At 44.3% G+C, this 72,089-nt stretch overlaps 2 protein-coding genes across 2 annotated transcripts; both read left to right on the top strand.

Annotated features, from left to right (window-relative positions):
* The first annotated feature begins 8,843 nt into the window (after positions 1 to 8,843).
* On the top strand, positions 8,844 to 51,553 carry SLC25A43 (solute carrier family 25 member 43). The gene is made up of 5 exons (XM_079909772.1): positions 8,844 to 9,286; positions 15,721 to 15,962; positions 19,423 to 19,595; positions 42,364 to 42,498; positions 43,338 to 51,553. The coding sequence occupies exons 1-5, from the start codon at positions 9,012 to 9,014 to the stop codon at positions 43,536 to 43,538; spliced, it is 1,026 nt and encodes a 341-aa protein (XP_079765898.1). The 5' UTR covers positions 8,844 to 9,011; the 3' UTR covers positions 43,539 to 51,553.
* A 10,807-nt stretch (positions 51,554 to 62,360) lies between these two features.
* SLC25A5 (solute carrier family 25 member 5) lies at positions 62,361 to 65,239 on the top strand. The gene is made up of 4 exons (XM_079910294.1): positions 62,361 to 62,540; positions 63,575 to 64,061; positions 64,293 to 64,433; positions 64,827 to 65,239. Exons 1-4 carry the CDS (start codon positions 62,430 to 62,432, stop codon positions 64,982 to 64,984), a joined length of 897 nt encoding a protein of 298 aa, XP_079766420.1. The 5' UTR covers positions 62,361 to 62,429; the 3' UTR covers positions 64,985 to 65,239.
* The last annotated feature ends 6,850 nt before the right edge of the window (positions 65,240 to 72,089 follow it).

Below are 72,089 nucleotides of genomic sequence, written 5' to 3' on the forward strand. Positions count from 1 at the left end.
TCAAATAGTCAAGTGATGACTTTTCCTTATGAAAGTCAGTGACTTTCTTGAGCAAAAGTAGTCATTTATAGTCACTGCCCATCTCTTCATAAAGCTGAGGAAGAAAATCCTTAACATAACTGACAAGCATTAAGTGCTTCTCTTGAATCTCCATGTGTAGCTCAGGTAGAGAGAGGTTTCCTGTGGATAACAGTGTGTAGATAGATGTGTTAGTCAGGGTAGATTAGACTCTGCTGTGGTAACAAACCAACCCTGAAATTTCACTGACTTAACACAAAGATTTATTTCTCACTCACACAAAGTCCTATGAGATGGTTCCTGTCAAACAACTCTCCTAGATAGGTCTCCTCTAAGTGATGAACTCAGGGATCCAGGTTCCTTGCATTGTGCTCTGCCATCTCAAGTCCTTTGCTTCTAGCTGCGGCAACAGCAGAGAGTTTCAGCATGAAAAATTATGAAGGCTATTGGATGGGCCAGGCCTGGAAGTGGCAGTTATCAATCCCATCCACATTCCATTGGCCAGAACAAAACCACATGACCCCACTTGGCTAAAAGGAAAGCCAAGGGGAAATACAGACGAGCACATGGATATTGGTGTACAATCTCTTCCACGATAGAACTTTGCTTTTGGTGTAACAGCTTGAATACTTGAAACAAGGCCTCAAGTTGGATTTACTACAGTTTTAACACCTTTCATACTTTATCCTTATACGTCACTTCTAGTCTAAATTATTCTCATGATGTCCTTCCGTATCTCTGTTAATTGCATCACCATCCACCCATTTACTCAAGTCAAAAATTTAGAAGCTATCCTTGTTTCTTTTACATGAAAAGCAGAAAAAAGAGAGCCAAAGAGCCCAATGCAGGGGTGATTCCAAAGCAGCTTCCATGAATATTATGGTCTTATAGGAAGGCATATTCCTACAACGAAGATGGGTTGATCACATTTACCTGTAAAGGGTATCTATCCTAATATTCCCCTAACTTCTCATTCTAGTATGATAGCCCATTAATACTCCCCTAAAGGGAAGAGGGTGCCTTGAATATCTAATGTGAGTATTCAGGTCTGCTTAGCAGTCCTACTTCTCGCAGTCAATTAAGAAACATTCTGATGCATATATCAGTGTCATATGACTCGGTTCATTCATTCATTCATATATTAAACAAATATTTAGTGAGTGCCTACTAGCCTATGCGTCATGGCACCGTTCTAAGAGCCAGAAATATAGAAGTATACAAAATAGACAAAACCCCTGCCCTCATGGAGTTTACATTCTAGTGGGCTAAAGGAAGACAGGTTTTTAGGGAAAACACATAGTATGTCAGATAGTGATAAATTCTATAGAGAAAAAGAAAGCAGAGAAGGGGGCAGTGGTGGGAATAGAACGGCCTGTTAGGAGGAAATTCCAATAATGTAAGGGAGAGAGAATAAATTTTAAAGGGAAAAATGAGTGCCAGGCACAACTACAAGATTTTTGGCCTGAGTTACCAAAAAAAAAAAAGTTTCATTTACTGACATGGGGAAGACAAGGGGAGGGGCAGCTTTGATGGGGAAAACCAGGGGTTTGGTTTGAGACACATTAGGCTTGAGATGCCCATTAGATGTCCAGGTGGAGCTATTAAGGAGGAACCTGGGTATGAGAATCTGGAGTTCAGGGGAGGATTACAAGCTGGAGATACATATTTGAGAGTCATCAGGACCTAGATGGTATTTAAAGCCACAAGACTAGATGAGATCACCGTGGAAATGAGTTTAAACAGAGAAGAGGCTCAAGGACTGAGCCGAAGCACTCCAATATTTAGAGGCTGTGGAGATGAAGAAGAACCAGCAACGGAGACTGAGAAGGAGTGCCCAGTAGTCATCAAGAGTCAGCCCCCGGAATCAGCTTATTGCAGGGTACACTGACAACGTTGAATTTCTGGATCTGCAAAGCTAAGGAATAGATAGCAGGGACTCCCACCGAGGTACTACTGTCCTGGGAAATCTGGCTGATTAGTCAGTCAGCTTTTCCCTTGGCCGTCTTTCAAAATGCAACAAACCTCATGCAAATTATATGCAAGATAGCAGCAGCATGGCAATATTGTGGGAGATATGGCTAGTCTCTGGTTGAGGATACTAAACACCAGAACCGTGCATGCCACACTTGCAGGAGGAGCTCAGCCCTGTGACCCTCCAACCAGGCTCTCAGGCCCAATCTTGGAGAGCTTCCAGAAGACACAATGAAAACCACTCCCAGTGCCCCAATGGCAAAGGGCTACACAGCTCATTGCAGCCAGCTGCTGCTACTTTCCTTGCTGCTGCCAACACCAGCTGATCTCGAAGGAACACTTTCCACGACAACAGCTGGACCTTACCAGCAGGTTAGGGTGAGGGTGAGGGTTAAATTAGTGTTCAGGTTGGATTAAGGTTAGAACTTCCCGTCTGTGATGGGCTAAATCCCAGTGGCCTTGAGCCTCTCCTTGGGATGTTCCCTCCACATCCTGCTGTAACTGCAACCTTGGCTGTCTGCTGACCCCTCTAAAGTGCAGGCTGTTTATTCTCTCATCTCCCCACAGCTAAATACCTTCGAGAGTGCCAAGGGGTGGAGCTGGAGGTCTCCTTGCTCCCCAAGGCCACTTCCTGATCTTCGCTCCTCCCCACTCTTGAGAAGTCCCTGGCTCCTCCTTGACTCACACCATCCTGTGATTTCACCCTCTCCCCATCCTGCTGGTAGTCTTCTGTCACCTTCCTGTTCACTGCCCTCATTCATAAAGGCTTTAGTTCTTGACTGTCTGTCCTCTGTCCCAACTTCTCTCATCATTCTCAGTGATTTCGACATTCACACGGTCAACCACCCAGCACCCTGGCCTCTAGTTTCCTCAATCTGTCCACTGCCAGTGACCACTGCCATTTTGCAGAGCACTTCACAATCTGGAGCAGCAGTATGGGGCCCTGGATCTTGAAGGTCCATGTACATCAATGCATTTTTTTCATTTACACATCCACACATGATTTCCACAAGTTGACAAACCTTTAGTACAGGAATTATGTGAAGGCGCGTATGATTTACTAGGAATTAGAATTATAAAAGAATTATCATTCTTTTCTGTTTTGTTTTCCATTGGACTCACCATGGGTCAGCGTTTACAAATGGGATGTTAAAGTTTAACAGTGGATGAAAATAAACCCCCAACAATACAAAAATACACACGCAGGAGGTTGTTCATTGTAACACTGTTTATAATTGCAAAATATTGGAAACCACCTAAATGTTCATTCCTAGGAGCACAGCTAAATAAACTATGGTACATCCATACAATAGAATACTATGTGGTTATAAATAAGAGCGACAACAATACCCATGAACTGAGTTGGAGTAACCCCTAGGATATAGTATACAGTGAAAAAAGCAAAGTACCAAAGTTATATCTATAGAATGTTACCTTTCATGTGATAAAAGGAGATATTTTCACGCAAGCACCTGTACACAAATGTTCATAGCAGCTTTATTCATAATAGCCAAAAACTGGAATCAGCCCAAGTGTCTACCAATGGATAAGTGGGTGACCAAATTGTGGTACATCCACACAATGGAATATGACTCAGCAATAAAAAGGAAGAAACTAGTGATGAACACAATGTGGGTGAATCTCAAAGGCATCGTGCTGAGTGAAAGAAGCCGGTCTCAAAAGGTTACATGCTGTATGCTTTCATTTATATGACATTCTCGAAGGGCAAAACTATGAGAACAGAGAACAGATCAATGGCTGCCAGAGCTGGGGGTGGGGGAGGCCTTGACTACAGACAGGCAACACAGGAGCATTCTGGGGGCTGATGGAGCAGCTCTGTATCCTGATTGTGAGGGTGGTCACACAGATCTATACATGCGTTAAAACTCATAACTAACTCTACACCGAAACAAGGTAATTTTACTGTACATAAATGGCAAAAAGTGTAGAGGTGGAGCTGGTGATTAAAATGTGATGAGTTTAGGGAATTCCCTGGAAGTCCTGTGGTTAGGGCTCCACGCTTCCACTGCAGGGGGCACGGGTTTGATCCCTGGTCAGGGAACTAAGACCCCACATGCCATGTGGCCAAAATAAAAAAAAATGTGATGAGTTTAGCCCTAGGTCTTCAGATAGATATTAAAGGTGTATCATTTCATCACCTGGACCATCTCTTAGTGCTTTAAAAATACCAGCTGCAAAGAAACTAAAACTATTAGGTGACTACCATAAAAAGCCATTGTAATTTGAATTACCATAGCCTGGTAATGGGAGCAAATTAAATCCCATTATGTGAAATATGTATCCCCAGCATAGTTCCTGATACAGAGTAAGTATTCAATAAACATTTGTGGAATGAATAAATGAGTGAGAGAACGAGAGAAGGAAAAGGCTCACACATTTTGATATGAACCCTTCCTGCCTCAACATCATCAAACATTTTGAAGCAGAATGGAAGGAGATTCAAGCATTGCTTAAAGTTAAACACAGTGTGCCAAGGGAGAGAAATGCAAAAGCTATGGAAGCCACACTTTATAGTGTTATATTTAACTGTAAAGGTCAGAGCTGCTGAAGTCATTGTTGACACACTTGCCAAAACTGCTGCTCAAGACATGGTGAAAATGATGACTGGGGACAAGGAGTCTCTGTCAAATATCACAGTTCACTTTAGAATTACAGATGTGGCTGGAAATTTAAAATGGCAAGCATCCAATTTCTGACAAAGCTTATATTACTCACTGGGAATTGATAAATCTACCAATCTTGTGAATCAGTTAATCTTTTGCTATTTATCATATATGACCTAAATAAATAATTTCGTGAAGACATTATGTTCTGCTAATCTTTTCCAACTTGTAGAACTGAAGAAGATTTCCTTCCTTCTTTCCTTTCTTTCTTCCTTCCTTCCTTCCTTCCATCCTTCATTCATCTAACTAATGTTTACTGAGCACTATGTGCCAGCCAGTGTTCCAGGCACAGGGGACACAGCTGTGAACAAGAGACAACATCCCTTCCCTCATGGAGCTTACGTCCTGGTAGCTGGAAACAGACAATAAACCAAGAAAAGAAAAAGAGCAGTTAGGGATAAATGCTATACAGAGAATTGAAATGGGGCGATGTGGCAGAGTGAATGGGGGCTGTGTAGACTGGGTGGTCAGGCGAGCCCTCTAACAGGAGATAACAAGGAACCAGCTCTGCAAATATCTGAGGAAAGAAATTTCCAGAGAGAGCAGCTAGAAAAGTGGTTCTCAAAAGGAATGGCACTGTCTCCTAGAGGGCATTTTGGACACTGGGGAGAGGGGAGCCAGAGTGATTGGGGTACCCTACTGGCATTTAATGGGCAGGGCAAGGATGTTGCATATCTGCAATGCACCAGACTGTCCTGCATCCTTCATGGCTTTCAAAGATCCCACCAGGCATCCATGTAGGTGGAAAAGCTGTTTCTAATTATCAGAGTTGAAAACTTAACTCTGCTTAACTCTAAAATACAAAACATTTTTCTCACAGTGTTTATGTACACAGAATTTCCCAAGAATGCAATTACCATGTAAATAGAAAGCAGATTGTATTTTGTTTCATTCAGAACTGCACCAAGAGTTGTTCAACATTTCAAAACCAACACCTCCCTCATGACAAGGCAAATATCACCAGAAACACTGCAGCTAATGGGGATGTTTCAGGCAAAATTGATGATGGCGGAGAGATTTTTTTTAATGGATAATACATACCCATGGTAAAAAGAAAAGAGGGGAAAAAGCAAACAGTACAAAAGGGCACACAGTCAAAAGTCAGTCTCCCTTCCACCTCTGTTCCTACCTCTCCCAGTTTTCTTCCCTAGAGATAATCTGATTATCAGGGTTTTTTTTATATCCTTCCAATGGAATTATCTTTTTTCTTTAGAAGAGAGGAAGGGAGGGAGAGAGGGGGAAAATCCATACAAATGAATATTTGTCTGAGCATTAAGAAAAAAGACGAGGAAAGATGCACACAGCAGAGGGGGTATAGTTCAGTGGAAGAGCATTTGACTGCAGGAAAGATGTAGGCACGCGCGCCTACACACACACACACCAAGCTCTAAGGTTGGTTGCTCTAACGTTACCTCAGAGGATGCGCAGGGGGACTTAATTTTCTTTAATACACTTCTATACTGTTTTTCTTGGTATGACAGGTATATTCTACTTTTGCAATTTACAAAATTCCATAAGGTTAAAGAATAAAATACAAATTAAGAGAGCAGGAATCAACCAACATTGGCATAAATATAGCAAGATAAACTATAATCTTAGAAACACCAGCAAGTTAAACTAAGGTAATGTACTAACAGAAGATTTAACTCAGTGAGAAGAGAAACAAAAAGTGAGAGTTGGAGAATCAAAAACTGTGAGCATCTCCCAAGGCCTGATGAGGATGACAGGAGGCTGCCTACTGGCCTGAATCAGCCAGCCACCCTTTTTCCTCATATTACAATACTACTTCTAAGATTACTTTACTTACTGCCTCTTTCCTGTTTTTCTGTTTTCTTTTTTTTAGTTATCATAAATTTATCTTTAACACAGCAGTCCAGTTTCACATCGTGCGCCTTTTCCAAAGTTGGAGATCCTTAACTTACTATGTCCTTCACAGACTTTTCAACAAGTATGAAAAAGAGGCAATGAGATTAGCTTGAGTCTACAAATCACAATCTAAATATAGGACACCCTCAAGGACTGATTTATGTTTAAGATCAATCTACATAATATTCCCAATGCTTAGCAAATGAATGAGACTCTGGCTGAGTAAAATATGAACAAACCTCGTTACGTTAGCACATTATCATGAAAAGACAGAAGGCAGCAAATAAATACTTTGCTGTTACTCATTTTACTGTGCAAGGTTCCTGTTGTGAAAAATTACTTTCGACGTTAAAATATACCATCAACTCACGATCTCTCCTGGCCCACAGCTGTGAAGACTAAACTGGTTCTTCCTGCCTCTGGCTCACTTGAACATCTTATTCCTGCTGAAGACAAAAAGAACAGCAGTGCTAAAGAAAAGGGTATACCTGGTTCCCAAGGTGGATGCAATTGAAGGCTTACACAAGTTGCCTTCAAACCAAACAAAACCAATACAACCCAGTTGAGCCAATCTCCATACAATGGGGTTATTGCATCAACTGTTCCATTCCCAGGGCAGAGTTCCCTGAAGGACCTTTAGGATCTAGTCCTGTTGTCCAACAGAGTGCTTTAGGACAGAACTGGTAACTGAAGGTTCCCTTACTGTAGTCCCCACATTCTAATTCGAACCCTCTTAAAGTCCAGTGTCGGGCTTCCCTGGTGGTGCAGTGGTCTTTAGAGTCATCAACCTACTTTCTCCAACCTCCCACAGCCATGAAATTAGCTTACAGCAAGACAGGCGAATTCACAAAACAAGAAAAATAAGCATCCCCAGTGGTTGAGAGCAGAGCAAGGCTTCTGTAACTAGAACAAGTCCTCTTTTTCCATTTCTTTTTTATTTTATTGAAGTATAGTTGGTTTACAATGCTGTGTTAATTTCTGCTATACAGCAAAGTGACTCAGTTATACATATACATATTCTTTTTCATATTCTTTTCCATTATGGTTTATCACAGGATACTGAATATAGTTCCCTGTGCTATACAGTAGGAACTTATTGTTTATCCATTCTATATATGATAGTTTGCATCTGCCAATCCCAGTCTCCCAAACCCATCCCTCCCCCACTCCCCATACCCCTTGGCAACCACAAGTATATTCTCTGCCTGTTTGTTTCATAAATAGGTAGAACAAGTCCTCTTGATCTAGACCCTGCAATGCCGTTTAGAAAAGGATCCTTTATCATCATGTGTGTTAGTAAATGTAGAAAGTAACTATACAAGCCTAAAAGCAACTGTGTACCTGGGATGTCTTCTACTAATGGACTGCTAGACTGTCTTTTCACTATTATTACTGATATGGTTTTTTAAGAAGAGAAAACAGGGAGAAGTTTGGAATTTTTTAACTTATCAAAATCCTTCTTAGACTCTGGCCAAGTCACTCCTAACCCTTCTTTGCCTCTGTTGTCCCCTTAGCTCGCAGAACCACTGAAAATGGTTGAGAGACACTCTACAGTCGCCATGGACGTGTTAGTGTAGCTGGTAGTGGATGTTGGCATAAAATCGACCTAGATTTGAATCCTGATGGCGTCTAGCAGCTGTGCCTAGAGCAAGTCAATCTCTCTGTCTTGGTCTCCTCTTCTGTAAAATAACATCTAATCATGGCTAGCACATCTGTAGTGTTAACTGCATCATTTTTCATTTAATACTTACAACAACCCCTAGAGGAAGAAATTATAGATGAAGCAACTGTGGCACAGAGAGGTTGAGTGACTTCCCCAAGGTCACACAGCTGGTAAACTGCAGAGCCAAGATTCTAACGCATGTTGGAGTCCAGGCCCTAACCACCACACCTACAGCCTCTCCAACTGAGAGCAATAAATGAGGACACACCTACTAAGGGCTGTTTTGAGGATTAAAGGAGTAAATGTATGAAAAGCCTAATTCAAGTGTCTGATATCGTGTGTATGTTAAAGAAGGTTTTTTTCCTTCTGCACTGGGAAATCCGTAAGGCTTTTTCCTGGGGCAGAAAAAAAGGTTGGAGGGATGAGAACAGAGGCGAGGGGAGGAAGGGGGCGAGGTGGAACGTGGAAAGGAAAAAAGGCGGTGGAGGGGGCACTGAATATTCAGGACGCAAGAAGTGGAGCGGGCTAGGTCTTGAGAGAACGCGGTGACTCCTTCTCAACTGCAAACAGAAACCTACCGGCCAAAGAGCAGACATTAAACCGGCGCGGCCTCAGCCCCGAGCTGGCATCCTCAACCCCGCCCCGGCCCCAGGCCGGCTCGGCCGGGGCGCGGACCGGCTTCCCTTCCGGGCCGCGGGTCCGCCCTACGCCGGGCGGAGCCTGGCCCGCCCCCCGCACCGGAGCCCGGGAGCCCCAGGCCCGAGCCACGCGATCTGCTGGCCGCCCGGGGCTCGGGTCGGGGACGCGCGATGGCGACTTGGCGGCGGGACGGCCGGCTGACGGGCAGCCAGCGGCTGCTGTGCGCGGGGTTGGCGGGGACGCTCAGCCTCAGCCTCACCGCGCCGCTGGAGCTCGCCACCGTGCTGGCCCAGGTCGGCGTCGTGCGCGGCCGCGCCCGGGGGCCGTGGGGCGCGGGGCTTCGCGTCTGGCGGGCCGAGGGGCCCCGCGCCCTGTGGAAGGGGAACGCGGTGGCCTGCCTGCGCCTCTTCCCCTGCAGCGCCGTTCAACTGGCCGCCTACCGCAAGTAAGAGCCGGGCACGGGCGGCGTGGGCGGGGCCCGGGGCCCGGGAGGCCGCCGCCGGGGGTCCCGCGGCCCGACGCCGCCCGGGTGCCCGGGATCCGGCCAGCGGCGCGCCACAGCCCCCTTCCGGAGCGCGTGGGAGCCCCTCGGGCCAGAAGGCAACCTCTCCGGCCTCCAAAGCGCAGCCCCCACCTTTTCCTTTTCACCTTTTCTTGGGATTCCTGCCCCGCCAGGTGCAGTTTTGTGGGGACGCAGCTCTGGCCCGGAGAGGCTGACCGGGTTGGTCGGGCGAGGAGGTGGAAGGGGGCCAAAGGAGATTTGGAGGGAAGGAGTGAAGAGATCTCCGGAGAGATGGCCCCTAATCCTTCCCACCATCCGCCAACTTGGAAATTTTGCTTTGGCTGGCTTGGGAGAGAGACCCTTTTGAAGATGCGTGTATGGAAGTGTGTCAGAGCCCCCAGAAGAACGTGCTTGGTAGGGGCACAGGGCCCAATCCACTGCGATAAAAAGGCCACGGAGTTCGGCGCTCCCCACCCCCCAAGAAACTGGACTTTAGGGTCCTACAGAGGCTGCAGCTTCCCCTCCCCAAACTGCAAGCAGCTCCAACCTCGCTGCTCCCTGGACTCCTTCTTTGGGCTTTGAACACCTCCCCCCAAAACAGCTGCATTTTAGGAAAACATCTAAAGAGGTAATGCCAGATGACTCTTAAAGCTCCCTCAAGAGCTCAGAGATACCTCCATTTTAACTGGAAACAAAATCTAAAAGAATGAAGCGATAATGATGCAATTTCAGGTAGTTCTGCAGCTGGGGGGATGTTCCCCGTGTTCCTCGTTCGCTGGGCACACTGCCAACTCGGAAGACTGGCCTTGGCTCAGAATTAGAGAAACACAGCCCACAGTCTTGACCACGTAGGTCGGCCTTGGAGGCTAACAGTCAAAGCATTTTGCCTTTGGCTCTGGGAGGCCAGAGCTGGCAGTCTCACCTGACAGCTGACAAACAAGCCCGATGGAATCTTCCTTATCACTGAGTCCTCGAGGCCAGTGCACATCTCACCTGTGCCTGGGAATAGAGTTGCCTTCTCTTTCTCTAGGAAGGGAGGGTAGTGAGATCGTGGGGCATTTCTGTCAAGGCTCTCTTTCTTCCCCAGCCCCCTTTCCCTCAGCAACATCTGGCTTGCAGTCTGTAAACAGTTCTCCTCTGAATTTTAATGACTCAGTTTCTCCCCACTTCACTCTGCTCTCCACAAAGTATGGAACTCCTCCTTTGGAATGTGTACCAAGGGGAGGGAAGCAGAACTTCAAAGGCTGGTTTAAGTACTGTGGCTTTGCTGCTAACCATCTAGAATATATACAGTCATCCCTCCGTATCCGGAAGGGCATTGGTTCCAGGACACGGCCCCCCAACCAAAATCCCCAGATGCTCAAGTCTCTTACAGGAAATGGAGTAGTATTTGCATGTAACCTATACAGTCGTCCTGTACACTTTAAATCATCTCTAGATTGCTTATAATACCTAATACAAGGTAAGTACTATATAAATCGCTGTAAATACAATGTAAATGCTATGCAAATAGTTGCCGATGTGCAGCAAATTCAAATTTTGCTTTTTGGAACTTTCTGGAATTTTTTTTTCTGAATATTTTCAATCCACAGTTAGTTGTGGAACCCACAGATACGGAGGGCTGACTTCATCTCATTGGATTTTTAACAGCTTTACTGAGATATCATCGACATAAAAATTGTATGTTTAAGGTGTACAACTTGATGTTTTGATATATGTATACATTGTGAAGTGATCACCACAATCAAGCTAATTAACGTATCCATCACCTCTACCTAGTTACCATTTCCTGTGTGTATGTGTGTGTGTGTGTGTAAATCGTTGGATTTTTACGACACCTGCCTCCTGCCCTGTAAGGTCCACAGGGCACGAAGTATTATGCCCACTTTCCAGATGCACAGTTCGGCTCAGATTGGCCACACCACTCATCAGTGACAGAGCTGAGCTCCACCACCTGGCCTTCCGACTCCAATGCCCATGCCCTGTTACTTCCTGCTGCCTTTCTCTCTGCCTTCATTAAGTGATCACGGTGTGCATGATGCTGGGGACAACGCAAGATGAAAGGGGCATGGTCCCTGTGCCCCAGAGCTTACAGAGCAAAAGAATAAGACTAGTGTGTCCATAGCATGTGATTGCTAAGGTTAAAGTGCTATAGCAATTCACACCTCTGATGACGGAGGAGGAGGAGAAGATGTGAAGATGTCACAGTGGAGAAAAACCATCGGAGTTTGGTGTTGGGAGAATGAGTAGGAGTTTTCCATCAAAGATGGGGAGAAAGTTACTGCAGAAAATGCCACAAGCAAAGGCACAGAGGTGGGAAGGCATGCAGCGTGACTGGAGCATAAGGTGTGTCTCTGGCTGTAATGGGAAATACAGCCAGAAAAGCAGGTTGGAATGAGATCTTGGAGGGCCAGATTAAGGAGTTTGGCCTTTACTTGGAATGCAAGGGTAGCTGTGGGGGATTTTTGATGGGGGAGTGCTGTGATTAAAGCAATTCAACAGGAATTGTCACCTGGTAGCAGTGGAGGACGGCTAAAGAGGAGGAAGGGTGGGGGGTGGCAGGACCACCCGTCGCACTAGTCCATGTGGCGGCTGAGGGCACCTGAAATAGGCTGATGACAGTGGGAGTGGAGAAGAGGAGATGTGTGGGAGAGGAAGAACAGATAGTTGTTACCCAGGCTAGGTTTGCTAATAATTTTTTCCTGCAAGATTAGTTTCTTTCTGGAAATTCAAAAGAAATATTTCAGTGATAGACAGCAAAGTGGTTGATTAATCATGGTGCCAGCCTTCCTACATAAAGACAAGACCTTGGGGCCGTCATTATACTGATTAATCTCTACCCTCCTGACCAGGAATTTGCAAAACGGTTGGTTGGGGGTAATGGTACAGCCTATGATTATGGGTTTGAACTAAGCATAAACCTCCAGAATGTTCAGAAAATGGAGTGGTTCAGTGACTTGTCCACAAACACAATTAATGGCAGAGCTGGAGCTTGAAACCAGGTCTTCCAGCTCCTTAGTGCAGGGCTCGGCCCAACATTGTGATGCTGAAGTGTCTCCTTACTTGGATTTACAGTTAAAAGAATCCACTCAGTAGAGGCTATTAGGAGCTAGGTCCTTGTGCTAAACAAATAAAACCTAACACGATGGATGGCTTTCAAATGTATCATATAGTAGACCCTCACCCAACTTTATGCCACAACTCTTTGTGTAGCTGTATAAACATTGGTTTGGGTCCCTGAAACTCTGAAATTGCTCATAACCAACACCATTTCCTTATTGTGTAATCGATTCATGAGCTTGTGTTTGCCTGCTAACTTGTGTTAGGTTGAAGTGTTGGCAGTTCTACCTACATTCATCCAGGGTGTGTGTAATAGCCATGTGCCTGAAAGGAAGGGGTTACTGCTGCTCACCAGCTTATCCAGTTTCGCTGGAACAAGCTGCTGTGCAGTGTGTAGGAGTGGGAGGAAGAGCAGAAAGGGGAACACTGCTGCCCCACCCAGTCAGACAAGCACTTAAGATGTGGGGACCAGGATGATGTAATCGATGGCCTATCAGGGGTGCCCTGCCTTGACTCTGATTGTAAGAGGAACGATTTGTAGTCTTTGTCTCCGTATAGTAAAAGTCTGAGAGGAAGGACTTGCTTTGTTTCTTTTTAATTTTGTATATTTGATAGCAAGACCCTACATTATAAAACAAACTCATAGAAGACAGAACTCCTCGTCCTCGTTCATCAAGTCATTCAGAGAACCAAGGGCCGAATGCCTCTCTTGTTGCCCCATCAGTCATCTCTTTGGCAGGGCTGTTGAACTCTCTTAAGATCTATGCTGAATGCTAGCGCAGTGTCTGGCAGTGTGGATGTTCGGTGACTGGGGAATGGATGCATTAACGCCCTGGGAGTGGCGAGCGGGATGGGGAATAAGGAGGAGGCAATGAGAATGAATGGTGTTTCTTTTGGCATTCAAACTCCTGCTTCTTCTAGATGGTTCCCGCTTGCTGCAGACCACCCCTCCAGCCAAGCATTTCCACTTCCTGTCTCCCCTCCCCTGGCTAAGGTTCCCGCTGCCACTTATTGGCCAGGGTAGGGAGGAGGGAGGATCGAGGGAGTGTGCAGGCAGCGAAACCGAGGCAGACGGAAGGCCCACTGGTGAATGCCAGCTTAGTTACCTGCATCTTTAAAAGGTTGCTGGTTCACTCAAATGACTGTTTCAGCTGGTACAGTTAAGGTAGGGTGACAGAATGAAGTCCAGACTTTCCTACAGCTTGAAGGAGATGTTTTTAATCGACCAGTGTTTACTTGGGAGCAAAGGAGCGGTCCTAGAACCCCTTCAGTGGTTTCACCTGAACTCTGGCTCCTCTTGTTTATCAGAGATAAACTCTGGCCTGCTGCCAAAGTGAAAAAGCAGGAAATACACAGCTTCACTGGAGCTTGGAAAGCCAAAGAACTGGGGATGCTCTCATTTTTAAAAAGATACAATGCCTTTATTTTAGCCTAGCTCTGTTCACTTTCTTTTTATTCAGATACTTGCTATCCCTCTCCCTCTCCCCCTCCCCACCCTCTGACAGAAAATATTATTTTTCCTGGTTTCCAAGCCCTTTTTTTAATTTTGTCCTCATCAGCAAGAATGAGTAAAATTCCTTTGCTTCCTGGCCAGGGAACGTGCACCATGTAAAAGGCCCCTTAGAACAATTTCTGCCGAGGTAGGCCCTCATGCCTGGGGATGCACTGCTTCCAGAAAGAGGGATTGTAACAGAGTGGCTTTCTATTCTGCATTTAGAAAAGTCCACCCAAAGCCATTTCTTTACTAAATTGTGAAACTGCAGAGAAACACAAAGAATAGTCTAGCAAACATTCATATACCCACCATGCAGAATTGACAGCATGAAAGATAATTAGTTTAAAAGATACTTCAAGTATCTTTTTTTTACACAAGAAGTAAAATATTACAGATAAAGCTGAAATCCCCTTCATTCTGATTCCCAGTCCCATCCACTCTCCACCTTCCTGGGGGTCTATTTTATACTTTTGTATATGTATCTATATCTATCCATGATTGGTGTAATACATGGTTTTGTGGATGTGGTTCTTAATTTAAGTGTAGTCAGCCCTCTGTATCTTCGGGTTCTGCATCCATGGATTCAACCAACCACAGATTGGAAATACTTGGGGGGAAAAATTCCAGAAAGTTCCAAACAGCAAATCTTGAATTTGCCACACTCCAGCAACTATTTACATAGCATTTACATTGTACTAGGAATTATAAGTAATCTAGAGATGATTTAAAGCATACGAGAGGACAAATAGTATACCATTTTATATGAGCGACTTGAGCACCTGCAGATTTTGGTATCCGTAGGGGGTCCTGAAACCTGTGGATATACAGAGATGGCTGCAAATGGTTATCATACACCATAGGTCACTCTACAACTTGCTATTTTCACTCAGCTTTATGCTTTTACTATTTATCCGTGTAAATACATAGTTCTAAGCACATTCATTTAAACTAAAGTATCATTGTATCGCTGTTCTACAGTTTATCCATTCCCCTACAGATAGACATTTAGATGGTTCGGTTTCACTTACAAACAATGCTGTATGTGTCTTCATATGTACCCGTGCAAGAGTTTCTCTAGGATATGCACCTAGAAATGGAATTGCTGGGGTGAAAGTAGGCATTTTTCCAATTTTACTAGATACTACAAAGTGACCTGCCAATTTACACTTCTCACAGCAGTGGGTGAGCATTCCTGTTTCCACACTTTCTCACCATCACTTGATATTATCAGACTTTTTCATCTTTGCCAGTCTGCTGGTTGAGAAGTGGTATTGTGTTATTGTTCTTATTTGTTATTTCCCTGACAGTTGGTGGGGTGATACATCTTCTCTTATAACTATTAAACCAGTATATTTTTTAAAACTCAATGACTAGGGATGCTCAAAGTCATCGTTTCAAGCAATTTCATTTACGTTGCAACAGAATCAAAGGAGCACATTCCAGTTCCGTATTTACCAAGTATTTCTGTTCATTTACACCCCACAGGCAAGCCAGGGTTGACAGTTACGCAGATAAAAGGGGGAAATGCTTGAAATGAAGTGAGGACTTAGGGTAGATAGAAATAAGAGGGTTAGGTATCTCTTCCTTATAGATGTTATATAAACTATAACAGCTGATTTTATATAACTAGAATTATATTCATTACTATGAGCATAATTGAACGTGTAGAATTGAATGTGTTATTCATTAATCCTAATACATTAGTCATTTTCATTTTGTAAAGCGTTTCCAAATGCAGGGAAATGGTGCAGTAAGGAGCATCGAGCACTCTAGCACAAGCCGTGGCTGATTCCCTTGGGCTTTTCTCCCTATTTTCTCCCAGGTTTGTTGTGCTGTTCACGGATGACCTGGGCCACATCTCCCAGTGGAGGTCCATCATGGCTGGGAGTCTTGCGGGCATGGTTTCCACCATCGTGACATATCCTACAGACCTCATCAAAACCCGGTTAATTGTGCAGAACATGCTGGAACCATCTTACAGGGGGATCCTCCATGCTTTTTCTACTATTTATCAACAGGAAGGGTTCCTGGCCCTTTATCGAGGGGTTTCCCTTACTATTTTAGGTAAGATGGAACTTTTCACCTTGTCCAAGAAAAGACTGTGTTCTTTGATACATGCAAATGACTTGTATACCTTTGTTGGTAACCAGTTAAATCCATTTTACTGAGTTCAAGGGATATATATATATGAGTGTATTGTATACCTTTGTTTGTAACCAGTTACATCCATTTAACCGAGTTCAAGGTCATATGGCTTCAATCCACACAGAGTCCATTAGCTTCATTCTATTCCATAGCCATATACCCCACTCCTAACTCTGGTCTGTTATATCCCAGGGAGGGAGTAGGACAGAGTGCATGTGGCTCAGCACAGATTGATAAGAAGACAGTCCCACACACTCCCCATCTGACTGCAGCAAAGAGTCTCTGCGTGCATCGGTACACGTATGAACACAACCAGCGTAGCAACTGTAGCTTCTGTGTTCTTTGGAACCTTTGCCAGGGCTACAGGTCACCAGGACCCCCAATTGCCAGTCCAGTAGACTTTTGCCTTTTATCTGACCTTTGTTGCAGCATTTGATGAGATCGATCACTCTATTCTGGAAACTTGGCTTCTAGGACCCCACTGTCTCCTAGATGTCTTTCCCACCTCTCTGCAGCTCTTTCTTATCTGGCTCATCTGACGATGCCAGCCCCCTGTGTGTCACTATCCCCCAGCTCCTGCCTTAGCTTTCTTCTCACCCTCCATACCCTCCCTGGGTGGCCTCATCTAAACTAGTGGCTTGAACAAGCATCATTATACTCTAATGACTCCCAATCTCATCTCTATAATAACAACGACTAACATCTATTGCAGTTTACTATGTGCCAGGCACTATGCTAAATGGTTTGCTTACAGTTCCTCATTTAAGCCTCATTTTACAGATGAAATAGATGCTTGGGGAAGCTAAGTGACTTGCCCAAGGTCACAGATAGAAAGTGGAAGAATCTAGCAATATAACCCCAGAGCCCTCTCTCTTAACCACTGACTACTACCACTTCCCAATGGCAGTACAAATGCCTGCTATTGGACACCCTCACCTGATGCTCCCTTGGCTTACTGAAGTCAAGAGTAAACCTGATGGCCTCGTTAGTTGCACACCTGCCCCCCTCCTGTGTTCCCTAATGAACAAGACCGCCTTTCTTTCATCCAGTGGCCCAAGCCAGAAGAAACCTAGAAGCACTTCAACTTCAACTCCTCCTCTCACTCCACTCCCACTTCAGCCACAAGTGTTGTCAATTTCACCTCTTTTAACTCTCAAGTCTGCCCCCTTCTCCATCCCCATCTTCTCTGCCATAGGTCACACTCTCATCATCATCTTTCCTGCAGACACTTATGAGAGGCTCCTACCTAGTCCCAGTCTTGGGTCTCTGCTGCCCTAGTCCGCCCTGTGCCCTGCTGCCAGGGTGTGATGATCTTTCTAAGTGCAAGTTGATCATTTCACCAACCTCTTTCCACTGCCCTCCTTAAAAGCCTTCACTGACTCCTGTGAGCTACAGGGAAAAGCCCAGATTCCTTGTGGCATACTAGATCCTTCAGACCTGGCCCTGCCAGCCCCTCCTACCTCATCTCCTGTCACGTTCTACCTGCACTCCTGCTTTGGCCATCTAGAAATACTTGCATTTCTTGGAAACGCCACTCTCTTTGTACATGCTGTTCCCTCTGCCTGCTCTCCCAGTGTCTGATGAACTCCTACTCATTCCTCAACACCCAGTTGAAAAGTTCTCTCTTCTGTGAAGTCCTTCTTGATTCCCCCAGGCAAAATTAATCCCTCTGATCCTTGTGTACCTAAAGCACTTTGTATAGCCCCCTTACTATGGCATATGTCATCTGTCTGTCTCTCCCACTAGATGGTGAGCATCTCCAGGAATTAGCCTACTTACACCTCTGTATATTCCTGGCACCTGGCATAGGGCCCATCACATAGCATAAGCTCCACAGATGTTTTCTGAATGAAGGAAAATGTAGGGTTGGTGCGTCATTTTTAATGTGTTTATTAAATAAATATTACATTTTTCTAAAGATGAGCAACCCCACTAGTGTTAGCCCCTCTTTTAAATCTCATTTTGAGGGAGAAATTTAGTCCCTGCGTAAACTTCAGATTGCTCCCAAAGTTTCTGTAAGTTTCAAGGTGCCAACTACTGCACTACTTGCTCACCATCTTTTCCTAGAAAGGTGAGGCTGCCATACAGTGCAGGGTACACACTGAGCCCTGATATGGCCACATCTCCTACTACCTCACTCTTCAGGTTTCACAGAATGTCTCCTTCTCAACTAGAGATCAGGTCCCCCCTAGTCTCCAAAACTTGATTAAGTACCGCCCACTAACTTTTTTTTCGTGGGAGTGAATTTTTTCCCCAACACTCTATTTTTTTAAATTCAAACACCCAGAAAAGTTAAGAGAATTGGAAACAGCCTGGATAAACAACAAGGTCCTATTGTATAGCACAGGGAACTATATTCAATATCCTGTAAAAAACCATAATGGAAATGAATATGAAAAAGAATATATATGTATCACTGAATCACTTTGCTGTACAGCAGAAACTCACACAACATTGTAAATCAACTATACTCCAATAAAATAAATTTTTAAAAAAAGAATTGGAGGGGCTTCCCTGGTGGCGGAGTGGTTGAGAATCCGCCTGCCAATGCAGGGGACACGGATTCGAGCCCTGGTCCGGGTAGATCCCACATGCCACGGAGCAACTAAGCCCGTGCGCCACAGCTACTGAGCCTGCACTCTAGAGCCCGCGAGCCACAACTACTGAAGCCTGCGTGCCTAGAGCCCGTGCTCCACAACAAGGGAAGCCACCGCAATGAGAAGCCCATGCACCGCAACGAAGCGTAGCCCCCGTTCGCCGCAACTAGGGAAAAGCCCGCAAGTAGCAACAAAGACCCAACACAGCCAATAATTAATTAATTAAAAAAATTAATTTAAAATTAATTTTAAAAAATTAAACATTGCCATGTTTAATTTTTATTAAATTTTTAATTAAATTTTAATTAAATTTTAATTAAAAATTAAACATGAGAAACACCCATGTACCCACCATGTACCCACTCCTTCAATTAATGTTTTGCTTTATCTGTCCCTCTAACCATTCATCAGTCATATATTTTTTGATGATTTCCATGTAAGTTGCAAACATCAATACACTTCACCCCTCAACCCTTCAACATGCATATCATTAACTAGAGTTCAATATTTGTTTATGGCTCTTTTAAAAGTAAAATCGACATAGAGTACACAAATATTTAGGGAATCTTTTGATGCATGCATTTTGATCAATGACACAACCCGTATCAAAATATAGCACGTTATCATCACCCAAGAAAGTGCTTGCTGCTACGGTTGGAGTGACTTGTTTAACAAGCCCAGAGCCGGTCCTGTTTACTTTCCCTGGATTCCCCACAGGCATTTATGTTCTCAAGCCAGTGTTTCCTGAGACATCACAGCCTCTCCCTGGCCTTGTTTTTCAGGTGCTCTCCCTTTCTCTGCCGGCTCCCTTCTAGTTTACATGAACCTGGAGAAAATCTGGAATGGACCCCGAGATCGGTTCTCTCTCCTCCAGAACTTCGCCAATGTCTGCCTGGCTGCCGCGGTGACCCAGACACTCTCCTTTCCCTTCGACACGGTGAAGAGAAAGATGCAGGTGAAGAGTTATGTTTGGGGGGCTTTGTGGGTGTGCGGGAGGGATGGCTTGCAGTGTTTGTGGGTGGGTAACAACAGCAAAGAACATGGAGCCTGAGCGATGCCAGGTTTCCAAGGAGCTCATGACTGCTCATACAAACACTCTGCAAACCCTCACTCCGTGGCATTTCTGCTGCTAACCTCAGGGCAATGGACTCGAGCCCAAGCCGCCTCCCCATTCCCATCCTCTGCTTTTTAGTCTTGTATAAAGCACTTTTCTTTCCTCTCTTCATAGCTGCCACTGCCCGTTACATCAAGGCGGCCTCCACAGCGAGGACAGGGCACCCTTGCCTTCATAGCCTGTCCATACTTCAGTGAAACAGATGGAAAGAACCAAAATAAGCCAGGAATTATCAATAGCAAGGGGCCAGTAGTCCCTGATTCCCCTGCTGAGGCAGTAACTGCATTTGAAATGGGCCGGTGTCTTAGTGGGATTGGCCCTGCATTTTCCTAATTGTTACCTAGGAAAACTCAGTTTCTCTACAGACCACAGAGACAAAAGCCTGATATCTGAGGTCTCAAAGAGAGAAATTGGCTTAGCCTAGAATCAGCCGATTTTGATCGAAGAAAAATCAGAGTAGTCCAAGTAAGGTTGGGGGTTACAGGCAGGTCCACACAGGGAAGGGGTGGGAGTCGGTGGACTCAGAATCAAGCAAGGCTTCGCATCTGCCCTGAACCCTGCTCACTCTCCACCAGCCTCCCTTCAGACTCCACATCCACAGGCTTGCCTGCCTCCCTGGCCTCTTCCGGGCAAATCTTGATTTATACAATCGATGTATTCCTGAAGAGCTGCTTGGATATTAATTTGGGGGAGTTGAATCCAATTTTAAATGATCAGTCCCCACTGAATTTGTTTTTCCCCATGTCTCTAACTTGTCCCTCTGCTATCTCAGTGCCCCCCCCCGCCCCCGGCTTCCCCACGTGGTTGGTTTTCTTTGCCAGGCCAGGCCAGGCCTCACTTACCTCAGCACTAAAAAGCCCGCAAGTACTTATCTCAACCTATAAAGAAAAGCTGCCTCAGAACAATACACATCACAATTACACCCAATTCTGCTGCTCCAATCCATCAAACTTTTCATCCGTCTGGGTTGCGTTCCTTTCCTGTCCTTTGTCCAAACACATTTTTTAAATTGTCACGTTATTGTAAGTTTAACGTAGATGCAAGTTTAAAGCCTGCTTAGTGCATGCCTATTTATAAAAGCCATTATCCCTCATTTTAAGAGTAATGTACATATGCTTAAAAATGGTTAAAATGGTCAATTTTATGATGTGTGTTTTACCACAATTAAAAAATAAGGAGGGCTTCCCTGGTGGCGCAGTGGTTGAGAGTCCGCCTGCCGATGCAGGGGACGCGGGTTCGTGCCCCGGTCCGGGAAGATCCCACATGCCGCGGAGCGGCTGGGCCCGTGAGCCATGGCCGCTGAGCCTGCGCGTCCAGAGCCTGTGCTCCGCAACGGGAGAGGCCACAGCAGTGAGAGGCCCGCGTACCGGAAAAAAAAAAAAAAAAAAGGAATGCACATAGATTATAGAAAATTTGGGAAATACAGAAAAATACAAAAAAGAAAATAATAATTACCTATAAGCCCAACACCTATGCATTATGATGATTAATAGTTTTACTTCTGTGTATGTTCATATGTGTACGCATATGTGTGTGTGCATAAATATAAGTATATAATATATGCATATGGAAAGTTATTTTTCACAAAACTGGATTCCTACTATATATAAAAATTAATATCTGTTATTTTCACTTATTTTATAATGGATAGTGCCTCAGACCATCAAGTATTAAGAGCATCTTTTCTAATTATCACATGTATTCCACCATATGGACGTGCCATAACTTAAAAAAATAAAAAACAAATTTATTCTCTCAAAGTTCCGGAGGCTAGAAGTTTAATATCAAGGTGTTGGCAGGGCCATGCCCCTTTTGAAGGCTCTGGGGGAGGATTCTTCCTTGTCTCTTCCAGCTTCTGGTAGCCCTAAGCATTCCTTGGTTTGTGGCAATACAACTTCAATCTCTGGCTCCATCGTTCCATAAATAACAATTTCTGTTTTTTAATATTCAGGCTGTTTCTAATGCTTCAGTACGATAACACCACAGTGAAAGCCCTTGTATTTTTTCACATTTGTGATGACACCCTTTAGCTGTATTCCTAAAAATACAGGCCACAAGATAAAAATAATTCTAAGGCTCTTAATGAAGTTTGCACCCCAGAAAGGCTGTAAGTTTACGCCTGCACCAGCAGTGAGTGGGGTGGTCCATCTCAACTCCTATCAACTGTAATGACTATCACTTTCTAAATCCTTGTGAACCTAATAATAGCTGGAAAATGCTGACACATTACTTTAATTTGAATTTCATTGATTATAAGCAAATTGCATGTTTTTCATATATCAATTTGTCCTTTGTATTTCTTTGTAAATTTTCTGTGTCCATTGCCTATTTTTCTAGGCTATTCAGCTTTTTTTACTAATTGGTAAGAAGTCTTTATACGTTAAAGATATTAGCCCTTTGTCATACACTGCATGCATTTTTCCCAGTTTGACAGTTGGCTTCTAATACTGTTTATGTTGTTATTATACATATTTTTAAATTTTTATGCAAATATATATATATTACTATTTTTTGGTTTCTGACTTTGCTCTTCTGTGGAAAAGGCCTACCCCATCCCACAATCATATGACTCTTCACTTATATAGTTCTTTAAATATTTTTGTTGTAATTTTTACACTTATCACTTTATTTAGAATTTACCTGAGGTATGATGTGAGGTAATCATCTGACTTTAAAAAAAAATAGTTTACCAATTGTTTAAGCACCATTTTTGGAATAATCTCTTTTCCCCACTACTCCGTGCTGCGACTTTTACCACATCCTAGATATTTGTATATGTTCTAGAGTCTGTCTTGGGGCTGTGTATTCTGAGCTGTAGATTTGTCAGTCTGTCCTCGTGCCAGTGCCACACTATTTCAATTCCTATAGCTTTGTAATACCTTGTAGTGTCTGACAGGGCATCTACCCCCTCACCACTCTTCTCTTCAACATTTCCTTGATTATTCTCAGTCACTTGTTCTTCCTGATGAACTTTAGAACTACCTTGTGATTATGACTGCAGTTATGTTCAACCTATATACTTGGAATAATTTATGTAAAATATTCTATCTTTATTCAGGAATACTGTATATCTCCCCTATAGCTTCAGTCTTCTTTCTTTACATTGAACCATATGACATTGCCAACATCCTACCTTTTTGACATACCCAGAGGGCAACTTCATATGGTTAACTCTTACAAAAGTTGATTTCTTCATATGATAATTACGCTCTTTCTAAAAAAGATAGCTTCTTAAAAAAAAAATCCAGGGTGAGGTTGAGTGGGAAGGAGGTATGATACACTACAAGCTTTTTATTCATTTTTTTTAACATCCTGGCCCTAGGAATTTATCTTCCTGTCAGGAGTGAGAATGGGCTCTCGCTGGTTGGCCATCAGAAGATGGATGAAACTAAGGCGGCTTATATCACTGGCTTCCATGCTTTGAGGATTGCTTTTTGAAATAGTAGAGCCAGAGGCGTCTCGCCAGCACTTTCTGGCACCTCTTATAATTTAGTGTTCCTTATGCAGAGTTCAAGGTTTAGTGAGCTCACTTCCTTCCCATAGCAAGCCTGCTCAAACCCAGGGCTTTGAGCCTGGGGGTTGGAGCAGTCAGTGAGAAAGGGTAGAGTCTAGGACCAACTCCGGTGTGTGGGTTTTTTCCCTACACCAAGGAAGTCTCCAACGGCAGCCGAGTGTCCTACAATTCCACTCAACTCGGACACTCTCTACTCGGAGACAGCATCAGATTTCACGGGTCAAGGGCTCAGTCCCACAAGACTATCCCCCCACTTCAAATGCCGATGTCAAGTCCAGGTTGTCAGCTGTGCTTCTGAAGTATAAATTAGAGGTTCCCACAGCCCCATCCTTGGATTCAATTAATTTGCTAGAGTGTCTCACAGAACTCAGGAAACCAGTTGACTCACTAGATTACTGGCAACCAGGCCCCATCCTTAGGTGCTTTCCAAAAGTCGCTGCATTAACATAAACTCAGACTTGGTTGAAAGGGGTTTGTTATGAATATCAAGGCACCTTTATTGCTCTCATCACTTAGGTAATGTCAAGGATTATAGGAGCTCTATGCCAGAAATGAGGACGAAGACCAAGTATATATTTCTTATTATACATCACAATATCACAAAGGGTTTCAGATGAAATTCACTGACATCTAAATGTGAGGGTGGAGGTTTCAGTCTTCTCTGTAAACTTTTAGCTTTCCTTTTTCCACCTGAGAGCTAGAACAATGACCTCTTATGGGGTAATCTAGCCACCACTACATTCTACTCTAGACTATATACCTACCACAACAATCTGCTGTACACTAGAAGTGGGTATTTGGGGGTAAATTTGATCATATTTTCCCTTGTATGGAAACCTTATGCATAATGCATACACAGAGCTTCAACAGGAAGCTTTCAAATAAGTGCAAAGTCATGATGGTTGTAAAAAAAAAAAAACAAAAAAATCCAAAGAGGCAATTGCATGGTTTTCACAATATATGATCAGCATCCAGTTATGAATGACAACATAAATGTCATCCAAAGATACGGGAAGCGAAATCTTACGGTTGCGATCAAAGTGTTATTTTACAGGAGCTAATAAACACTAATACCTTGTCCCGCCTACTTAAAAAGAATCAACTCCCCAAAACAGAACCACAGACTGCTTTAAAATGCAAACGTGCGTTGCTTTCTCTGGCCATTAGATGTCGCTGCAGTAACGGAGCTTATCTGAGCACTACCTGAGGGTATGGGAGCCCTGCAGCTGGTGATCACGGACTAGTTAACAACCCCCTAATCCCCGCTCAAAATACATCTTCAGTTCGGAGAGTAAGGAACCTAGAAACAACAGGCTAACCGTAAATTGTATTGTGGCTGTTGTTTGTGCCTGCAGAGCATTCAATCCAACTTCTCCAAGAAGAGAGAGCTTTAATAAGTCTCCCCGCCACCCGCTGTGGGAGCAGGCAGGGTTTGCCCGCAGAATTTATGAGGAGAGAGCTTTGCAGGGCAGCCGGGCTGCTCTGACCTGAACAACTTAATGGTAACATTTGCATTCCATCGGCTTTCCTCCTTACACTGTCCATCAGGAAGCAAATCAATGTCAGGTGTCTGTTGGATAACAAGCTGGACAGGGAATTTCCTGAACCCCCATGCCGACTGGCCACTTTGTCTGGATGTCTCATTCTCCTAATGTATGCTTTATCCAGACACACACATACACACACACAATCTGTCCGTTTAATGCCGCATCAGGTTGGAAGTCTCTTGAACACTAATGACAGTAATCATAAGTCTTGTTTAACCAGCTGAGCCCTTCCTTCACCGTGCTTACACTCATTTTATTCCTTTTTCTTTTTCTCACCCCGGCTCCTCGCTGGCATGCTAGAGACTGGAGAGGTAAATAAATTATGCATGTGCATGTTTTGATGGGATGGTTTCTGCTGGGAAGGGGGTGAGTCAGCCCTGCGCACAGATAGGGTGAGGGGGCCCCCATACCTGGGGCGCTTTCATGGCCCCCAAGACCACCCTGCCTGAAATGCCCTTGGCCACACTTCAGCACATTTCAGCTCAAGCTCTTCCGGGTACGTACCCGGCCTTGCCACTTCTGTCTCTCCCACACCTGGCCCTGAGCTTGGAACTAATTAGTTTGACGAGTCTGTGGGCTCTCCATGGGAGTCCTGAGCAAATGGTTCTCTGGACAGTTCATGTGGTAAAAAAAGAGGAAGATAAGCTGCCCGGAAAATCCGGGGAGCAGCTGAGAAGGTGGAGCTTTGGAATCTGGTGGGCCTTCTGAGAGGGTCAGGAGGGAGGCACCAGGCACAAGCTCAGTCTCCCACAACTCTCCCTGACCCTCCTCCCTGCAGCCCGTATTAGGTGTCTCCGTTTCATTAAACATAAAACCAAGTGTTAGCCTGTTGCTTTCTACCCAGGGGACTTCGACCCCATTAGGGCTCACAAGGCAAGCAGGATTAGGCCAGGTCAGCATTTGAACTGAAAGCACGTAAGATGAGGGACAGAGGTAGTATCCAAGGGGCACAGCTGACTGAGCAGAAGAGGCACGGTCCCTGAGTGAAGAGAGGGCCCCAGCTGTTCAGACAGATGCTTGAACCTGCCTGAGATGCTGAACTCCGCACTCCCGCCAGGGCGCCCCGCCCCTCTCGTGGCTCCTCCTACTCAGGTCCACATCCTCAGCCCTGAGCCACATTTCCCGAGCCCTGGCCCCACACTTCTCACTGTTTGCCGGACACTGCCATTTGGCTGTCGCCTCTCCAGGGTCACCTCTAAGTATGTATCAAACTGTCTTCCCAAGGTTCTGCATTTCAGTGCTGTCATTCCCCCAGCCACCCAGGCTGCAGACCCGGAAGTTGTCTTTGATTCTTTCCCTTCCCCCTCCCCCAGTCAACCTTGAACCCGGTTGGGTCTTCATTCCTAACGTTGGTCTTTCTTTTTGTCACTGTCCCTGCCCTAATCTAGGACCTTATCAGCTCATACCTAGGCTACTGCAGTAATCCTCTAATTGGTCTCAGGATTAACTCTAAAACTGATCATAAACATTGGGTACTAATGTACCAGGCACTGTGCTGAGGGCTTTATGCTCATTATCTCATTTAATCCTGGCAATAAATCTGCCAGGTGGGCACTGTGCTTATCAAGCCCATTTCACAGAGGAGAAAATCAAGGCACTGAGAGGTTCTGTAGCCTGCCCAAGTTCACGCACTCAGTCACTGAGTAACCTGAGATGTAACTTATCACCAGGGCCAATATTCATTTCAGTCCCCTCCAGCCCAGGCTTCTGCCAGACGAATTTTCTTAAGATCTGCCTGCGTCGTGTCCTTTATTGCTCTGAAAGAACAAAGGCTGAGCCCCTTGGCCTGGCAGGCTGCCCTTACCAACTTTGCCGCGCTCATTGCACAGAGGCCCCCTATATCAGGAGTCGCAAAATCAGATGCCGGCAGGAACTTGGAAGTAACAGGAAAAAGAGAAAGTAGGGAAACCCAGGTAACATAACACTCACCCCCTAGATTCCGATACAGTCTGAGCCATCCTGGCTTTCAGAAGCATTCTGGAGCGCTAACTGCACTGTGCTCACAAAATGTGACCAGCATCTAAGTATGAATTGCAACGTGGAACAAAGTGGGCCAGGGGAAGCTGCAGCAAGTTCCTCTTCTCCAAAGGATAGATGCCATTTAGAAATGTGGGCCCACTTTTCAAGGGAGCCTGAAATCCAGATTTTTATGTAAGATCCCAATTTTTCAATGTTGGCAAATAAAAATTGTTAAATCCCGCCAGGGCTAAACAGAACATGCCTTTTTCTGACCTCTGCTCTGTTCCAGCCTCCAATTCAATCAAAATTATCTTAGCCCCCCTCCCCCATCCCCCTGAAGAATAAGTGTATTTCACATTCCTGTCCCCTCTGCCTGGGGCATCTACCTCCATCTCACCTGACATCTGCCACGTGGTGGCTGTCTCTTCTGACCTACAACAGCACACATCTGTTGCTTTCGTTTGATAAAGGAGTTGGCTTTTCCGACCCCTCAAACAGCTATTCTATCGTGACGGATAAAGGCAGGTGTTTTGCCTCTGTAGAACCACAAATGGGGGTGTTCCCCACGGCCTCGGAGGGGATTCGGGGGTAGGAGAATCCAGGTTAACTAACAGGGTGCTCTGCCGATAACTGCAGATGCTGTTTTCACTGTCACTCCCACCCCACCCCCAAGGGCATATTTTGTTCCAAAAGCTTTATGGGTGAACAAGCCCTTTTAAATGATGCTCTTAGCCTGTATGTGCGCTCTGGTCCAGCTGGTTTATTTTCCACAGCATTTCTCCGCGTGCCCTACCTTCTGCCGTCTCTCCACCATTGCAGCACATCCCCACCCTGTGTGAGGCCCCTCCTGAAGCCTTCTCTCCCCTCCTCAAGAGGAAGAAGTCTCCCCATTCTGAACGCCCAAAGCTCCCTCTCGCTCTAGCTCTCAGGCCCATGTCACATGCTTCCTTGTATCGCAATCTTCTGTGTCCATTATTCCTTCTAGACTTTGAGCTCTTTGCCTTTGGGACATATGTCTTACACATTTGTATGTCCCCACAGCACGTAGCCTCATGTAGCAGGCACTCGATACTTGTTTAAAAATGAATGAAGTTCAGGGCCGGCTTCTGAGATCTCACTGCCTTGTGAGTACAGAATTGAACCTTAGCTGCTGCTGGGTGAGCCCCAAGTCTGTGTGCTCGTCCCTACCCCCTGCTGAAGGTAAGAACAGCCTGCCCTTTCCCCGGCCTGCTGACCTAGGGAAACCTCGACTTGTCCCCTGTCTCAGACTGCCTGCAATCCTCGCTCTGAAAGTGCACTATCTCCCACCCCCTACCTTAGCTCTCCAGTTGTGTATCGCAGCTCCAACAGCTGTTACCATTTCAAGAGAAGTAAATATGCTAAAAGGACAGAGTAAAACAGTCTTGATGTACACCCCCCTCTTCATGGCAACCTCCCACCGCTTTGTACAGTGCCTGGAAGTGCCTGATGAATCAGCATCATAGCACTTGTATTCGTCAGTTTGTTGACTTCAGTAAATGTGATATGAATGAACAGGTCTAAATCTGTGCCCTCCTTTGGTGGGGAGGCTTTTGTCAGGGGACAAAATATGTCTGGAGGAGGTAACAAAGGGAAAGTTTTCCCTGGGAATAAGAAATTGTAATAATGTGATAATAACTACCATTTATTGGTCATGTGATACAGACCAGGCAGTTTATCCTCCCATTCCATCCTCTTTATCGACCCTATTAAGTATTGTTATCATTCCTAGTTTCTAGGTGAGGAACTGAGGCACAGAGAGGGTAACTTGCCCAACAGTCACTTAGCTAGCAAGTGGGGCGGGGGGCTGGGATTGAACCTAGGTCTCTCCTTCAGGCCCAAGCTTTAGCCACCAGGACTATAGGGGCTTGGTCCTAGATGCTAGGTAATCGGGTTTTTTTTTTCCAGTTCCCTTGCCCTGGGTGTGGGAGTAGAGGATGAGGGAGAGGGAAACCTAACCTTGAGATTTGGGAGCACATGGCCTCGGTTGAAAGAAACAGTAGTGCGCAAGCTCAGAAACAGGCACGAGGGTGGCTTTGGCCAGGGAATGGTTAACTCAAGTTGGAGAAAAAAAAAACCTTTGGAAAACCAGGCTGTGGGCGCCTCTGGCTTTCTTTGGTCACTGGCAGCCTGACAATGGAAGGCTTGAAGCCGGCAGGTTGCAATGAGAAGCAGAGAACGTTCAGCAGCCATGGACCTTTGGCTGCCTCAGACTGGCCACGCCGCTGGGACGGACTGGGAAGAAAGCCCCTCTGGCTCACCAAGCCCCTAGCAGAGCAGGTGCAAAGCCCCAGGAGGGGAAAGTGGATTGTTCTCATCACACCTGCTAGGAAGCGCTAAGCGAGTGGCAGATGTTCCGCCTAGTTCAACATCTCTTGGTTGACATCGTGTCTATTGTCAGTAGGAACAGAGTTCTGTTTCCCCAGCACAGCCAACTTGCCCAACGATCCTGAAGTACAAACACTGCTGGGTTCTAAGCTCTCGGGGCTTAGAGAGCTTAGAGAGGATGGGAACCTTACCTTTTTAGTTCGTTGCATTTTTAACTCCTTGCCATCATGTTGCTCTGGGGGCTGGCCCCTCTGGGGACTGACTTCTTCTGCCTAAGTCAGTAGCACTGCCTTGGCAATTCTGAGAAAAAAGTATGCTTTTCAGATCCAGGTAGATGTCTGGACATCCCTCAGGCCAGGCGGCTTCGTTTGAGCATCATCGTTAAGGTGTAAGGAAAGGAAAAGTCTCCCCTTTGTTTTTTCCGAAGGTGTAGAGTGCCCTAAATACTTTGGGGATGACAGTTGTTGATCATGGAAAGGAGACTATCCCCTAGAGGGCAGGCAAGGAGGGAGCAGGGAGGAGCCTTCCTAATTCCACTCACTGTGAAGTCACTCTGCCCTTTCTCTTGACCTGAGCTGGCTTACTCCTTCCAAGAGATAAAGTCTGGGTATCAAAATGGCCACCCTCTGCTAAGCAGACTTCTTTGAGCTCCAGCTAAACAATAACAGCAGCTAAGACAGGCGTCCCCCTTCCCCCTGCCTCCAGAGTGGGGGTGAAGAGAGAGGTAGGGGAAAGGGAAAGAAAGGTCCCAGAAAAGGCCTTCTGTCAGCCAAGAAAGGCCTGCAGCTATGAGCAGTCATCTGCGGCTCCTGCTGTCAGGAGGAGATGAACACTGGGGTTTGCCCATCCCTCCGCTGGCCTCAAGCCAGCTTTAGAAACGCAGCACCAGTTTTTACCTCCTTTCCCCCACAGAGCTGTTCATTTGTTTTTGACAGCTGTGTTCATCTTAAAGCTTTCGTGGGCAGATTAGCTCATTGGTCCAGAGTGTGGGCTTTGGATGCCATCCCTGTCCCTTACTCTTTCCGTGAGCTTGGGTAAGCCACATCGCCTCTCTGAACCGCATCTTCCTCAATTGTAAAACACGGGGAGAAGCCTAATGCCTGGCTCATATCCCCATGGAGAAGACTGAATTGGGTTAATGCAGATACAGAGCCGGGCACAAGATAAACACTCAATATAAATACTCAATAAAACCGAGGTACTATTTTTATTGTTCTTGAAGCATCTCTTCAGAATCTACGCATGGCGTTGAAGGCCTGATTAGAACCATAAAAGCCGGGCCAGGTGTGTTTGTGTGTTTCGTATGATCGCTATAAACACGCAAATGAGCTAGCATTGCGAGACCTCAACAGATCTTCCGTCTCTCTAGATAATGGTGATCAGGGGTGGTAGGGGAGAGGATCATTCATTCGTTGGGTTAATTTAACAGGCGTTTACCTAGAGGCCACCCTGTGCAGGTACTGCCTATGTCTGTATTTCCAGCCTGCAGAAAACTGACATGTGCCAAATCTTCTCCTGCACCCTTCCTACCCAGTCTCACTCCCAATCAAGGTGACACTAGGGAATTCCCTGGCGGTCCAGTGGTTAGGACTCCGCGCTTTCACTGCCGGGGGCCTGGGTTCAATCCCTGGTCAGGGAACTAAGATCCCCCAAGCCGTGGGGTGCAGCCAAAAAATTAAAATTAAAAAAATTAAAAATTAAATTTAAAAAGGTGACACTGAAAGTTGGCTCTTCGCCGCCGCTGCTCAGCATGCGCTCCCACGGCCTCCCTCCGCTGCTCTCGCTCGCATGCATCTCAATTGCTTTCTGCCCCAGCTGCACTTTGGATTTCCCCGCCCCCGCCCCCGATCGGCACATGGGAACTGTTTCTCTTCTCTTCCCAAGCAAAATACTAACCTGCTGTCCATTTACTCGCTTCCCCCATGTCATTGCGGGCTTTCCGAGCAGGTCCTCGGGCACCTCGGCCAGGATGGGGGTGACTTGTAGGCTTGCCAAGCCGGGGGCAGCTGCCTGCACCCGTTTCTGTGGACGTCCCCACCACAGAGCCAGAGTGCTTCTCGGCTGTATGAGGATAACTCTTGGGGACCTAGCTCTGCCAAGAGAAACTTGGGCCATGTGGCTCACAGGACATAAAGGTCCTTTTACTTCAATACCATTGGCTTTTTTTTTTTTTTTGGCTTGTTTGACTATTGGGGATTTGCCAAAGGACAAAAGCCTCCTACCACAACTGCCTTCCACGCATGTATGTCCTCAGATGGCTTGGGAAGTGGACCACTTGGTCTTCAGGTTGCGTCCCATATGGCTACAGAAGATAAAAGTTGTTTCCAAATAACAAGTGAAAGGTTCTGAGCTCCTGTTTGCTCCAACTAGCAGACTCTCATTTTTTTTGTTTGTTTTTGTTGTCTTTCTTTGGTCTCTCCTTTTAAATGCTTTTTTTTTTTTTAATTAAGACTTTGGGGGTTTTTTGGAGCAGTTTTAGGTTCACAGCAAAATTGAGAGGAAGGTGCAGAGATTTCCCACGTACCCCTTCCCCACACGTGCGCGGCCTCCCCCATTACCCACAGCCCCCACCAGAGGGGTGCATTTGTTACCAAGCATGAAGCTACACTGACACATCAGAATCGCCCAAAGTCTGTAGTTGACCTTAGGGCTCACTCTTGGTGGTGTACATTCTATGGGTTTGCACAAATCTATAATGATGTATATCCATCATTATAGTATACAGGGTGTTTTCACTGCCCTAAAAATCCTTTGTGCTCTGCCTATTCATCCTCTCCCCCAAAGCACTGATCTTTTTACTGTCTTCATATTTTACCTTTTCCAGAATGTCATATAGTTGGAATCATACAGTATGTAGCACTTTCAGATTGGCTTCTTTCACTTGATAGTATGCATTTAACTTTCCTCAGTGTCTTTTTGTGGCTTGGTAGCTCATTTCTTTTTCATGCTTAATGATATTTCATTGTCTGATACCACAGTTTATTTATCCATTCACATACTGAAGGACATCTTGTTGCTTCTAAGCTTTGGCAATGATAGATAAAGCTACTTTAAACATCCATGTGCAGGTTTTTGTGAGGACGTAAGGTTTTTTTTACCTCCTTTAGGTAAATACTAAGATCTAATCTAATCAGTACAATTGCTGGCTCCTATGGTAAGAATATATTTCGTTTTGTAAGAAACCACCAAACTGCCTTCCAAAGTAACTGTACCATTTTGCATTCCCACCAGCAATGAATGAGAGTTCCTGTCTCTCCACATCCTCACCAGCATTTGTTGCTATCAGTGTTCTGGATTTTGGCCATTCTAATTGGTGTGTAGTGGTAATTGGGTTGTTTGTTTTCTTATTGTTGAGTTTTAAGAGTTCTTTGTATGTTTTGGATAACGGTCCTTTATCAGATACCACTTTTGCCAATATTTTCTCCTAGTCTGTGGTTTGTCTTCTCATTGTCTTAATTAATGCTCTTTTAAAATTAATATTCTACCTTTTGCATAGGTAACATATGCATATGATACAAAATCCAAAAGGTACAAAGAGTGTCCATTGAAAAGTAAGCCTTCCCCAACCTTTGTCCCTGGGACTCCCAGTTCACTGCAGAGAAAACACTGGTTGTTTCCAGTTTCTTACCTGGTCGTTCCAAAGGTGGTCTGTGCAGAGATACACATACACGTGCACATTTATGTTCTTTTTGTTTTTAGATAGTCAGAAGCATGCTGCATACACTCTTCTGCACTGTTTTTTTCACCTAAAAATGTATCTTGGAGACGTCACCTTATCAGTCCAGATGGAGCTGCCACATACTTTTAAATGGTGACATAGTATTCCATAGTCTGATGTACTGTTTCTTTAACTAGCCCCCATTGATGGACATTTAGATTATTTCCAACTTGCTGCTGTTACTAACAATGCTGCAACAAAAATCCTCGTAACACATCATTTCCCACAGGGGCAAATATATCTGTAGGATAGTTTCCTAGAAATAGGATTGCTTTGGTCAGGGGTATATGAGTTTTATATCTTCATAAATATTGTTTAATTATTTCAGAACTCATGGAAAGAATGAACAACCTAGAATGTTGCCTCTTTTGGAAGGCTTCTATGGAGTTTATCACAGAAACAATCGAGCACATTGCTTTGAAGCATTTACCTTTCATTTCCATCAACTGCAAGTTCGTTCCTCCTTTTCTTCAGTATGTATTAAGCACATACTGGATGCCTGGCATATTGGTAGATTTGGGGGCTAAAACCACATACAAGATAGATAGACATGGTCACTGCCCTCATGGTATTTATAGTCTGTGAGGTGGGGGAGACATGAAAGAAATAATTATACACTAAATCATTACAAACTGTGTCACGTGCCAGGAAAGAGAAGTACAGGGTGACCAAAAGTGTTTACTAGGCTCCTGACTTAGGCTGGAGATCTGGGAAGACTTCTCTGAAGAAGTGCTGTTTAGTCTGATTAGTAAGAGAGACTTAGCTAGGCAGAGGGAACGGCAGATTTGAAGTCCTAGGGGCAGGAAGGAGCCTTGAGTGGGACCAACAGCATGGATTAGAGGAGCAAGAAAGGGCCTTCAAGTTCATTTAGTTCCAGTCTCCTTACCTGACGTGTGAGGAAACTAAGGTTCAATGAACTAAAGGACTTGGTCAAGGTTATGCAGATAGTGGCAGAGTCAGGACTAGGACCCAGCTTTCTCAGATGATGTCTGCTGCAGAGTGCTGCATGTCCACCTGGCAGCTGCAGATCTGAACTAGACGCCATGGGATAGTTGCCTGGGTTTGTATGGAGGGAGGATTTAACTTCAGAGCCTTGTAGCTAGTAACCTGACATGTTTTGTGTGTCTTTGCTAGGAAGATATGGTTCCGGCAAATGGCGGTCTAGTGTTCTAGTCTACTGGGTTGGTTTAGTCTTCAGTATACTTTTCTCCAAGTTTTGGTTTTTAATTTTTTGGGGGGGTTGGGGATTTTTTTTTTATTTGGCCATGCTGAGCAGCTTATGGGATCTTAGTTTCCTGACCAGGGATCAAACCTGCACTCTCGGCAGTGAAAGCGCAGAGTCCTAACCACTGGACCACCAGGGAATTCCCTCTTCTCCAAGTTTAAATACTAAATAATAATGATAATGGTGGTTACTATATGTCAAATGCTGTTCTAAGCACCTTACATATGTTTCATTTAATCTTGACAACAATCCTATAAGGTAGGTGTTATTATTATTGTCCCATTTTACAGATGAGGAAATTGAGGTTCAGGAAGGTCGAGGCATTTGCTCAAAGTCCCAGAGCTAGTAAGTGGCAAAGTGAGGATTCCATCTAAGCAGTCTGGCCTCAGGACCCGTGTGCTTTCCCCAGGCATTCTCACTGTCAGCAGCAGATTGATGGGCTCAGGTCTCAGCCAGAGCTGCCTTGTGCTACAGAGGGCCTACACCAGTGATCCTCAACCTGTCTGCATATCAGACTCATGTGAGGAGCTTGCCAAAAATGCTGACGTCCAGACCTCACCCTAGGTCAGTTAAATCTCAGTCTCTGGGGGTGGATCCCAGTCACTGATGGTTTTGAAAAGCTTCCCTGTTTCGTCTAACATGCAGCTAAAGGTTGAAAAGCACTGCTGTGTAGCCTTACCATTCCTTCTTTCTTTGGGGGTATTTTAGTTGGAGCTGCTGTAACAGAAATCCATAGACTTGCTGGCTTAAACAACAAGCACTTATTTCTCACAGTTCTGGAGGCTGGGAAGTCCAAGATCAAGGTGCCAGCAGATTTGGTGTCTGGTGAGAACCCACTTCCAGTTTGCAAATGGCCACTTTTTTGCTGTGTTTCCCCCATGGTGGAGTGAGAGACATTATCTCTCTTGTGTGTCTCCTTATAAGGGCACAAATCCCACTCATGAAAGCTCCACCCTCATGACCTAATCACCTCCCAGAGGCCCTCACCTCCAAATACCATCACAGTGGGGGTTAGGGCTTCAACATATGAACTTTGGGAGTGCACACACATTTAGTCCAAGGGGCAACCAGCAATATGGTTTGCCTTTGTGATCTGGGTGTCTGTTTAGTATGACACTTGTAGAGGCATTTATTCATACCACACCATGAGCTGCAGTCTTAGCATAAAGAATTCATTTGGTGTGCATGTGGCACTCACATCCAAGGACTATGTGTGGAAACGAGTCTGTCGAGGGCTGAGGTGGTCATCTCAGTCCTGGGCATCAGGAAACAGTGTAGCTTAGTGGGGTAGAGCTTGAATCTGAGTCAAACAGACCCAAATTCAGGTTGATGCTTTTTCTCATACAGTCTGTGATTTGGGAGATTTATCCTTTCTCGGGCTCCATTTTGCCATCTATAAACTTGGGCTAATAAGATAATACTCCCTATTGCATGGGGCTTCTGTGAGGATTGAACGAGCTGGTACATGTCAAATGCTCAGTGTAATGCCTGGCACCTAACACTCTGTAAATATTGGCCATTATTTTACTTCATGGCCATCCATGTGGCTTACTTGAGCCTGGTCACGGGTAAACAGTTGTATTTGGGAAAAACTACTAGTGACACTGATATTAAGGGGAATCTTGTTTGACATTTAATGAGCGCCCAGTATGTGCAATGAAGGGTATTAGACCCCAAAGAGCTAGGACAGTGAGGAAGGCCTAGTGCCTGCTCCCATGAGCTTGCTGGCTGCCAGCCCAGAAATTGCACCCAGATAACTCATACCAGGTAGCCTGGACCACAGCAGAGGTCTAACCAATAACTAAGGGAGCACAAAACAGGAAAAGAACCTCGATTCAAACAAAGAAGCTTTAAACTAATTATAAGGCAATCAAGGAAATGTGAACACTGATTAGATACATGATGATATTAAGGAAATATCATAGGTGTGGTAATGGTATTATATATTTCTATATATGTAATACATTTTATATTTTAGAGAAGAAGCCATTGTATTTTCAAGGAACATAACTAAATTTAAATTAAACAGATAAATTAAAATTATGTCTTGCAAGGGATAGAGATGAAAAAAGATTGTCAATACACTGCTAATTGTTGAAGCTGGGTGGTGGGACTTTCCATTCATTTTACTAGCCTCTCCACTTTTGTATATGTTTGATATTTTCCACAATAAAAAGTGTTTTTTAAAAAAAAACAGGGACTTCCCTGGTGGTCCAGTGGTTGGGACTCCATGCTTCCACTGCAGGGGGCATGGGTTTGATCCCTGGACGGGGAACTGAGATCCTGCATGCCGCATGGCGCAGCCAAAAAACAAACAAAAAAACAAAAAAACACAGAGAGAGGTAAATTTCAAGAAAAGGAGGGAAGGAGACAAAGGAAGAGGGAGCAAGGAAACAAGCAGTTCCAATCACAGCATCAAGAAGTTTCAAGATGAGGTGGCATCTGACCTGGACCTGGGTGAGGAGAATTTTGCCCATCAGAAAAAGTATACGTAATGTTCAGGAGGTAATGGGTGTGACTGGATGTAGGGTTCCTGGGGTGGGGGTAGGTATTAGTCAAGGTTCTCCAGAGAAACAGAACCCATAGGATGTATATATGGAGAAAGAGAGAGAGAGAGAGAGAGAGAGAGAGAGAGAGAGAGAGATGGATTTTAGTTACTTGGCTCATGTCTGAAATCCGCATGGTAGGCCAGCAGACTGGAGATGTTGCAGTTCAAGTCCAAAGGCAGACTGCAGGCAGAATTCCCTCTTTCTCCGGGCACCTCAGTCTTTTTGCCTCTTAAGGCCTTCAACTAACTGGATGAGGCCCACCCACATTATGAAGGGTAATTTGCTTTACTCAAAGTCTAGTGATTCTTTTTTTTTAATTGAAATATAGCTGACTTACAATTTGTGTTAGTTTCAGGTGTACAACAAAGTGATTCTGTTTTATATATCTTCTTTTTCAGATTCTTTTTCCTTATAGGTTATTACAAAATATTGAGTATAGCTCCTTGTTGGTTATCTATTTTATATACAGTAGTATGTATATGTTAATCCCAAACTCCTAATTTATCAAATTAACAAAGTCTAGTGATTTAAATGTTAATCTCATCTACAAAATACCTTTATAGTAACATCCAGACTGGTATTTAACCAAATAGCTGGGTACTGACGGCGGCCTAGCCAAGTTGACACATGAAACTAACCATCATGGGGTGATAGTGGGACATGATACTGGGAAGACAGGTGGGGGCCAAACTGTAGAGAGTTTCGAATTCTGTTTTCTTTGGAAAATACTCCTTCTGGAAGTCGTTCTTTGGAAAATTGGGGGTTGGTGAAAGTTTCAAAGCAAAGCAATGACAGCATCTGATGAATTTTGAGTGGTACCTGGCTGCTGTGTGCAGGATGGATTGGAGAGGGCAGAGACTGGAGATGAAGGGATGGGTAAGCAAAGTCTGGTCATCACTCAAGAGAGATGAGAGGTACTGGCAGTGGAGCTGAAAAGTGTCTGAAGCCTAGAATGTAATGCAGGAAGGAACAGGAGATCAGCCTGAGAAGCAGGCAGAGACCAGGTCATGGAGGGCCTGGTAAGCCAGATGAAAGAGTCTGGACTTCATTCTGAGGGCAACAGGGGCACCCTGAAGAGTTGAAGTCAAGGAGTAACCAGATCAGATCACCCTGGCCGCTCTGTGGGGAATAAGGGCAGGTAGACGAGCTAGCAGTGGTTGTGGTGAAGGTGAAAGATGATGTGGCTTGGACAAGGGCGATGATAGTGGGAAGAAAGAAAAGTGGACAGATTTGGGATACATTTGGAGCACTGGAACTAGCTGGTGAGAGATGAGATAGCAGAAGGTGAGAGATGAAGAGAACTTAAGGGTGACTCCAGTTTGGGGCCTGATCAAATAGGTCAATGGCGGTGCCATGTCCTGACATGAGGACAACTAGAGACAGTCAGCGCTGGGGTGGAGTTCTGAGCAGGACATATAAAGTTTGAGGTGTTTGTTAGACTTTCGAGTGGAGATGTCAAGTAGATAGTTGGTTACATGATCCTGTGGCTCAGAGGAGAGAGGCGGGCAGAGGAGAACAGAAAGAAGGCCAGTGCAGTTGAAGTGTAGTATGTGAGCAAAGAGAGTGACACAAAATGAAACTGAAAATATGTACGGGGGCAAGTCACTCAGGGCCTGAGCCTTTGAGTCGTGTGCTACAGCCATCTCCTACTGGCTCAGGAGAGCTGATTATTAAATTGCAGCAAATTTGGGAGCTGGTTGACCTCACGGTTGGTAGCCTGCAATCTGCCACGGTGGGAGTATTTACACCATTGAGGTCAGCAAATGCTACAACTCAGGGCTTCCCCCGCCCACAGAACCAGTTGTTAAATATTTACCACTATATTACCACTGCAGCTTACAGACAACAGTAAGAAATTTATATTTTATCCTAAGTGGCTTTAATAAAGCCATTAAAATATTTTAAGCAGGTGAATAAAATGCGTTGATTTTTTTTTAATCACTCTAGCCGCTCTATAGAGAGGGAGGGCAAGGAGTTTCAAACTTTTTATGTCCCAAGGAGACTACTAAGGAAGCTGCTGCGGTGGTCCATGTGAGCACTGATGGTGGCTTGGCGGTGAAGGTGGAGTGAAGGAAAGACATTTGGAAGATTGTTAGGGTCCCAAGATTGACTACAGATGGCCCCCGATTCATCACAAATTGATTATAACTGACCTGTCATATAACTCACGTATATGAGTTATACAGGAGTTAGACACTTGGTTAGTGTCTTCTGTTTTAGTTGTGGTAGGGGGTCTCAGGTTGCAAAATTATTACCTTGACTCATGACTGGGGACTTTTTGCAGTTTTACTGGAAACTGGCAGAAAATAAATCAATAATATTATCTCATAGCAGAATAAGACAGTTAATTTCCTACATGAACACAATCTCCGTTTTTCAATATTTCAGTCTTACAGTAGCAGGAGGAGCTTCAAATCTTGTGATTAGGCTGATTCTTTCTAAGGGAAAGGAGGCTTAATATCTGTTTGACAGCAGTTCTTTCTCCATGGGGCAAGAAGGGAAGGCGGCCGAGTCGGAACAGTGCTAAGGTAAATGCTTTAAAATAAGACATTCGCCGAAGTCCCCTGACCATTTTGGTTCCTGTAACTCCAGGCTGGAGACTCAGCTTGTTCATTTCATATCCTGTTTCTCATACTCTGGTCTGTGCTTGGTTGTTACTGTACCTCAAAGGGAAGGCCAAACCCCAAAGTTCACCCTTCGCCCTGATGGAGGACAGAAATCCCTTTTCCTACAGAGCTGAACTTCTAGTTGGGGGTAGGAGCAGACCAGTAAAGAAAGTAAATAATTACACCAACTATTAAAAGGCAGGGAAAAGATATAGGTCTGGTCAGAATCAGTTCAGTGAAGTCATGGAGACAGATGCCACAGGGAGTGGGTAGAGCAGTGAGTGGGGAGGTGGGAAGGGTTGTGCCTCAGCAGGTGAATGGATAACCAAACATCCACACGATGCAATACGACTCAGCAATAAAGAAGAAACTAGTGATGAACGCAGCATGGTGACTCTCAAAGGCATTGTGCTGAGTGAAAGAAACCCGTCTCAAAAAAGTTACATGCTGTATGTTTCCATTTATATGACATTCTCAGAGGGCAAAACTATAGGGACAGAACAGATCAGTGGCTACCCAGGGCTGGGGGTGACGTTGATCATAAAGGGGCAGCACTGGAGCATTCTGGGGGCTGATGGAGCAGTTCTGTATCCTGATTGTGAGGGTGGTCACACAGATCTATACATGCGTTAAAACTCATATAACTAACTCTACACCGAAACAAGGTAACTTTACTGTATGTTACTTTGGGAATGAGATTGGGCAGTGTCTATAGGACAAAGATTGGAGGAAGGGGTCATTTTTAATTTGGGAGGGACTTGAGTTTATTCCTCTGCTAGGGGGGAAAATCAGGTCTCTTGGGAAGGGTGCCCAAGAGGAATTCAAAGGTGTGAGATCCAGGGCACCAGTGGGAAGAAAAGATGATCTATTTTCCCTATGAACTGGGAGGCAGGGTCGCCTGTCTAGGGCGGAGGACACAGTGTGGCATGCGGGGCGTTGAGGGATGCGGTAAGGTTGGGAAGAGCCACTGTGAGGAATGGGAAAGGATGCTTCCAGGGCTCGCTCTGCAGTATGAGGATCCAGCAGAGGTTAGAGACCTCAGAGCTTTGGTGGCACAGACCTGCCCCTTTGTGGATTCATGTTCAGCGGCTTGGAGCAGAGGAGGGGTTGGTGGGGAGGGGGGCATGGAGATCAGCTGAAAGACAAAGGATTTCGAGACTAGGAACAAAAAGAAGTGCTGGGAGGACAAAAAAAGAGGAACGTGAAGCCAGCAGGGAACTGGTGGCCTGGGAGACAAGGGAGAGGGCATGTGACTAGAGGGGTTAGTGATCTGAACGATGGCGGTTAAGAGGCATCAGGGAGGGGCTTCCCTGGTGGCGCAGTGGTTGAGAGTCCGCCTGCCGATGCAGGGGACGCGGGTTCGTGCCCCGGTCCAGAAGGATCCCACATGCCAGAAGGATCCCACATGCCGCGGAGCAGCTGGGCCCGTGAGCCATGGCTGTTGAGCCTGCGCGTCTGGAGCCTGTGCCCCGCAACGGGAGAGGCCACAACAGTGAGAGGCCCACATACCTCAAAAAAAAAAAAAAAAGAGGCATCAGGGAGGGGCTTCCCTGGTGGCGCAGTGGTTGAGAGTCTGCCTGCCGATGCAGGGGACGCTGGTTCGTGTCCCGGTCCGGGAAGATCCCACATGCCGCAAAGCGGCTAGGCTCGTGAGCCATGGCCGTTGAGCCTGCGCGTCCGGAGCCTGTGCTCTGCAACGGGAGAGGCCACAACAGTGAGAGGCCTGCGTACCGCAAAAAAAAAAAAAGAGGCATCAGGGAGCGGGGCAGCTGGATGGACGAGGACAGTGGTCCGAGCAGTTCAGAAGTGGAGACAGGACTAATAGGTCAGGTGAGGGATTTGATTGATATTTAGAATAATTTCTACATAATAGTAATAGCAGCACTAGCTCATATTTATTGATCCTTTCCATGTGCCTGACACCGCTGAGTGCTTTGCAGGCACATCTCGTTCATTCTCACAGCAGATACTATTCTTATTTTCCAAATAACGAAACTGAGTCTCAAAAAGGTTAGGTGAGTTGCCCAGGGTCACATGGCCAGTAAGCAAGTGGGGCAGCCATGGGCTAGAACCCAGCCTGTCCGACTCCAGAGTTTATGCTTTTCCGACTCTTATACTCTACTGCCTCTCCCACATGGAAGGGCTTGATTCCATTGCAATAAAATGCTATACTAGCCTCAGCTAGACATTTCAGAAACGAACCAAAGTAGGTGCGTAGCTTGAGGTAAACTTGTCACCATTTCTGAAAGCCAGCTATGAGGGGCTGTCCCCCTCACAATGAACAAATAGAGTCCATTTGCATATAGATGGTATAGTGAAAAGTTATTTCATCTGATCGTAAAATTGTTTTTCTAAAGGACAAAAAAGTTACTTTCAAAGATGGGGCATTTTGGTGGTCAGTCAGGATGGTACTGGGGGTGATGATGAAATCCATGGGGTGGCCAAAGGGATGTAGAGGTGAGGATCACTGAAGCCGAGGTCCAGAAACTAGGTATGGGAAGGCTTGTGACTACAGATGCTGAAGTGAGTCTGGAAGATGGGCAGCTACCAGGTGTCACAGGCCTCAGTGAATGTGAAAGAGTGGCCAGGAGGCCAGTAGCTGAGAGCAGGGACCAGGATTGTGGTTCAGTGGCACGAGCCCCAGCTGAGAGCTTTCGGCATGAGAGCAGCAGAGTCAGGGTCTGGGAACAGAAAGAGGGAGCTGGAAGAATGTCCCCAGCCTGGGACATCTGTGATGTGGGGAGATGAGCAGTGCCCACTTGAGAACTTCACAGAGGAGCAATCGGTTAAGACAAGGAAACAGAAGGCACTTAAGAAAAGATGAAGGGCCTGAGAGGTGTCTACTGCATCCAACGGGCATAGTTTGGGAGGCAATGTTAAGTGTGAAGTTGAGTCCATCCCAAATGGCTGCTTCCTTCCAAGAAAAAATAGCCACAAATATGTGAATGGGGTGTCATGGCTTTACTGCATGTTAATATTCATTCTAAGCCCACGCAACAGGTAGAGCCCTGTGGCAGCCATTCTTTATCATCATCTTGGCCAGGACATTGCATCCAGAGCCCAGACTTGAGACCTTGACTACTTGACTAGAACCATTATTTCCCAGTGACTAAATCACCTCATCCCATCTTCTGTTTCCTGCCAGGCTCAGAGCTCCTACCTTCCCCACTGTGGAGGAGTAGATGTCCATTTCTCAGGAGCAGTGGACTGCTTCCGGCAGATAGTGAAAGCCCAAGGGGTCCTGGGGCTCTGGAATGGATTGGCAGCCAACTTACTGAAGGTGAGAGTAGTGGTGAGTCTACTGCTTGTCTGCCTCTTTCACTTCTACCCTGTTCTGTGCCTTTGATGCTCCCCCTACAGTTTGCCTGGAAACAACTCCTCTAGCACAATGCAGGCTGGTTGTCAGCCCTGGAGAGTGGAGACCCTGTGCAGTGTTGGGGCATCTGACACCCCATCCCAGAGGAGCTGAGCATTTAGTGTAAAGGTTCCCAACATGTAGGTTCATGGACTCCAAAGGGAACTTAAACCCCCTATCCTAAAATTGTATGCAAAAATGTGTCTATATGGGCATCTGTGCATCCCTCTGCAGACAGGATCCATAACTTTCATTATTTTCCCAAAGAACTCCATAACCAAAAAAAAAAAAAAGTTAAGAACTGTGGACTAACCTTGGACTAACCTTGATGCAAAGTGATTCCTGATTCCAATCAAGACAAGCACATGTTGGGAATTCCCTAGCTGTCCAGTGGTTAGGACTCGGTGCTTTCACTGCTGGGCCCAAGTTTGATCCTTGGTTGGGGAACTAAGATCCTGCAAGCCGCGAGGCACAGCCAAAAAAAAGGACAAGCATATGTTGACAGGCAGTGTCAGACTGCCTACATGCATATCAACCCAGACCCAGGCTTCCCTAGGGCGTGCGCTTCAATGGTTCTGCTATTCCTCTCCCCAGTCCTCACTGGGCCAGCTTGCATTTTGCCATCTTCCCTGATTCCAAAAAAGAATGACCATGTTGTATTGTCTACAGCCTTTATCTTAGTTTACCCTGATCCAAGTCGATTGCAGACGCATTGATGTTTTCTTTTAAGATTTTAACATGATTTTCATTTTCTTTTTAAACAGATAGTTCCATATTTTGGAGTTATGTTTGGCACCTTTGAGTTCTGCAAGAGAATCTGTCTTTACCAAAATGGTTACATCGTGTCTCCTCTGAGCTATAAATTAACCCCAGGGGTGGATCAGAGTTTGAAGCCCCAGGAATTACGGGAATTAAAGAAGTTTTTCAAAACTGGACAACTAAAGTCTAAAAAACCAACTCTTTAAAACAGAATGGAGCTAGAAGTGCACTGACTGAAGGTGTGTTGCAATCAGAGAGAAATGTAGCCTCAGAATTGTGCACGCGTGGAGTGACAAGAGGGTGCTCCTGTCTGCTGCTCTTGGAAATGAGAAGATTCGGCCATACCTGAGCTCGAAACTGATGGCCCTGTAAACATCTACACCACCGAGGGTTTCCCAACATGACCGTCGCAGGATGGCATCCCACCAGGTTTTACAACAGAACCTAGCAGTAGTGAAATGTGCAATTCACACTCTGAATGTAAGTAGGCAATTTACACAACACCAAAAAAGGGCATTGCCATGACTCCTCAGAGCAACATGTAGTTGAAGCGGCTGGGCAGATACCACACCGGGAGCTCTGCCACAGGCTCACAGCTTACACCAACCCACAGCAGCCTAGTTTCACCCAGATTCACTCCAGGCTTCCTGATACAGTCCTGGAACTCATAATCTTTGCTGACTTCTGAGTGCACACACCATGGTGTAAATTATGCCTTATCAGAAACTAAATGAAAACATTTAACATTTAAAAGTTACCACTGTCGAGGAGGAAAACAAGATGGCAGAGGAGAAGGACGTGCTCTCACTCCCTCTTGCGAGAACACCAGAATCACAACAAGCTGCTGGACGATCATTGACAGAAAGACCCTGGAACTCACCAAAAAAGATACCCCACATCCAAGGACAAAGGAGAAGCCACAATGAGAGGGTAGGAGGGGCACAATCACAGTAAAATCAAACCCCATAACTGCTGGGTGGGTGACTCACAGACTGGAGAACACTTATACCATGGAAGTCCACCCACTGGAGTGGAGGTTCTGAGCCCCACATCAGGCTTCCCAACCTGAGGGTCCAGCAATGGGAGGAGGAATTCCTAGAGAATCAGACTTTGAAGCCTAGTGGGAATTGATTACAGGACTTTGACAGGACTGGGGGAAACAGAGACTCCACTCTTGGAGGGCACACACAAAATAGTGTGTGAATCGGGACCCAGGGGAAGGAGCAGTGACCCCAGGGGAGACTGAACCAGACCTACCTGCTAGTGTTGGAGGGTCTCCTGCAGGGGCGGGGCATGGCTCTGTTTCACAATGGGGACAAGGACACTGGCAGCAAAAGTTCTGGGAAATACTCCTTGGTGTGAGCCCTCCCAGAGTCTGTCATTAGCCCCACCAAAAAGCCCAGGTAGGCTCCAGTGTTGGGTGGCCTCAGGCCAAACAACCAACAGGGAGGGAACCCAGCCCCACAGTCAAGTGGATTAAAGTTTTACTGAGCTCTGCCCACCAGAGCAACAGTCAGCTCTACCCACCACCAGGCCCTCCCATCAAGCCTCTTAGATACCCTCATCCACCAGAGGGCAGACAGCAGAAGCAAGAAGAACTACAATCCTGCAGCCTGTGGAACAAAAACCACATTCACAGAAAGATAGACAAGATGAAAAGGCAGAGGGCTATATTCCAGATGAAGGAACAAGATAAAACCCCAGAAAAACAATGAAATGAAGTGAAGATAGGCAAGCTTCCAGAAAAAGAATTCAGAATAATGATAGTGAAGATGATCTAGGACCTCAGAAAAAGATAGGAGGCAAAGATTGAGAAGATGCAAGAAATGTTTAACAAAGACCTAGAAGAATTAAAGAACAAACAAACAGAGATGAACAATACAATAACTGAAATGAAAAATACACTAGAAGGCATCAATAGCAGAATAACTGAGGCAGAAGAACGGATAAGTGACCTAGAAGACAGAATGGTGGAATTCACTGCTGCAGAACAGAATAAAGAAAAAAGAATGAAAAGAAATGAAGACAGCCTAAGAGACCTCTGGGACAACATTAAACGCAACAACATTCACGTTATAGGGGTCCCAGAAGGAGAAGAGAGAGAGAAAGGACCAGAGATAATATTTGAAGAGATTATAGTCGAAAACTTCCCTAACATGGGAAAGGAAATAGCCACCCAAGTGCAGGAAGCGCAGAGAGTCCCATACAGGATAAACCCAAGGAGAAACATGCTGAGACATATAGTAATCAACTTGGCAAAAATTAAAAAGAAAAATTATTGAAAGCAACAAGGGAAAAATGACAAATAAAATACAAGGGAACTCCCATAAGGTTAAGAGCTGATTTCTCAGCAGAAACTCTACAAGCCAGAAGGGAGTGGCATGATATACTTAAAGTGATGAAAGGGAAGAACCTACAACCAAGATTACTCTACCAAGCAAGGATCTCATTCAGATTCGATGGAGAAATCAAAAGCTTTACAGACAAGGAAACGCTAAGAAAACTCAGCACCACCAAACCAGCTCTACAACAAATGCTAAAGGAATTTCTCTAAGTGGGAAACACAAGAGAAGAAAAGGACCTACAAAAACAAACCCAAAATGATTAAGAAAATGGTCATAGGGACATACATATTGATAATTACCTTAAACATGAATGGATTAAATGCTCCAACCAAAAGACACAGGCTTGCTGAATGGATACAAAAACAAGACCCATCTATATGCTGTCTACAGGAGACCCACTTCAGACCTAGGGACACATACAGACTGAGAGTGAGGGGATGGAAAAAGATATTCCATGCAAAAGGAAATCAAAAGAAAGCTGGAGTAGCTATACTCATATAAGATAAAATAGACTTTAAAATAAAGAATGTTACAAGAGACAAGGAAGGACACTACATAATGATCAAGGGATCAATCCAAGAAGAAGATATAACAATTATACATATATATGCACCCAACATAGGAGCACCTCAATACATAAGGCAACTGCTAACAGCTATAAAAGAGGAAATCAACAGTAACACAATAATAGTGGGGGACTTTAACACCTCACTTACACCAATGGACAGATCATCCAAACAGAAAATTAATAAGGAAACACAAGCTTTAAATGACACAATAGACCAGATAGATTTAATTGATATTTATAGGACATTCCATCCAAACACAGCAGATTACACTTTCTTCTTAAGTGCATACGGAACGTTCTCCAGGATAGATCACATCTTGGGTCACAAATCAAGCCTCAGTAAATTTCAGAAAATTGAAATTATATCAAGCATCGTTTCTGACCACAACGCTATGAGATTAGAAATCAATTACAGGGAAAAAAACGTAAAAAACAAACACATGGAGGCTAAACAATATGTTACTAAATAACCAAGAGATCACTGAAGAAATCAAAGAGGAAATCAAAAACTACCTAGAGACAAATGACAATGAAAACACGACGATCCAAAACCTATGGGATGCAGCAAAAGCAGTTCTAAGAGGGAAGTTTATAGCTATACAAGCCTACGTCAAGAAACAAGAAAAATCTCAAGTAAACAATCTAACCTTACGCCTAAAGGAACTAGAGAAAGAAGAACAAACAAAACCCAAAGTTAGCAGAAGGAAAGAAATCATAAAAATCAGAGCAGAAATAAAAGAAATAAAAACAAAGAAAACAACAGCAAAGAGCAATACAACTAAAAGCTGGTTCTTTGAGAAGATAAAATTGATAAACTATTAGCCAGACTCATCAAGAAAAAGAGGGAGAGGACTCAAATCAATAAAATTAGAAATGAAAGAGGAGAAATTACAACAGACACCGCAGAAATACAAAGCATCCTAAGAGACTACTACAAGCAACTCTATGCCAATAAAATGGACAACCTGGAAGAAATGGACAAATTCTTAGAAAGGTATAAACTTCCAAGACTGAACTAGGAAGAAACACAAAATATGAACATACCAATCACAAGTAATGAAATTGAAACTGTGATTAAAAATCTTCCAACACGGGCTTCCCTGGTGGCGCAGTGGTTGAGAGTCTGCCTGCCGATGCAGGGGACACAGGTTCGTGCCCCGGTCCGGGAAGATCCCACATGCCATGGAGCAGCTAGGCCCATGAGCCATGGCCGCTGAGCCTGCGCGTCCGGAGCCTGTGCTCTACAACGGGATAGGCCACAACAGTGAGAGGCCCGCGTACCACCAAAAAAAAAAAAAATCTTCCAGCAAACAAAATTCCAGGACCAGGTGGCTTCACAGGTGAATTCTATCAAACATTTAGAGAAGAGCTAACACCCATCCTTCTCAAACTCTTCCAAAAAATTGCAGAGGAAGGAACACTCCCAAACTCATTCTATGAGGCCACCATCACCCTGATACCAAAACCAGACAAAGATACTACAAAAAAAGAAAATTACAGACCAATATCACTGATCAATATAGATGCAAAAATCCTCAACAAAATACTAGCAAATAGAATCCAACAACACATTAAAAGCATCATACACCATGATCAAGTGGCATTTATCTCAGGGATGCAAGGATTCTTCAGTGTATGCAAATCAATCAATGTGATAGACCATGTTAACAAATTGAAGAATAAAAACCATATGATATATCAATAGATGCAGAAAAAGCTTTTGACAAAGTTCAACACCCATTTATCATAAAAACTCTCCAGAAAGTGAGCATAGAGGGAACCTACCACAACATAATAAAGGCCATATATGACATGCCCACAGCAAAGTTCATTTTCAATGGTGAAAAACTGAAAGCATTTCCTCGAAGATCAGGAACGACACAAGGATGTCCACTCTCACCACTATTATTCAACATAGTTTTGGAAGTCCTAGCCACGGCAATCAGAGAAGAAAAAGAAATAAAAGAAATACAAATTGGAAAAGAAGAAGTAAAACTGTCACTGTTTGCAGATGACATGATACTATACATAGAGAATCCTAAAAATGCCACCAGAAAACTACTAGAGCTAATCAATGAATTTGGTAAAGTTGCAGGATACAAAATTAATGCACAGAGATCTCTTGCATTCCTATACACTAATGATGAAAAATCTGAAAGAGAAATTATGGAAACACTCCCATTTACCATTGCAACAAAAAGAATAAAATACCTAGGAATAAACCTACCTAGGAAGACAAAAGACCCATATGCAGAAAACTATAAGACACTGATGAAAGAAATTAAAGATGATACCAACAGATGGAGAGATATACCATGTCCTTGGTTAGGAAGAATCAATATTGTGAAAATGACTGTACCACCCAAAGCAATCTACAGATTCAATGCAATCCCTATCAAATTTTTTACGGAACTTTGTTCCTTAATGACATTTTCTACAGAACTATAACAAATCATCTTAAAATTTGTATGGAGACACAAAAGACCCTGAATAGCCAAAGCAGTCTTGAGGGAAAAAAACGGAGCTGGAGGAATCAGACTCCCTGACTTCAGACTATACTACAAAGCTACGTTAACCAAGACAATATGGTACTGGCACAAAAACAGAAACATAGATCAATGGAACAAGATAGAAAGCCCAGAGATAAACCGACGCACCTATGGTCAACTAATCTATGACAAAGGAGGCAAAGATATATAATGGAGAAAAGACAGTCTCTTCAATAAGTGGTGCTGGGAAAACTGGACAGCTACATATAAAAGTATGAAATTAGAACACTCCCTAACACCATACACAAAAATAAACTCAAAATGGATTCAAGACCTAAATGTAAGACCGGACACTATAAAACTCTCAGAGGAAAACATAGGAAGAACACTCTTTGACATAAATCACAGCAAGATCTTTTTTGATCTACCTCCTAGAGTAATGGAAATAAAAACAAAAATAAACAAACGGGACCTAATGAAACTTCAAAGCTTTTGCACAACAAAGGAAACCATAAACAAGACGAAAAGACAACCCTCAGAATGGAAGAAAATATTTGCAAACGAATCAATGGACAAAGGATTAATCTCCAAAATATATGAACAGCTCATGCAGCTCAATATTAAAGAAACAAACAACCCAATCCAAAAATGGGCAGAAGACCTAAATAGACATTTCTCCAAAGAAGACATACAGATGGCCAAGAAGCACATGAAAAGCTGCCCAACATCACTCATTATTAGAGAAATGCAAATCAAAACTGCAATGAGGTATCACCTCACACCAGTTAGAATGGATATCAGAAAATCTACAAACAACAAATGCTGAAGAGGGTGTGGCGAAAAGGGAACCCTCCTGCACTGTTGGTGGGAATGTAAATTGATACAGCCACTATGGAGAACAGTATGGAGGTTCCTTAAAAAACTAAAAATAGAACTACCATACGACCCAGCAATCCCACTACTGGGCATATACCCACAGAAAACCATAATTCAAAAAGACGCATGCACCCCAATGTTCATTGCAGCACTATTTACAATAGCCAGGTCATGGAAGCAACCTAAAGGCCCATCGACAGACAAATGGATAAAGAAGATGTGGTACATATATACAATGGAATATTACTCAGCCATAAAAAGGAATGAAATTGAGTCATTTGTTGATACGTGGATGGATCTAGAGACTGTCATACAGAGTGAAGTAAGTCAGAAAGAGAAAAACAAATGTCGTATATCAACGCATGTATGTGCAACCTAGAAAAATGGTACAGATGAACCGGTTTGCTGGGCAGAATTTGAGACACAGATGTAGAGAACAAACGTATGGACACCAAGGGGGGAAAATGGCAATGGGGTAGGGATGGTGATGTGCTGAAATGGGCAATTGGGATTGACATGTATACAGTGATGTGTATAAAATTGATGACTAATAAGAACTTGCAGTATAAAAAAACCAAAAAAACAACTAATACTAAACTTTCTTTGGGTTATTTGTATGGAAATATGTTAATATAAATGTTTCAGACATTACATGAAATTTCTAAAAATCTTATATGTTCTGGTATGATGTTATAAGTCATAATTCTAGTTATTACTTTAAAATGTATATCTCAAAAATAACTAAATTTCCTTGTCAATTGCATTATTATGAACTTTCATCAAATCTTTAACCGTGGTCATTTTTAAGGCTTTCGTCATTTACAGACAGTTCTGGGTGTACTCTGATGCTTTTGCAAAAATTTTCCTATAAAAGGGTTTCATCTTCAAGGAATTCATGGAAAAGACTGACAAGTACAGGTTTCTGGTAACTGACTATACTGCTGAACTGAATGAATAAGCATTTTCAGAACTCTAATGGAAAACTGATGAATTCATAAAAGTGCTAACAAAAGATCAAGATGAAAAAAATTAATTACATGGGACTGAGTGAACTGATGAGGATGATTATAATTTTTGTGACTTTCCATTTGAATAAAAAAAAATCCCACAAGGACTCAGAGGCAGAAAATATACAAATCAATTTTCACTGCAAAGTAAAGGAGCCGTTACAGTGGAGGATTCCTGGACTTAATGTCAATATTATGACATAGTATGAGTGTGTTTCGTGTTTGGTAATTGCAATCATTGTTGCTTTTGTTGTGGTCATCCATTTACAATGCTTGGTGTCAGTTTATCTCTTGTAAAAATAAAATACAGTGTGTGTGTGTGTGTGTGTGTGTGTGTGTGTGTGTGAAAAAATAAAAATAAAAATGGGGAACTGAGAAAAGAAATAAATTACAAAAGATAAAACAAAAAAAAAACAAAAGTTACCACTGTCATAGTAGAACCATCCTTCTTTATTTAATTTGAAGCATCCTAGGCTTAGAATCTTGTGTTTCTGGAAGGTAGTTTATACCATGACTGCTTCATCATGCCCCAGAAGACCTTCTTTCAGTTGAAGTCATGTATAGTTCAAGTGGCCTGAATTCTCTTTTTTTTTTAACTTGCTTTACAAGCCTACCCTGAAAATAAATTATTTAGTCAACTTATTCTCACAACATGTCCCAGTTGCCTAGAAAGGATCAAATAGAACATTGGATGTACACACATACACACACACACACACACACAAAATGTAACTAAACAAAAAACACTTCAGTCTAATCATCTCTACTAAATTTTTTAAAATCAAATTTCGGGTTTATTCCACCTTGGGGATTCTATGTCAAGTTTATGTAACTGTACCTTTTGAATAGTGCCTATCTATACATTAAAAAACTATCTAATATTAAGTTGTTAATTTATACACACACAGAGAGAGACTTGCAGTATGTTGAAAGTATTTTTCCCTATTAAATTTATTTTCCAAAGAAAAATGATGTTGGTCATTTATTACTAATCTGAGTTGTAAAACTATAGCTATCTATATATACTGACCAAAATCTTTAAACTCTTAGAAACCTGTCCTATTGAAATATATCAAAATAACTCATTTTTCCAACCGCTGGGCAGACTGTGTTTTATGGGGAAGAGCAGTTAATACACACATGAAAATCTCATCTGTAACCCAATCTGTTAGAGTTTAGAGGGTAGCAAATTCTTAACCCAGAATGAATCGTTCATGTTAGTTACTCTTGATTTTCCTTGAGGTGAACAACTTCTTAAAAAAATTCTGAAAGCTGCAAAAAATTATATTAAAACTCTAGTTCTGTTCCTGAAATGAACTTCCAGCTCTTTGCATTTTCTCAGAGGTATGAAGGAAGTGTTCTGCTTTTCTGCCTTATGGCTGGCAGTGGGCACCACAAAACTGGGCTAAGTACTTTAGGAGGATTGTAAAGATGTGTGATGCAATATGTTTTTTTAATATATTTATTTATTTATTTTTGGCTGCGTTGGGTCTTGGTTTCTGCACGCAGCCTTTTTCTAGTTGCGACGAGCAGGGGCTACTCTTCTTTGCAGTGAGCGGGCTTCTCATTGCGGTGGCTTCTCTTGTTGTGGAGCACGGGCTCTAGGCACGCGGGCTTCAGTAGTTGTGGCTCGTGGGCTCTAGAGCGCAGGCTCAGTAGTCGTGGCGCACGGGCTTAGTTGCTCCGCGGCATGTGGGGTCTTCCCAGACCAGGGCTCGAACCCGTGTCCCCTGCATTGGCAGGTGGATTCTTAACCACTGCGCCACCAGGGAAGCCTGTGTGATGCAATATTGACCCAAGAGTAACTTATAGCCTTAAGGAACAAAACATACCTATGCATATGAAGTGACTATAATTACAAAGCAAATACCAGCAAGGGCATGATAATGCAGCAGCAACTGTTTACAAGATTACTGAGGGGCTCCATATAAACTTAGTGAATCAATGATTAAAGGGATAATCACAGGTGAGAGCAGGCAGTTTGGGAGGGAATGAGTCTTGAACTAAGTTTTGAGGGACGTGAGAGGATAATAGTTGGTGAAGAGGAGGTTGGAGGGAGAGTAGGTTGAAGGTTGAAGGAAGGGTGTACGTGGTGTCTCAGAGGTGGAAGGAAGCAAAAGGTATCTGGAATAAGCTGAGAAGACTGGCTTCGTGCATTCGTTCAATGACCGCTTGCACTCCAGGCACAGTGGCACATGAGGCAGCTAAGTTCCTTGCCCACGTTCTAGTGAAGGTGGCAGTCAATAAAAAACTAATCAACAAGTTAGGTAAGTATAGATTGTAATGTTATGAGGGGAATAAACAGGGTGCTTTATCAGAGAATTATGTGGGGAGTAAAGGAAATATTTTAAATCAGGGAGCCAGGGAAAGCCACTATGAGAGGTGATATTTGAAATGAGATCTGAAAAATAAGAATGAACCAACCATATAAAAAACTAGGGAGAAGAACATCTTGGCAGGGAGTACGGAAGATGCAAAAGTGGTACCGGTAATGGGAAAGTCTTGGTAAACAGCAAAGAAGTGAGCGTAGCCAGAGTGTGGTGAGTGAGAATGGGTGAGATGAGGTTGGAGAGAAGGCCAAATCATATGTGGCCACTTGGCCCTTAGTAAAAAGTTAGATTTTATTCTAAATGCAGTGGGGAGTCATTGAAGGTTTTTATGCAGAGAAGCTGTATAATCTGATTTTCATTTTTAAAATATCTCTCTGCTGTGTGGATAATAGATGGGAAGAATGAGTGGGAAGACCAGTTAAGAGGCCATTACAAAGTCCAAGTAAGAAATGATGGCTTATGGGGAATTCCCTGGCAGTCCAGTCGTTAGGACTCAGTGCTTTCATTGCCGTGGGCCCGGGTTCAATCCCTGGTCGGGGAACTAAGATCCCACAAGCAGTGCAGCCAAAAACAAAAAATTAAAAAAAAATTTTTTTAAATGATGGCTTGGACTAGAATGGTGGCAATAAGGATGGAGAGGAGTGAATGGGTTCAAGATATATTTTGGAGCTTGGACTCAGCAGGATGTGCTGAGCAACTGAATATAGGGAATAAAAGAAAGAAATCAAGGATGGCACCTAGGTTTTTCGCTTTTGACTTGATTAAAAAGGTAGATAAAAAAAAGATTTAAAAAAAAGGTAGATAATGTTGCTATTTGCTAAGGTGGGAAAGACTGGTGAGGGCCGGAGTTTTGGTGAGAAAGGAATTAAAAGTTCTCTTTTGGACATGTTAAATTTGAAATGCCTATGAGACATCCAAGTAGAGAAGTCAAGTAGACAGTTGACTGGAGCATAGGCTGTTCATGTAATTGTCCAAACCAGTTGTGGTAGACAGAATAATGACGCCCCCTCCATCAAGGGTGTCCACACCCTAATCCCTAAGAACCTGTGAATATTTACCTTACATGGCAAAAGGGACTTATCAGACGTGATTAAGGTTAAGGATATTGAGATGGAGAAATTATCATGGCTTATCTGGGTGGACCCAGATAAAGTGGAAGAGGAAGGTGGAAGAGAGACTTGAGGTTGCAAAAAGAGGCAGAAGAAATGGGGCATGAGAAGGACTTGGCTGGCTTTTAAGACAAAGGTGGCCAGGAGCCAAGAAATGGGGGTGGCCTCTAGAAGCTGAGGATTACTCTCAGCTGACTGTCAGCAAGGAAATGGGGACTTCAGTCCTACAACCACAAGGAATTGAATTCAGCCAACCACCTGAATGAGCCAGGAAACAGACTTTCCCCTAGAGCCTTCAGAAAGGGTTGCAGTCCTGCCAGACACCTTGATTTTAGCCCAGTAAGACCTGTGTCAGACTTCTGACCTCCAAAACTGTAAGATAATAAATTTGTGTTGCTTAATCCACTGAGTTTGTAATAAGTTGTTACAGCAGCAATAGAAAACTAGTATACCAGAACACTATTGATAATCGTGTCAGAGTAATAGGCATAAACCTGGACTGTCCTGGTCGAACAGGACAAGTCTGTAGTTCAGGAGGGAGTGGTGGCTGGAGGTAGAAAGTTGGGTGTGGTCAGCAGGTAGATAGCCTTTAAGCCAAGAGACTGAAGGAGACAACCGAAGGAGACAACCAAAGAAGTGGATGGAAAGAAACTCCTGGGGGAGGGGGAAGCAACAAGAAATGACACTGAGGAGATGGTGGCTAAGGAAAGGCCTCAAGATGTGGAGGAGCTGGAAATCTTGTACCCTGCTGTTGGGAGTGTAAAATGGTAGGATCATTTTGGAAAACAGTCTGGCCATTCCTCAACTGTTTTAACACAGAGTTACCAAATGACCCAGCAATTCCACTCCTAGGTATCTACCCCAGAGAAATGAAAACATATGTCTACACAAAAACTTGTACAGGAATGTTTATAGCAGTGTCATTCATAATAGGCAAAATGTGGAAATGGCCCGAAGGTCTATCAAGTGATGAATGGCTAAACAAAATGTGATATGGCCATACAATGGAGCTACTTAGCAATAGAAAGGAACTGACTATTGACACACAAAAAAAGCATAGATGAATCTCAGAGCATATACATTGATATATCAAGTGAGAGAAGCCAGATGCCCCCATCCCCCCAAAAGGGTACCATACTATATGATTCCATTTATATGAAATTCTAGGAAATGCAAACGAATCTATAGTGACAGAAAGCAGATTAGTGGTTGCTTGGGGAGGGATTACAATCGGACGAGAGATAATTTAGTGTGGTGATGGATACTGTTCACTATCTTAACTGTGGTGATGGTTTCATAGGTGTATATGTATGTTAAAAAGTATCAAATTTGGGCTTTCCTGGTGGCGCAGTGGTTGAGAGTCCGCCTGCCATTGCGGGGGACGCGGGTTCGTGCCCCGATCCGGGAAGATCCCACATGCCGCGGAGCGGCTGGGCCCGTGAGCCATGGCCGCTGAGCCTGCGCGTCCGGAGCCTGTGCTCCGCAACGGGAGAGGCCACAACAGTAAGAGGCCCGCGTACCGCAAAAAAAAAAAAAAAAAGTATCAAATTTTATACTTTATGTAAGTTTCATTGTATATAATTATACCTCAATAAGACCGACATTTTGTTTTGTTTGAAGCAGTTAACCAGGGATGGGATCCATCAAACGCTTTCTAAGTCTGCCCAAAGGGGCCAGAAACAAAGTCCTTGATTGGGGGGCGGGGGGGCTTCAAATGCTAAGCTGAGGAGTTTAGGATTGATCCACTAAGCAAAAGGTAGTCACTGGTTTCTTGAGGAAACCAGTGATGTGATGAAAACCGGATGTGAGCAAGATTGTTCCAGAAGCTGAAATAGAAATGAGAGACTAGAGAGAGGAAGAGTGGCCAGCAAACGAGGGGCACTGTTTTCTCCTCAGTGATTACACTGGTTTGGTGTGGGGTTTTTTTTTTTGTTGTTGTTGTTGTTTTGGTTTTTGCTTGTTTGTTTTTGGCTGCACCACGCGTCTTGCTAGATCTTAGTTCCCCGACCAGAGATTGAACCCAGGACCTCGGCAGTGAGAGCACTGGAGTCCTAACCACTAGACCGCCAGGGAATTTCCCTCAATGATTACACTGCAAACACAAGTGTGATGTTACAGGCTTCCACACTGCAAATGCAAGCCCAGTCTAAAAAGTGAGTGATTTTTCTGGGGTATCTCTTAGAGTCTCAAATCCTCCTTAAATGGTCTCTGATATGGTTACCAGATTATAAGTAGGGTCCTTACCTGGGATAGAGAACTGGCTTACCACCCTACTTAAGCAGGGATGGAGTGATTTGTTCATTAAAACTCAGAGTTAGTCAACCTAAGTTAGTATTTTTCTTTTTTTAAGATATATATTTATAGGGCTTTTTAAAAAATTAATTAATTTTATTTTTGACTGAGTTGGGTCTTCGTTGCTGTGCGTGGGCTTTCTCTAGTTGTGGCGAGCGGGGGCTACTCTTCATTGTGGTGCGCGAGTTTCTCATTGCAGTAGCTTCTCTTGTTGCAGAGCACGGGCTCTAGGCGCGTGGGCTTCAGTAGTTGTGGCACGTGGGCTTAGTTGCTCTGTGGCATGTGGGATCTTCCTGGACCAGGGCTCGGACCCGTGTCCCCTGCATTGGCAGGCGGATTCTTAACCACTGCGCCACCAGGGAAGCCCAGTATTTTTCTTAGTATTAATAAAATCTAACATGTATTGAATGCTTACTATGTATTAGACTGTTTATGCATATATTATCTCATTTAATTGTCCCTATAGTCCTTCAAGGTACAGGTACCATTATCGTTCCCATTTTATACCTGAAGTCATGGAAGTCTGGAGGGGTTAAGCAACTTACCCAAGGCCTGACAGCAAGTGGCAGAGCCAGTATCTGAACTCCAGCAGTTTGGCTGCAGAGCCCACCCTCTTGACCACTAGGCCAAATTACCTCTCTCTTACTTTGTCCCAGATTCCCAAACTCAGAAGCTCAATCCATTCAATCTTATAGACACAAAGGAATAGAGCCACAGAATCTTAGAATTAGACGGGTGCAGAACTCTCTTCCCAGCCAACATAGCAATCTCGTCTACAGTGTCCCTAACAAGTGGCCATTTTACCCCAACTCTTAACATTTCCAGTGACAAGAAGTTCCCCACATCGTAAGGCAACCCATTCCACCTTTAAGTCGCTCTTTTGTTTGTTTTGGTTTGGTTTTTTGCCACACCATGCGGCTTGCGGGATCTTGGTTCCCCAACCAGGGATTGAGCCCAGGGCCCCAGCAGAGAAAGCACAGAGTCCTAACCACTGGACCACCAGGGAATTCCCAAGCAGCTCGTATTTTAGAAAGTTATTTCTTGTTCAGCTGAAGTCTACCTTTATGACACTTCTACCAGCTGGTGTTGATTCCATATAGAATGTCTTTTTCTCTTCCACCTGACAGCCCTTCAATTATCAAAACAGTCATGATGGCCCTCCTTCACCCAAAGCTCTTTCCCAGTTAAATCTCTCTCATTCATTCAGCCATTTCTCATATGACATGATTTGCAGGTACTTCACTTTCCTGACTGCATTCTTTGAATATGTTCCAGTTTGTTAACGTCCTCTTAAACATGGTATCCAGAAGTAAGCACAAAGCTCTATGGGCAGAGAATGGATTTGAGGACACGGGGAGGGGGAAGGGTAAGCTGGGACGAAGTGAGAGAGTAGCATTGACATATATACACTACCCAATGTAAAATAGCTAGCTAGTGGGAAGCAGCTACACAGCACAGGGAGATCAGCTTGGTGCTTTGTGACCACCTAGAGGGGTGGGATAGGGAGGGTGGGAGGGAGACGCAAGAGGGAGGAGATATGGGGATATATGTATATGTATAGCTGATTCACTTTGTTATAAAGCAGAAACTAACACACCATTGTAAAGCAATTATACTCCAATAAAGATGTTTAAAAATATATATACAATAAAATAAAATGGATAACCAACAAGGACCTACTGTATAGCACAAGGAAGTCTGCTCAATATTCTGTAACAACAACCTAACTGGGAAAAAATTTGAAAAAGAATAGATACATGTATATATATAACTGAATCACTTTGTTGTACACTTGAAACTCACACAACATTGTTAATCAACTGTACTCCAATATAAAATAAAAAGTTAAAAAATTAAAACTTGGGGGCTTCCCTGGTGGCGCAGTGGTTGGGAGTCTGCCTGCCGATGCAGGGGACGCGGGTTCGTGCCTCGGTCTGGGAGGATCCCACATGCCGCGGAGCGGCTGGGCCCGTGAGCCATGGCCGCTGAGCCTGCGCGTCCGGAGCCTGTGCTCCGCAACGGGAGAGGCCACAGTGGTGAGAGGCCCGCGTACCGCAAAAAAAAAAAAAAAATTAAAACTTGGGGAAAAAAAAAAAGCTCTATGGGTGGACCAGCAGAGGCCCAAATGGGACTAAAAGTCCCCTGATCTGTTGATGACCATCATCCTGACCCAACTTAAGACTCATTAGCATTTTCTGGCGTTGCCAACTCACAGTCAAGTAAGACCCTCAGTTCTTTTTCACACATGCTCTAGCTCCTTATCCTTAAATGTCCTGCACTAAATAGAGCATTAGAAACCTTTATTGTGGTCCTTTCCATTTTATAAGCCTGTGTTTATGCTGGACTTTAGCCCTTCTGACTCAGTTCCTAGAGGTTTGTGATACTCTTTGGTCTTTGTCCTTGGAAGCCTAGCCCTCACTGTGTCATCTATATATGTACTTTCAAAATCTGAGCTCATCAGAGGATAACCTGGAAGGGCATTTAATTGATTAGATATATCTCCCTTTTTAATTTCTCATTGGAATTTTTCCAAATTGTACAGGTCTGAATTTTACCTTGGGAATCTCTCACCCTCCTGTGCTATCTTTCTGTTTGGAACTTGGCCACGAGATCATATTTATCTTTTCTCTGATCCTTCTGAAGTCTGACACACACACTCCACAGGTTACTTAACCTATCTGACTATGCCGAGCATTCTTTGGTTTGACAGATCCAGACCAGTCAGTCTTGGTCAGTTTCCCTCAGATTCTTGTCACTTTTACTTTGCTAACCAGATCTTCCTTATTTATTATCAGGATTAAGCCTAGTTTAGCAAGTTACCTCATTGCTTCTTCAGTGTTCTGAGAACTGTAATTATCAGCAAGAGAGTAAAGAATTTATCCAGTGTGTTGCTATCAGAATAATGAAACCTACAGCAGATATTCAGATGGTTTGTCCCTGATCAACATTTCTAGTCTAGGTGATGGCTTTATGAAGTACTATTCATAGCTTTTATCTATCTAGGCAATCTCTAGATATGCTTCCATAATGACAATCACTTTCATCTCTCCCTTTCATTTTCATGGAATGCTTTTCACCCTCCCACCAATGAATTGTTCTCCTTCTATATGGTATCTCTCTGAACCAGGTTTACCCTTCCTTTTCCTGATGCCAGTCAGAAGTCCCATTCCATCAAGTTTGAACAATACCTATCAAATTGTGTTTTCTTGCTTGTATTGACATTTTACATTCACTTTATTACCCATACTCTGGGTGTGTTAGTACACAGATAACTGAGGCCTTAAGTATCATTTCTGATCCTCTTCCTTGTTTTTTCTGAGAGTTACTAGGCACTGCCTTAGCTTTAGTTTCTCTTTCTTAATTATACATGTATTCTACACAACTTCCAGAACACAATAGTTACTAACACAGAGCTCCCACTATGTCTCACTGGAGGCATTTGTTTTTGATGAATTGACTAGCCATATATCATTATCAACATCATTATCATTGACATTAGTCTCTGTTTTCCTGGACTTTTGCTACTGGTTTCTTTATTTTTTTTTCCTTTTTTTTTTCTTTTGACGTTTTCATTTTTTTAACTTTCAGAAATAAAAATGTTGCCCCCAAAAAACCAGTATAAAGAATTTCCATGTATCCTTCACTCAGCTGCTCCAAATGTTAACATCTTACATAACTACTATAACTAAAAGTACTATTGGTAGACTATTATTAACTAATATACAGATATGTATCCAAATTTCAATAGTACCATCAATGTCCTTTTTCTGGTCCAGGATCCAATCCAGGATCACACATTGCATTAACCTGTCATTCTCCTTAGGCTCCTTTAATCTGTGACAGTTCCTCAGTCTTTGTCTTTCATGACCTTGACACTTTTGAGAACATCTGACTCCTTGAGGTACCCCTGGTCATTGGCAACCAGGAGAGCTCCAGCTCACAGTAGATTTAGCAAAATACCGAGTCATGACATGGACTCGCTTTTAAATGTATTTCATCTTCAGTAAAACTATACTTAAGCACCCAAAGACTGAAAAGGGACAAGTTCTATGTAGTTATTTGATCATCTTTTTGTGGAGAGAGAGAAATCTAACAGAACAATAAATGTGGAGATGCTTGAAACAGTAAAAGAGCTTTGGACTAGAATATGGTAGGGACATCATGCTCAAAGGGTAGCAGATGTGGCCAATGAAAGGTAGAAAAAGGTACATAAGTGATGGTAAGGTGGGTCAGAGTAATTAATATTTGAATAAAAATGCATTCATCAGAATGTCAAGAGTTCAGACTAGAAAGGTTTTGAACTGTATTTTGAAATGCATTCTAAAACCCACCTCCCTCTAAACAAAATGCTCCAGAGACTTTTTGTTTTAGCTGTTCATTCTCTCACCAGTAGAGGTAGAGGATTGGCTACCGCTTTCAGAGAACACACTCTGTCACTGAAATTGCACAGCAAGGTCATTTCTGTATCCAGCTGCATTTCTATTATAATCAGCTAACAAGAGCCTAGCGGCCTCTCGAGAATACAGGTCAAAGATAGCCCCCAGGATCAACAAAGCTGGAGTGAAAATTTCACTTCTTTGAAAACTTGCTGTGTGTGCTCAACACTTCGGATTGCTGGGGTTCTTGGGAAGACTAAGGAATTGCAAAGTATACTTAGAGGAAGGACCTGACATTCCTGGAGGAATCCTAGAATTGGGTCCTTTAACGGGCAGATCTGGAGAAGGTGGGAGAGGGCAAGAAAGTAAAGTGAGGGGTATGCCACCTATGTTTTCAGTGTGCTGGGTACCTAGGGCTCAGCTGCAGTTGGAGTTTTCAACAGTTATCCTTACTTTTATAAACATGGTTGTGATTACTTACATAGGATTTGTGATGACACTCTCAGCTCCTGTTCTGAATCTGAGGGAGTGTACTCAAGCTAACAAGTAAGTTTTCAAGGACATGTGTGGCAAATGCTCCCCCAGTGCAGAGATTAAGGGACTCAGTAAGCACTTGTCCCTTGACACAATGGGTGTCAATCTAGTTCTATTGATTCCTCTAAACTTTTCTGGAGTTCAGGAATCTACTCAATTCAAGAGCACGTTACCTGGGGTCCAGGCACCCAGATACCAGTCTAATTCACACAACCTCTTAACCTTAACGGTACAACCTCCATCTTTGGCTTCTGGCTAAAATAATTTCCCCACCCACTCCCGAGTTCTTTGGACTCTCCTCTGCCAATTCCCGGCAAGATCTCTGTTAAACTGCATTTGCAAATCGGGGTCTGGGGCACGCTGACGGTGTCCCAGCTCTGCTGTTCCCCAGTTTCCTCTAGCGTCACCCGTCAAGCTCCAGGGCAGTGCTAGGTCTAGGGTGAGGACAGTGAGGCACTTGCCTTGGTACCAAATGTAAGCGGGCGCTAAACAACTCAGTAATCAAGACGAATGATTATTTTAATGCACTATTTTAAAATATCAAAAGGAATACAAAAATCCATGATGAACAACGTTTCGAAATTTATAATAAAGACAGGCTCCCATCTTGCACTTGTAGGGTCCTGCCTCACTTGCCTCACCCTCATTCCAGCCCTGGGGCTCCAAGTAAACTTTATTTACAAAAACAGGCGACCGGCCAGAGCGCCATACTTTGTCTACACGAATCTTTCTTTAAAATATTGCATTAAATATTATTTATCTTGACTACCAAGTTTGGGAGGGGGGTGTTTGTTCTTTGGAGTCCCCTTAAATATCGCGCCTCACCCTTGACCAGGCACGTCGTGACCTCCCCTCCCTCCGCGCCCCCAGGCCTCCCCCAGGGTCCCGCGTCCGGGCCGGGTACTCTCTGGGGCCGCCCCTTCCTCGGGCCGGGTCAGGCGCTGCGGGCGAACCGGGTAGACGCGGAGGGCGGCCGGTGCCCGACTCCATGGCTCCTCCCTCCGCGCGCTGAGCCACTCAGCGGCCCCGGCACCCGCCCCCGACGCCGGCCGCCCGGGCGCCGGCCTCCCCTATATAAATCGGCCATTTGCTTCGCTCCGCCCCAGAGCCTCGGAGTCCAAGCCGGTTTCTTACTGTTCCCGCAGTCGCCCGCCTCCTCTTTCCTTCCAACATGACAGATGCCGCCGTGTCCTTCGCCAAGGACTTCCTGGCAGGTGGAGTGGCCGCGGCCATCTCCAAGACCGCCGTAGCGCCCATCGAGCGGGTCAAGCTGCTGCTGCAGGTACGTCCCGGAATCGGAGAGCCCGACCAGGAAGTGGGGGGAGGGGGTCGCGCGGGAAGCGGTGCCCCAGGGCCTGGGGAGAACGAACCCTCTGGACCAGTCCAGGGAAGTGGCAGCGTGGGAGCAGGGGTGGCCGCAGGGTCGGACCAAAAGGCAGACTTGAGGGAGATGCTTTAGTGATCTGAAGTTCAGGATCTAGGAAAGGGTCAGGGGCGGAGGGTCGGGGGAGGAAGCCCAGGGCCTGGGCATCCCGGAGGCAGCGAATTCAGATGGGACAGCCCGGGGGTGACTGGCTCCCGGGCCTTGAGGTCAAGGGCTAAGCCTGAAAGCCGGCACTGAAAAGAGGGACACCTGCCCTTACCGAAGACCTCAAGGTCGCGGCAAGGAGATAGCAGCCCCGTGGAGGCCGTGCGGCCGGTGGAGCTGCCTCACAGCCGGCCGCCGCGCTCTGACCTAGCCGGGCCGGAAGCCGGCGCAGGGAAGCGCGTGTCCCTTCTGCGTCCTCCCCCGCGCAGCCGCCGGCGCGTCCCCGCGGCCTGGCGTTCTGCGCGGCGCGCTCTCCCGCTCCGGCTCTAGAGGGCGCGCCTGCACGGGCGTAGGGGTGGTGGCCCACGGGTCACCTCCAGGAGAGGAGGGGGGCCAGAGCGGGAGGGAAGCCGCTCCGGGGACCCTGAGGCGTAGGCCACGGTCACCAAGGTGATTGCGCCCGACGTGGGCCTCGCCCTGATGCTTCTGAACCTGGGTCTGAGGTAATGACTTTTCTCCGAGGCTTAAAGGTCACGGGTCCGCTTGAGGGTGCCTCCTCCCCATCCAAAGGGATGGAGGCTTAATGCTTCTAAGGGTGCAGATCACCTCTTCCACCTGTGACAGCGTCAGAGGTTTGGGGGGCGTCCAGCCTGTGTGACATAGAAGACTAGATTTGGGGAAAGTGGGAGCCAGCTAACCTTTAAGGGTGTCTATTGAGATGATATATTCTCGCTTTTCCCTTCTCCATGGTTATAACTCTCCCTGTTGGCCTTCTCCTTATCTGTCAGGTGCAGCATGCCAGCAAGCAAATCACTGCAGATAAGCAATACAAGGGCATCATAGACTGCGTGGTTCGTATCCCCAAGGAGCAGGGAGTCCTGTCCTTCTGGCGTGGTAACCTGGCCAATGTCATCAGATACTTCCCCACCCAGGCTCTCAACTTTGCCTTCAAAGATAAATACAAGCAGATCTTCCTGGGTGGTGTGGACAAGAGGACCCAGTTTTGGCGCTACTTCGCAGGGAATCTGGCATCAGGTGGCGCCGCCGGGGCCACATCGTTGTGTTTTGTGTACCCTCTTGACTTTGCCCGTACTCGTCTAGCAGCCGACGTGGGCAAAGCTGGAGCTGAAAGGGAATTCAGAGGTCTTGGTGACTGCCTGGTTAAGATCTACAAATCTGACGGGATTAAGGGCCTGTACCAAGGCTTTAACGTGTCTGTGCAGGGTATTATCATCTACCGAGCTGCCTACTTCGGTATCTATGACACCGCGAAGGGTAAGTTTGCTGTGTGCTTCAAAACTGTGTTCTCGTGAGATCATTTATAAGATCGTTGTGCCATCCTAATTTTCCAGGAGCCAGAGATTTCTTTGTAATTGCCGATGGAAGCCACGGTCACCCAGTACAGCCCTTTGTGTACAGATGAGATGTTGGGGATGAGGGGATGTGGCAGACAACAAGTCAGGAGGACTCTGCTTTCTGGTCAAAGTGTCTCTTTTCTATCCTCAGGCATGCTTCCAGATCCCAAGAATACGCATATCTTCATCAGCTGGATGATCGCACAGTCCGTCACAGCGGTTGCTGGGTTGACTTCCTATCCGTTTGACACAGTGCGTCGCCGCATGATGATGCAGTCAGGGCGCAAAGGAAGTAAGTTCCGCTTGAGCAGAAGACGAAGATGTGGGCATGGAGCATGGGCACAAACTAGCCGTGCCTGTCTTTGAAAATGGCAGTCTGTTGAGATCGCAGATGGGGTTGGTTGGTCTGTGTCTACTGCACAGTTGCCTTTGAGTGGGCCCTTTGGGTGCTTATGCCCAAGGGGCATCCATGGTATTAGAGGTTAAGACCAGCGGGTAGTCTACATATCCCTGTGGTTCTCTAGTCACCAGATTAAGATTTCAGTGTTGCCCACACTAATGTGTCAGTGTTGGATCTTTAAAAACTGACATTAGCTCTTAGAGGTGGGGCCCTGGTTTAGTCTAGTTAAACCTAAGGATATTTCATCAGCCTCAGGTCACCAGCTCCTTGTCTTTTCCTTTGCAGCGGATATCATGTACACAGGCACACTTGACTGCTGGAGGAAGATTGCTCGTGACGAAGGAGCCAAAGCCTTTTTCAAGGGCGCGTGGTCCAATGTCCTCAGAGGCATGGGTGGTGCTTTTGTGCTTGTCTTGTATGATGAAATCAAGAAGTTCACATAAGTTATTTCCTAGTTTTTCTTCTTCTGTGAACAGGCATGTTGTATTATGTAACATATCTTGAGCATTCCTGACAGACTGTCGGCTGTCTATTTATCAATGGCAACTATTTACCGGTTGAAAATGGGAAGCAATAATATATACCTGACCAGTTTTCTCTTAAAGCCATTTCCATGACGATGATGGGACACAATTATGTTTTTTATTTTAGTCACTCCTGATGAAATAACAAATTTGAAGAAATAAAAAATACCTGAAATATAATTTTGTTTGTGGTTTATTTTCATGTAAAAGTACATTTTATAATTCAGTAAGTGCTGTGTTTGAGTAAAATGCTACCTGTTTAATAAATGCTACAGTATCTCCTGAGGTGAAGCGCTTTCTTCTACTTAGCGAAGAATAGCTCGGTCATGTGACCCATCAGCATTCCCAATACATTAGCAAAGTGAAATTCAGACCCAAAGCATCCAAAAAACCGTTGGTCCATTGCCCGTGGACAGTCATAGCTGATGAGCTTTCTCTAAAAAGTACTATGTACCCACCTTTCCTATCTTGTGGTTATTAATCAAGAAATATAAGCTGAACTGTTCACTTTAGAATGGTGGTTCTATGAATTTCACCTCATTTCAACAGAAGTATTGTAAAATATAAGGTGGTAACAGCTAGCAACTTTTGTCCAGTTGCCTTCCCTCATCTATCTTCACCTGTCTCAAGTCATTTTAATTTAATCCTGTTCAAGCAGAGGATTAGAGCTGGCACAGTTACCCGGTGCTGAGATGGCAGTGCTGTTAACGATTATGGAGAGAGCTGCCACGACCTCAAAACTCATTTTACAAAGAGAAAAGGGAGCATCTGCATCTTGCCTAACATGAAAATAAGCCTAGTCGATGGAGGACATTTGTTTTTTTTGGATAAACCCTTACTTGGGATCCACGTGAGAGTGTCTGCAATTTCTGTAGCTCTTGATAAGGCCTCAGAAATCCAGTGGATCTTACCTGTAACACGAGATTTGTATGAAGAATAAAGCACCGTGGCTGTCAAGCCACAACATTTCAAAGTAGAAAGTGATAGGATCGGTGGTCCATGTGCACAGGTAAAACATTCCTGAGGAACATCTCGCACGCTGGCATGTTTAAGTGCCACTCACAGACGGGGTCTGCATCACAGGCGTTGGTGCCCAGGGGATCGTAGAGTTTGTTATGTGTCCCCCGGCCAAGCACCTTAATTGTAGTATAGGTTAGTTGTTGCGAACTCTTCACAATGTATACATATCGAATCGTCAAGTTGTATACCTTAAATATATAGTGTTTACGTGTAAAAGGTGTGGTAATAAAGTTGTTAGAAAAACCCAGGACTCTACTGGCGTCAGGCCTGGATTCTGCCACTTGCTCTGCTGTTGGGTAAGTTATTTAATTTCTCTCAGCCCCAGTTTTCCTCATCTATAAAATGAGAATAATAATGCCTGCCTCCGAGGGTTGTTTCAAGGATTAAAGAATTTATGCAAAGCATAATTTATGCAAAGCATAATTTATGCAAAGCATCTACATAATAAACACTGTAAATGGTAACTGTGATAATCATTACGAGACAGTTAAGATTTCAGGGACTCCAGAATCGGAAGTACCTGGATTTGAATCCTGGCTCTGCTGCTTATTTAGCTGTATGGCCTTGGGCGAGTCACTTATCCTGGGTCTCAGTTTCCTCATCTGTAAAGTGGGGATTTAATAGTGCTAGCCATATTTCCTAGGGGTGTTGGGAGTGAGGGTTAAGTAACGTAAAGCGTGTAGAGCAATCAATATGGCGCCCGGCATCTAGTAAGCACTCATGTGACTTTTTCATAATCAGACATCCATTTTGTTGAATGAAGATATGCCCAAGCAGAGAACTACTTAAAAATGAATTCAAATCCACTTTTCTTTCTCTGCGACAGCCTACACGTACTATTTTTTGCAGAATTTATATAAAATAAACTTCAGCTTAGGTCTTTTTCAGAGAATTTGTTCCTGAAAGGGGATAAGAGGCTCTCCACTTAGGGCTGCAAACCACAATACAAGAGAACCCAAGCCCCCTTTATGGTTATTACAATAGATGTGGACTCACTGAGCTGGCAGCTATTAAAATAAACCTAGGACCGAGCATTAATGATCAGAAAGAAAGAAGTGGCGCTTCCTACAATTGGGTGGCTGACAGATGAGGTGTTTTTTTTCCTCTCTTCCTATTCTTGTTGTTCAATGATTTTTGAAATTTAATTTAAAGACAAAGTGGTTTTAATCTCTCCAAGCTGTGCAGGATAGTGCTATAGAATTCATTATGTCCATTATGCTCATGCGAACATTGATGGTACACAATCTTAGCAACCCCCTAATTTATGCCGTTGTTTTGTTACTATTCAAAGCCTAACAGCATCCGTGAAGCCTGATTCCAGGTGAGAGAGCCAGAATACAGGTCAGCTCGCACACAGCCGTGCTCCCCATTCCAGGGGCCACTCCGCCCAGTCACTGAAGGCAGTGTGCTCCGGGTGCTCCAACCGCTGGAGAAAGAAACCAGGGGTGTCTCCCCACAGGGGCAGTTGTCGTGGATGGTAAGTCATTTAAGCCATTATTTTTGTATTAAAAGAGATGCGGATATGTTAGAGAGTCTATTGCACAATTTGAATGTGTTTTAAAGGGGCAAAGAGAGTTCTTGTGTATAGAGGACCATTTCTGGCACTGCCCTCAGACCCCAGGGGGAAACCTTTCAGCCTTCTCTGCCATTATGGACACTTCAGTAGAAAAAATCTTAAAGTATTGCTGTACCGGATGCTAGGTTTTCAAGCGTCCGTGTTCCTGTGGTAAATTGCATTTCTCCTGTGAAGTTTGTGAGCATAGTATTTCTAATTTGTTTTTTAGGTTTTCAACACAGTATCTGTACATGGTCATCAAAGTTGAACAGTAAAAAAAAGATATAAAATGAAAAGCAAACATTTCCCTGTCCTCCCTCTCCCATCCCTAATCCCCCTCTTCAAAAGTAACCATTATGAACAGTTTCTTGTCTATCCATCCAAAAAAAAATGTAATGCATCTTGTTGTAAGAGTAGCTGATTTGTTTTTATCTGAATCATATTCTGACTGCTTGGATTCAAAATGGCATGATTCGTTTAGACCGGTGTCAGACTGTGGGCATCAGGACTCACAGACGCTGTCAGAGGCAGGAGGGTAGGGAAAGGGTAGCTTCTGGACTCTGAGCAAGGATTTCTAAGTGTGACCCTTTATTAAAACCTTAAAAGGAAGCCAGTACTTTCCTTTGCGCTTTTAGCTTTGGTCGCTGAGTGACCCGGGGGCAAGTCACTTTTCACATCACAACCTTAATTTCTCCTCTAAAGTCCTTCCAGTTTAGATGTTCTCTGGGTCCATCATTTTTACATAAAGCAGAATCTGAGAAAGGACTGGGATTAGGTGATTGAATCCTTCCAGAGAACATTTTAAAATATCTAACACAGTCGTTAAGTGCATAGTCTCTGACTCAGAACAGTCATTTGCAGACTGTGTGGGTGGGTTGGCGTTGGCAAATAAAATTACGAATGTAAAGATTTACATTAATTTCAGGACCAAGAAGCTGAGAAACAAAATTACAGCTCAGAGTTTGGGTCAAAGGTGGTCTGATTTACCTCAAAATAATTAACTTCGGTCTTTTCAGAGCCTCATTTTATTATGTGTAATGTGCACTTCGGTATGCAGGTGGACATTTATTGGAACAACAAATATTGGATGCTACAATTTCTGGACACACACAAAAATGCCTTGCGGTCCACTCAAAATGTTTGGAGGAGCTTGCCCATCATTTCAGCCATTTGCTTTAAGTGCAGGTGAACAAGTTCAGATGCATGGTGTTCTTCTTAGCCAAAGGCTTAAAAGAGCCTTTGGTATCCCGGCAACAAATATAAACAATGTTCAAGTGACAGACTGGGCAGTATTTTCACTGTTCCCTCTTCGGAGACACAACTGAGTGACATGAAAAGAGTATTAATCCATGGTTTTTCCATGACTGTCAGTCGAAGAGGGGTCTCATTTTGATGGTGAGCGTCCATCCTGGGATTTCATTTCCTTGTGTGACTTTTGTAATGCAGGGAGGAAATTTAGCACTGTTGAGATTTAAGGGAACTTGTGGGATCTAATCTCCCAACATGTTTCACCGTCTCTAATGTTTTCACTCCCACAGCGGAGATAGTTGTGGCCATAAAGACATAACCAGGGCAAAGTCTGTGCTAGACCACTCTTGACAGATCAACTTCCGAGGGCCTCGTGTTTGGGAGTGAAAAGGGCAAGTCTTCCGTCTAAACGAGCTTCCAATGCCCTGCTGGGTGAGGAGCAAATGTACTCTCTCATGGCAGAGAGAGACATGCCGCGAACCTAACGATGCTTCAGCCTCAGAGCCGCCCCCTCGCACGGGCCCCTTTCCCGCCCTGGGAGGCACCGTGGCAATATATTCATTTGGCCATCTGGTTTTGTAAAATGTTCAAAAGATATGTTTGTGTTTTTTAAAAGAGGGCACCCAGATTATATATAACTATATAAACTGATATCCCCACAAAACCTGCATCTACTCCTGCTGATGGAACTGGAATAGATAAAGGAATTTGGAGGCAGCCCTGTGCATCAGGCAGAGGCGTCACCCAGGTCTGGGACTTCCTTGTCACCTGGGCTCCCCACTGCTCCCCATCTTCCCACTCAGGACTCGCTCATGAGACTCTTTTGGACTAGAGGTCTCATTTTCAAATACCAAACTTTCTCACTTGACAGCTGTGCAATTTTTTTTTTTTTTTTTGGCCTTACCACTCAGCATGCAGGATCTTAGTTCCCCGACCAGGGATCGAACCCGTGCCCCCTGCAGTAGAAGCACAGACTCCTAACCACTGGACTTCCAGGGACTTCCCGACAGCTATCCAATTTTTACTTAACTGCTTTGTGCCTCAGTTTCCCCATCTGCCATTCGTGGATAACAACAGTACCTACCTCATAGGAATAGTGTGAAGATTAGCAAGGTTAATATGTGTAAAGTTCTTAGAACAATGTGGGCACCCGCTTTACACAGTTTTGCTATTATTATGACTGTTATTGTTTTATTGGAATTCTTTAAATGATTTTTGTTTCATTCATGGGAGACTGATGTAATGGATTTATCCCTGACCTACAGATTTCTGAAACAGTCTCAAGAAAATGCCACATGTCCTATAGACAGTGAATCACACACACACACACACACACACACACGAACAAAGCAAAGGTTGTAAAGAAAGAAAAGGACACTTGGAGTGGACTGAGTAGAAACGTGGTTATAGTGGTAATCCTGAACTCTAAGTTAGAGCACTTATTTTACAACACTGACTATTCAAGGGAGCAAAGGCCAAAAATAAATCCATCCTGCCTCATACCCAGACCCCACTGCCCTGCTGGCCCAGGGGCACTATGGGATCACCGGGGTTCCCTTTGCTCTTGTAGTATTTCAAGGAATCCATGAGGTCCCGGCCTGATTACCCAAGTCTATGATGTGACTCCCTAGGGAAAGAAGCTGCTGGGGAGAGGCAACACACCAAGACCTTTGGAAGCAAAAGGTATCCTTTCACTTTTGCAATTAAGTTCAGGAATCAGGAGTGCCTTTGTTACAAAAATTGAGCCTTGTAGTGGGCTTACCCTAGAAGTGAAGGTCAGGGGGTAAAAGTGCTTGCACTTCTGGGTAAAAGCATGCTGTTTGCCAATTAGGATTTAAAAGCTGCGAGTTTGGCCATTGAAATTGTAATCCCACTTCAGCTCCATGTTTCTCTGTCTGTCTTGGGTCACATCACACCTCATCATGGGTTAGTGCCTCATTTTGTCCGCCAGGAAGATTGGGAATCAACTTTTCTTGTTTGGGTTACAATACCATTTGGTTTCTTTTTTAAAAAATTTGTATTGAAATGTAGTTGATTTACAATGTTCTGTTGGTTTCAGGTGTACAGTAAACTGATTCAGTTATACACACACACATATATAAATATTTTTACAGAATCAGATACAATATCATTTCTTAAGTCTTCTACCGAGGACTGTGGCCCTTTTCAGAACTTCTAGATCTAGACGTATTGGATTGTTAAGCCTGCTTCTGCTGATTAAACAATCGATACAACCAAATACCGTGATTTCTCTAAAACTACAGAATCAGGATCATAGCTAATTATTTTGACCTCCTATATGCTAATGTTGTGCCAAGCACTTTGCATGGATTAACTCTCCTGGCCCTCTCAGCAGCCCTGAGAGGTAGGTATTGTTATTAGCTCCATTTTACAGCTGATGAAACTGAGGCTTAAAGAGGTGAGGTAACTACTCTGAGCTGTCCTTGACTTTCAAAGAGAACTTCAAGGCTATCCTGTCCAACTACTTATTTTCAGTCATGAAATATATTAAAATATGAAAGCTGGCTAGTTTCAACAACAGACAAAATCCACCTGACAAATATTCAATTAAATAGAAATTGTAATAACCAAAGCACTGTTTACAGAGTTCATTTTTAGAGTATGGGTTATTTACTCTTCCAGCCAATTTAACAATTATTGTTTAAGAATAATTACTTGAACCTAAAGCTACATTTGATTTTATTCAAGTTTCCCAAGCTTTTCAGGACAGACCCTCCTTTTAAATTTATTTATTTTATTTATTTCATTTTTGGCTGTGTTGGGTCTTCGTTGCTGTGCACGGGCTTTCTCTAGTTGCGGCGAGCGGGGGCTACTCTTTGTGGGGTGCGCGGGCTGCTCTTGTTGCGGAGCACAGGCTCTAGGCGCGCAGGCTTTAGTAGTTGTTGCACACGGGCTCAGTAGTTGTGGCACATAAGCTCAGTGGTTGTGGCTCATGGGCTTAGTCGCTCCATGGCACGTGGGATCTTCCCGGATCAGGGCTCAAACCCATGTCGCCTGCACTGGCAGGCGGATTCTTAACCACTGCGCCACCAGAGAAGCCCCCAGACCCTCCTTTTAAAAGGAGGCACTGAGCAAGCGCCCGTCTAATGTTATTTGCCCGAGGCTGGGGTTATTGGGTTATTGAGCCATTGGGTAAGGCCCAACCTAACTAACACAACCACATGACCACGTGGTGTTTGG

This window comes from Stenella coeruleoalba, assembly GCF_951394435.1.
Source record: "Stenella coeruleoalba genome assembly, chromosome: X".
NCBI classification, from domain to species: Eukaryota; Metazoa; Chordata; class Mammalia; order Artiodactyla; family Delphinidae; genus Stenella; species Stenella coeruleoalba.

Coding starts and splice junctions, on each gene's coding strand:
- SLC25A43 (XM_079909772.1), top strand. CDS start 9,012: ATGGCGACTTGGCGGCGGGACGGCCGGCTGACGGGCAGCCAGCGGCTG. Junction 15,963..19,422: donor GGTTTCCCTTACTATTTTAG/GTAAGATGGAAC, acceptor CTTGTTTTTCAG/GTGCTCTCCCTTTCTCTGCC. Junction 19,596..42,363: donor CGGTGAAGAGAAAGATGCAG/GTGAAGAGTTAT, acceptor GTTTCCTGCCAG/GCTCAGAGCTCCTACCTTCC.
- SLC25A5 (XM_079910294.1), top strand. CDS start 62,430: ATGACAGATGCCGCCGTGTCCTTCGCCAAGGACTTCCTGGCAGGTGGA. Junction 64,062..64,292: donor TATCTATGACACCGCGAAGG/GTAAGTTTGCTG, acceptor TTCTATCCTCAG/GCATGCTTCCAGATCCCAAG. Junction 64,434..64,826: donor GCAGTCAGGGCGCAAAGGAA/GTAAGTTCCGCT, acceptor TTTCCTTTGCAG/CGGATATCATGTACACAGGC.